Source organism: Tachypleus tridentatus, chromosome 4 (genome assembly GCF_004210375.1).
Source record: "Tachypleus tridentatus isolate NWPU-2018 chromosome 4, ASM421037v1, whole genome shotgun sequence".
NCBI classification, from domain to species: Eukaryota; Metazoa; Arthropoda; class Merostomata; order Xiphosura; family Limulidae; genus Tachypleus; species Tachypleus tridentatus.
In genome coordinates this window covers 63655892-63717012 of record NC_134828.1, presented here as the reverse complement: position 1 = coordinate 63717012, position 61121 = coordinate 63655892, and the positions used below count along the sequence as shown (strand labels likewise).

The 61121-nt window shown below is 32.5% G+C and overlaps 1 protein-coding gene and 1 long non-coding RNA gene across 2 annotated transcripts; one reads left to right on the top strand and one right to left on the bottom strand.

Moving 5' to 3' along the window:
- The first annotated feature begins 763 nt into the window (after positions 1 to 763).
- LOC143249278 (uncharacterized) lies at positions 764 to 23767 on the top strand. Its single transcript, XR_013027703.1, has 2 exons — positions 764 to 3804; positions 20142 to 23767. It is a non-coding gene; the product is annotated as an uncharacterized LOC143249278 (long non-coding RNA).
- On the bottom strand, positions 22671 to 27909 carry LOC143249277 (zinc finger protein 367-like). The gene is made up of 4 exons (XM_076498836.1): positions 27240 to 27909; positions 26439 to 26558; positions 25675 to 25816; positions 22671 to 24678 (listed from the first exon to the last, which is right to left on the bottom strand). The coding sequence occupies exons 1-4, from the start codon at positions 27649 to 27651 to the stop codon at positions 24444 to 24446; spliced, it is 909 nt and encodes a 302-aa protein (XP_076354951.1). The 5' UTR covers positions 27652 to 27909; the 3' UTR covers positions 22671 to 24443.
- Between the last annotated feature and the right edge of the window lie 33212 nt (positions 27910 to 61121).

The following is a 61121-nucleotide window of genomic DNA, read 5'->3' as shown; positions in this document are numbered from 1 at the left end:
AAAAGGAAACTATAAAAGTAATAATAAATCAATTTATGTAAAATTAAAGCCTTTGTTGGTTATGATGACACCTGTTTTATAAGATAATTTCAATCACTTTCTTTTTCATAAACAGTTTTTAAAACGTATAAAAACTATGTCAAGAGTGAGAGAAACATTGACAACAAACTTGGTAAGGTACTCATAATTGATAGAGCTGGTAGTGGTCTACAAAAGAGGTTCTATTACCATCATTACCCCCCCCCCCAAACAAAAAAAAAAAAAGAAAGAAAACAACAACAACAAAAAGCGCTTTGTGCACAGTGGATTCTTGGATGCTTGAAGAATTCACGGTCAAGTCCCAATATTCGATTATAGTGGTACAAAAGTTGGCGGTGGGTGTTGTTGACTAACTTTTTTCCCTTCTGTATATTAGTTTAAAATTTAGTGATGGTTTATTGTTACAGTAAAGTGGTTGGCTGTCTAATCCTATAATATAAATCATAACTTTGTCTTTCAACAGTTCTAATGGGCACAGAATATTGGGATGATTGGGGAAATCAAAATATTAGCTCGTTTGTATTATTCTTTTTAAAATTGTGAAAACCGATATGGTTTTTGTTCATGCTAGAACTAATTGTAAGTAGTGATTGCAATAATTTTTTGGCAGAAAATGTCATTGAAGATTCTGTAAATATCTTAATAAAAAGATGATCAACAAGTTTTTTTATTTACGAAAAACAATGTGATATGTGATTGTGCAATATCAGAAGATACCTGACGCATTCATATAGAAAATTCACAAAACTACTTGGTATGAACTTCTGACACAAGTTGTAGAGATTTACACATAACATTATATGTTAAGTAGAGGGCGCAGGTGTTAAGATAGGTAAGAGAAGTTTGTGGTTTGTTTTCAAGATGGTTGTTTTAAATTTTTATAAGAGGAAATGGTTGAGTAAGTGTGTTGTTTAGTTGGTAACATCCAAGGTAACTTGACAATTCTTCCACAAATTACAGTACCAGTTTTATTTTAAGATGCATTATACACACACATATATATAAAATATTTTAATATTTCGTTACTTATTTAAATCAACAGATTATTGGAACATTTGAAGGGAAATACCTTTTATTCAAAGTAGTACAAAATTCTGTATTCTGAAGAGGAGGACGTGTGTGCCGACGGCAGTTAAAGGGTTAAGGCTATAAATTCTTTATTAAGTTATAAGCCTTTGAAAATGTTATTAGAAAAGTATATGTGATGTTTTAGCTTGAAACATTGTTACATTCCAGATTAAAGACTAATTGTTATATTTTTGGTTGGGCATGAGCATTCTTATTGTATGGAAGTTAGAAAAGTAAAAAATCAGAGGAGATTACATGTGGATTACTTCAAGGATATTTCAAAGGTGTAGAGCAATTTTATCAGTTTTCCCATATTGATTTATGCCTGAATGAATTGTTTGTTTTGAATTTCGTGCAAAGCTACAAGATAGCTATGTGTTCTAACTGACCCTGATTTAGCAGTGTAAGACAGGAGGGAAGGCAGCTTGTCATCACTGCTCATTGCCAACTCTTGACCTTCTCTTTTACCAATGAATAATGGAGTTGACCATCATATTATAGTGCTTCCACGGCTGAAATGGTAAACATGTTTGGTACAGTGGGATTCGAACCTGCAAACCTCGGATTATGATTCGAATGCCTTAACTACCTGACCTGCATGAGTAGTTTCCTGTTTTCTTCAGTATTTAATTGTAAAACTGTGTTGTTAGAATATAAAAATAATGGAAATAACAAGCATACATAGGCTGTACGGAACTATATAGGTGTGAACTATCAAACAATAAACGTCTTGTTCTGTGGCTTTTACTCATCAAACTACCTACACTTGGGTAAAATAATCAGTATCATGCAATACCAGGGAAGAGTATATTTTGGTTTAAGTATAATTTAGTTAGGGTAACAATTAAAAAGCTATAATAAATAGAGTATCACAGAAACTTGTTATTTGGTAACAATATTTTTATTTTTTAAGAAAAAATCTTGTACACCATGCTTACTTGCTTTTAATCTTTCCATGATGATTGAAAGAAAATTAGTAATGGGTTTTCAACTGCAAATTGCAAGTCTCTAACTTCCTAATTTTATACACAAGATAAATATTTTTAAAGAGTACATGGCAGTTAAGATTATATTTTAGATGAAAAAGGTATGATTAATATAATGGTATTTTTATAGATAAAGACTGAGATTACATATTTTCAAAACAAATCATTATCAGTATTATCACAATTCTTAAATAGAAAAGGGAACTTAGATTATTTTTGAAAAGGTGCATATGTCTGTACTATTGTGAGGAAAGTAAAACAAATTAAGGCTATAAATATTTAAACTGTTTAATAAAAAATAACATTTTGGATTGAAATGGAAAGGTATAACTTCTGTTATTTGAGATTTGTTCATTTTTAAGGAAATAGCTCATTTTCAAAACAACAAATGCACAACTTTGAGAGTATGATTAATTAATTAAAAACTTCATGCACACAAAACAGATTATATGCAAATTTTAAAATGTAAAATAATTATTGTAAACCCTAAACGTGCGACTTTTACTTTACACTTAATTGTATGGCCTAACTTCCTAAATTTTTAAATATACGAGTATTGAATGATACAGACAAACCTAGCTGTGCTTCAAAGCATTTACTGTATATAAATTATTAACTACAATCACAGTTAAGTATGTGCCTCTGTTAGTGAACAACAAAATGAGTCGAAAATATTGAAGCCAATTTTACATTAAAAATGTAAAACCTCAAACTGTTGCTGGTTTTTCCAGTATCAAGAACTGGACTGGCTGTCTAACCTGTAACACTCTGCATTCTCTTAACAAGAAGAAAACATTATCATGAAAAAAATAAAGTTATTTCTCTTGCTTCATACGTGATTGTATACATTTTGTTAAATAGTTGTTATTAATGTCCAATTTTATGAAAAAAAAAAAATTCCAAGTCGATGAGGAATTCATTAATATGAAAGAAATATTAGATGTGATTATTCAGGTTATTACATTCTACCTTAAAAAAACAATTTTTTTTAAAAATATGAGTAACGTTTTTACTTATAGTTTAATCACTAAAAACTTCAATGAAGTTTCTCTAGCTAAACTCATTCTCACAGATATGTATGCCCCCTGCTGGTACAGCAGTAAGTCTATGGATTTACGATGCTAAAATCAGGGGGCTCAATTCCCCTCACTGGACTCAGCAGATAGTTCAATGTGGCTTTGCTGTAAGAAAACAAACAAACAAAACAGAATTATCATTGCACATTATTTAGAGAGAGAGCAGAAATGGGACTTCCTGCTCCCCCATTACATTTCACTTGTACATTTACAAAACATTTTTTTTACCTATTTGATTATTAAAATGATCAAAGTTAAAAATTTTGCTTATCTTAATTTTTTTGTTATTGAAAATTTTTTATGGACCACTTAAATGCAGTTTTAAACATTACAAGCTTCCTCAGAACACATGGACTGATAACCTGAGGTGCATTATGAAACTTTAATCATCAGTTGGTCAAAATATGGGTTTTATTGTCTTATGAGAAAGGTTTTACTACTGCAATTAGAAAATAATTTCATTGGAAGTTTCTATGGTAATGATAAGGTAGAACAAGATTAGTCTTTATGTTATATAAAAGAAATAATACTGTACTAGATACTTAGAATTTCATATTCTTTTCTTCTTCCTTGTCTTACAATAGTAAAGCCTAATCCACGATATATCTATAAGGAATTCACCATCAACAGTAAAAGTAAGTGTTATTAAAACAAGTCTAGAGAATTGTTTGTTATAATTTGTTTTTATGCTTATCTTTTCTGTTCTACATTTTTAACAGACATGTCCTGATAAAATGAAATGTTTTAATTAAGTCCACATGATTAAATTCTAATTTCATTTTCTCTTCATAAAGCTTATCTCCCACAAAGATCACTTTAGGCAATTAAAACATAAATTTGGTAATATACAGTTCTTTTCTCTTTATTAGAATCTTTATTGATATTAAGTTATTTACTTGGAAAGCTCTGTGTTGATTGGCTGAAACCTTAAAGACTGATGAATTAATGGAATTATTTACTTGCTTAACTTAATGGTGTTTTCAATATATTATTAAGTTCTAACTGTAGATAACCAAGTAACAAATTTGATATAACTTGTGTACCAGGAGTCCGTTTTCTTAATAAAAGTTTTTATTGTTTATTCATATTGTTTCTGTGGCATTTCTGAACAATCAGTTATACCAGACTTCTTTGACTCGAACAAAGTGGTTAAGATATCACCAGTTTTCCAAAACATTTACAAGAATGAGAAACAGGAAAAAAATTCACAAGTTAATTAGTGCAAAAAATTTAGTTTCATTACAAAAATTACAGCTTCAGGCATAATTTAATTTTGTCTGGTGTTATAGAAATAACTATAGAAAAAATCTCAGTATATATTTAATGTTTCAAATGTTTTCATTGTGAGAGCTCTAATCTTCATGTAGGTATTAGGAGATTAGGTAGCATTAATGCTATCATTTTTTTATTTCAAAATGTTCAGCAGATAAACTGTTTAAAATAATAAAATGTCTCTTCTAATCACTAAAATTATGAATTCTGGTAAGTTACCTTACTTTCACTCACATACATAGCTATTCTTGTTCAATGCTGCCCTTTATTTGTCAAAAAATGTTTGCATTCCACAAGCCTTTTACTCCTATGTGCACTCTTTAATTCATATGGGTTAACTCATTTTCACATGTAAATTATCATGTGAGAAACTTCACCAATAGAAGGGCCACACATCCACGTAACTCCATCTGTGCTATTCTATCTACTTCTTGTTTGGCAATGCTTGTGTTCAGACTTTTAGTTTGTGTTCTCTTCAGCTGTTTAAAAAAAAATTTTTGTGTTTATATATATATATATATGTATGTGTGTATTTATATATCAATTTATTCTTATAATGTTTACTGTTTATTATCTAATAGTACTAATTTGTAACTTATTTCAAAGTGGAATTATTTTATACTTCTATCCAATTATGGAATACAGTCATTAATACAACTTTTTATCAACACAGTTGTGTTTGGTTATTCATTTCAAATTATGAATTCCAAAGTTCAGGTTACCTCTTCATAGGTTATACCTTCTACCAGCACATTTACACAGGTTTAAGTGGAATTATTGGCAAATGTTTGCTGAGAGATTGATTGCTATTTATATCAACCTTTTCTGATGTTGCCCATTTTCCTCCTAAACAAATCGAACCTGTTTGGGATGACAAACTATTTGACAGCCTTTGTTTATCAACCTGAATTTACTGTGTCTTTCCAGGTTCGTACTATTGGATAAACTAGTTCTCATACTGGTAATTTGTTCCAGGTGTCTTCCCATGAGATTAGACACTTTTACTTTGGCATCTCATCTTCATCATCCTTTGGAGGAAAGTCTTTGAGTGGGCATGTGAACCACTCATACTTTCATGGTATCAATGGAATTAATGAGAAACTTTACAATGAGATTATGATTTCAGCTGTTAATGAAATCATAATTATGGGGGATTTTAATTTCAGGCATATAGATTGAAAAAATGCTGGGGTCAAACCATATGAGAGAAATGTTTTTGGAAACTTCAGAATAGCTTTCTTCACACATTAATCAAGGATCATACTAGAAACAATAATTTATTGTTAACTTGAAATATAAAAATAATCAAGAGGGCAAACATTTTAGAATACCTAGGTGCAAGTTATCATTACTCTATTAGCTTTGATATTTCGCTGCAGTTGGAGATAAGGAATAATGATACTTTGGTTACAAATTTCAAAAAGCAAATTTTGTGTGGATATGCCATGAATTATCTGTTGTGAATTGGGCATCTCAGTTATTTAAAGACTGATCAGGTGTGGTAAATTTTTAAATATTTATGGTAAACATATTCTTTATAGAAAGAAAAAGGTAGATGCAAACAAAAAATCAGTTTGTCTCACAGAGAGTTTACAAGGTAAATTTAAAGGAAAGCATTACAACTTTAGGAAATTTAAATTCAGTGGTATGACAGGAAATTTAAAAGATTATAGAATATCAAGAAAGTTTGTGGAACAGAAAATTAGGATATCAAAAAGGATGTATGAGAAAATGTTGGATGAAAATGTAAAAATTACAATAAGGATTTCTTCAAATATTTTAAGGTAAACAAAATGTTGGGGTAGGACTATTGAGGGATGGTAAAGGAAGGCTAGTGTCTGATGATTATAAGATGGCCAGATTTTTAATTTTTTTGTTTGGTTTTTAACAAAGTAGATTTACACAGTAATCCACAACTTTAACAGTTGTTAAATTGAAATATGATCAAACAAGGTGACTGCATTAATTCTGAAATGGTTAAGAAGAAATTGGGAAATTTAAACAATGATAAGGCTTCTGGGCCAAATAAGTTTTGAAGGGGGTTAAAGATTGGATATGTGAGCCAATTACTACTATTTTTGTCAGTCCTGAATAGTTAGCAGATACCAGAGGATAGGAAGTTAGCTCATGTAACTTCTGTTTTCAAGGGAGGTGATAAAAAATTATCCCAGTAATCATAGATTCATTAGTCTAGCATCAGATGTGGGAAATGTTTTGAAAAGTCTGATAAAAATGCTTTGCAAAATCATTCAGGAAAGTTTAGAATTTTATTAGATAGGGAAAATCTTGCCTTTCAAACCTTTTGACCTTCTTTGAAAAGGTTGCTGTTCATGTAGATGAGGGTAAGGGTGTAGATTTGGTATATCTGGACTTTCAGAAAGCATTTCACAAGGTGCCAAATAAAAGGCTTGTAGAAAAATTATTTCTGTAGGTGTGGGGGACAAGTTGGCATATTGTGTAGAAGAGTGGCTTGTTGGAAGAAGGCAGAGGGCTGTTACAAATGGAGTTCAATCAAACTGGATTAATATTACAAGTGGGGTACCTAAGGGCTCAGTCTTAGGAATGTTGTTCATTTTATTTACATCAATAACATAGATGATGGAATAGTCAATTAATTTGCAGATGATATTAAGGTTTTGGGTGCTGCTAGATGTGAATAGGATGCTGGTGATTTACAAAAGGATTTAGATCATTTAGTGAGTTGAGCAAATATATGGCAAATGGGTTTAATTATATTAAATGCAAAATAATATATGTATCATTGTAATTTGAATTATAAGTATAATGTGGATGGGAATAACTTTCGTTGTTATAAAGGAAAGGGAGCTTGGTGTAATAGTCAATCAGCCTCTAAAGCCATCAAAACAGTGTTGCTAATGGTAAGGCAAATAGGATTTTAGGTTTTATCTATATAAATATTGAATACAAGTTTAAAGAGGTTATAATTTTCATTGTACAGATGACTGGTTAGGCCACATTTGAAATATTGTCTTTGGTCTTTGGCTCCTTACCTTAAGAAAGACGTTCAACTGTTGGAAAGGGTTATTAAAATGGTGCCTGGAATAGAGGTATTGTCACATGAGGAGAGACTGAAAACTCTCAAACTGTTTTTTTCATGAAAAAAGAAGACTTGGGGATCTGTTTGAGGTGTTTAAGATTGTAAATGGAATTCATAGTGTTGATGCATTATCATTTTTCATATTTAACTGAAAATAGTAGGACTAGGGGATATAACAATAAATTTTGGCAGGGTAGGAGTCAGTTTCATTTTTCTATCAGGGTGGTTGGACTTTGGAATATGTTGCCTTCAGGTGTTGTAGATGCATTAACTTTAAGTGAGTTGAAAAAAATACTTAAGTATATGAATTATAAAGGCTGGTTTTGGATTTTGTAATTTATTTTTAATTATTTTAATTTAGTGCAGAGGATGGAACAGCTGAAATGGACCAATAGGTGCCATGTTGTTCCAAAATGTTATCTCTCACTATCTACATCATGCTTCTGTTTCTTTCTTGTTTGTTTGTCATTTTCCACATGTTTTCACTTTTTATATTTTGGTGCACCTGGCTTTCCTTCTTTTGTGGCCAGCATGGCAAAATGGTGAGAGTGTTTGAGTCATAATCTGAGGGTTACATGTTTGAACCCTCATCACACCAAACATGTTCACCTTTCTAAGCATAGGAGTGTTATAATGTGCAATAAATCCTGTTCTTCATTGTGAAAGAGTAGCCCAAGAGTTGACAGTGGGTGGTTACAATTAGCTGCCTTTTCACTGCTAAGTTAGGGACAGCTAATGCAGATAGCCCTCCTGTAGCTTTGAGAAACAAAAATAAATTGTTCTTTTGTTATTTTCATTATCTTGTTTCATGTTTGATCAAGATCCCATTTTGTGACAAGTGTTGCCTGTCACATTATATTTCAATCTCTTACAACTGTATTAATAAGGTGTTCCAGAAGATCTCTCATATATTATTCTTCACAATAAATATGTAGTGGGTTACAAATAGTTAACAGTCTACAGAAAAGAATTACACATTCTAAAGTTACTGTTACATTTAATATGACATTGTGCAAATAAGCACAAGTATTTTTTATTCATAACTTAATTATCAGTAACTTGATATGTGTTGTTGCTTTTTTATGTGGTGTGCATTTTAACAGATGAAACATAATTCAAAGTTCAAAGTATTTCCCTCAAAAACAACATTTCAGGAAATCTTTTATTTATATATGTTTTTTACTTTTAGTGAAAATGTTCTAATTGATATTGTAGATTTGTAGATTTATTGTAGATTTTCTTCAAAATATAAAATATGTACTTCAACATTTTTTTAAAAAGTCAGCAGAGGTTGCCATCTAATGGTGGACAATAATACATGTTACAGTGAAAAAACTGAAAATTTTCTACAACTAGAATTAAGTTTATACTCTAAAGCTGCTTATATTTTTAGAATGGTTTTGCTTTTCATAAAATATTTCTTGTGGACAAACAAGGAACTGCAATTTTGAGCATTAAGTGCTTCTTCAAAGTACCTAGACTGACTATTAGATGTCTAATGTGAAATTGTAATAATCATTTGCTCAAATTATGAAGTTAAAGTGATGGATGGTTGCTCTTTATTTACTTCAAAACTCACAAATTCATATGCTCACTTTTATCAATAGTTACTATAAATTAAATTTAACAGATTTTTTTGCAAACAAAATTAGCCCCAATTGAAGTTAAAAAAATTATTTCTTCCACACAAAAATAACCAAAAAGAAACAACAAAACACAAGAGTGATTTGATTGATCCATTACACACTTCAGCAGATATTTATTCTAGGTTCATAATTAATGTACTAATCTTACAGGAAAGCAATATATTAAAGCAAACACTTTGCATCACATACAAAACTATTTCATCCTGTTTTGGATTTATCATCCATCTATGACTTTGTCATTGGAAATATACCAGGCATTAGAAGTTTGTAGGAAACAGAGAGTAAGAAAACTGATTGAGCAGGTTGAGTCCTCACTGAAGTTCAAGGAAAGCAAAGCAAGCAGGAAATCTAGTCGTGAAAGGTTACATCTTGAATGTATGTCTTATGGGAATTGAAGGAAGTACAGAAGAAAGATCCTTCATTGCAGAAACTTTAGGATAGTAAATTGAAGAAAGGGACTTGCAGCATTACCTTACAGTCCTCTATTCTGTTTCATATCTATGAAGACAGTTATACTGGGAAAGGTAGAAAAATCATAGCACCAACAAAATACCTGGTTCAAGTGATGAAGCTGGCTCATGAATCGATTGTGGGACAGCCCCTGGGAGCAAAGAAAATGGAGACAGAATTACCAACAACTTCCACTGACCAGGGATCATTAGAAATGTTACTGAGTTCTCCAGGTCATGTGACATCTACAATAGGATAATACCTAGAGGGAAGGTGTCACTGAATGAGGTACCTCGTAAAAGAGCCATTCAGCAAAGTAGCTGTGGACTTGATCACACCACTAGCACCTGTTTTTGACAAAGGCAAGCAGTATGTACTGACAGTAATTGACTAGGAGACTTGCTGTCTAGAAACCTTAGCACTGCATAAAGTATAGATGGAGAGAATAGCAGAAGTCCTCACTAAAATGTTCTGCAGAGTGGGATTTCAATAAGAAGTTTTGAATGATAGAGGGATCCAATTTACATCAGAAATGTTGCAAGAGGTGTGCAGACTCATCAGCACTAGAAAGCTCTCTATCACTTTGTACAACCCCAGATGTAATGGGCTTTGGTAATGAATATGTGCTAGAAGAAATCAAGTAACTGGGACAGGTATCTGCAAGCAGTATTATTTGCTTACTGAGAATTCTTACAAACAAGTACAGATTTGTAACACTTTGAATTGCTGTATAGAAAAGCAGTATGAAGTCCATTGCAGATATTTAAAGAGTTCTCTGAACAAGAGAAGAGTTAGAGGTGAGGAATCATACCAGTATGTGTTGGATCTCAGAAACTGACTGGAGAAGGCCTGTCAATTCACTTGAGAGAGCTTGTTTCTATTTTAAGGCAGTCAAAGCGCTTTTACACTTTTATAACAAGATGGCTAAGAATCAACGTTTCAAGATTAGAGAGAAGGTCTTGGTTCTGCTAATTACACACAACAACAAACTCGTTCTGCAGTAGAAAGGACATAGTCAAAAGAATGGACTATAAGGTGTAAGTGCATGGAAAGCCCAAGATTTACAAAGTAATCTGTTGAAGAGGTACTTTGAGAGGGAAGAAGACCTAACAGGTACAGCTATTGAGACATGGATGGGCATGGCTGATGTGGATGCCATAGATGCAGAACCAGAATACAGTGACTTTGTAATAGAAAAGGAAGATATATTAGATCTAAGACAATTGGATGCAGATAAGACACATATAACGATGTCAACAAAAGTGAGTAACTAACAGGTAAGCAGAAGAAAGAGCTACTGTGTTAGTACATAGATGTCTTCACAGATATACCAGGTGAGACGGACATGGTGCAATACCAGATCGAGGCAATGATCATGGATACAGTTATAGTTAAGGCGTACCAGATGTTCTGTGTGATGAAAGATCAACAAGAGAACTGCAAATGGGGTGCAGGCTATACGAGGAGACTATGTATGAACTGAAAACAGTCTTTGTATGCAGTGTAAAAATATTATAAATGTTTTTCTTGAAGAGAAGCTTAATTTTAGATATATACAAATGTTTCGTTTAATTTAGCATGAGAATTATGATTTAAGTAGTTATAATGTTCGAGTATTAAATTTCGTATTTTAAAAAGCGATAATTTATTGTAGGTTTGTTTACACAATTGTTTATGAATCATTTGTTGTGAATTGACGTCACGTCACTCAAACCTTTGGAAATTTTCTCGTTGCTTTAAGTGTGTATTATTACATAATAACGTCTTATTGTGTGTAGAAAGACTTAGACCTCAACTGTGTTTAACCATAAAGAGTGATAGTGGCGATGTCTAAAGTGTTATAAACGCAGATTGTATTGGGACAATAGAGTAAAGAAGAGTAGTTCGTCTTGCCAGTTGGGTTTTAAAGCATCTGAATCAGGCTGTGTGAACTTTGATGGGGGAAAAAAAAGACAGTTATTTAAAGCTTGGTATGCAGCTATAATAACCAGTAGTGTAACGAAGTTTTGTACATGCGTTTTACTTGTTTTAAATATATTATTTTAAAAAAGTAGATTGTATGCAGTTCAGCTGTACAAATTTATCGACAACATGGCACCTACCGCATAGAAGTTGGTCCCTATAAAACTTGACACACTAGTTAGGCCAGCGTATCCTAAAAGAAAAAAAAATGCACCAGAAAAAAATAAACTTCTGATATTTAAGTCTTCAAATCGGTTTTATTTTAATTGGTATAGTGCGTATATGACCAGGTTGGTTAAGGCGTTGGACTCGTAATCTGAGGGTTACAGGTTCGAATCCTCGTCGTACCAAATATGCTCACCTTTTCAGCCGTGGGGGCATTATAATGTTACGGTCAATCCCACTATTCGTTAGTAAAAGAGTAGTCGAAGAGTTGGCGGTGGGTAGTGATAACTAGCTGCCTTCCCTCTAGTCTTACACTGCTAAATTAGGGACGGCTAGCGCAGATAGCCCTTTTGTAGCTTTACGCGTAATTCAAAAAAAAAAACAAACAAACAGTTACTGCTAAAATATTGGGTGTGGATTTACTTAGCTTTCTATTATTTGTTTCATTTGTTGAATTTATTTGCAAAGTTAACGTTACCTACTACCAACTCTTGTGCTGCTTTAATCGAATAATGGGAGTAACTGTCACATTATGATCTAATCGCAGCTGAATTGGCGAGCATGTTCAGTGAAAGGATTTCAACCAGTGACCCACACATTGCTAGTTGAACAGCCTAACCCTAATCACCAGGTCAACCAATGCCTAATTTATATGAAGTCCTGTGTTTTTTTTTCTAGGTCCAATAATATTTGAGTTTTTTTGTATAACTGTTCCTAATCGTATGTTTCATTAGTAAATAATCATACCACAGAATATGACCCCTAAAAATGTGGTTACTGAGATGTGTACGAGAAAATAATAAAAAACTGTAACAGTAAAGTAAATGATTTGATAATCAAAACAAACATAATACATTATTAAAGAGTAATAAAATTTTAGCAAATTTTAACATATAATTTGCGATACTCAGAAGAATTATAAAATAACCGAGAAGTGTGACTTGTTGGAGCTGTAGAGAAATAAAAATGGGACAATCTTAAAATTCTTCATAAATGTAGTAAATAAATCTTTCAAAATGACAAATTATCGTTTGTAGAATATTTTTGAAATACAAATTATTGAAATTTAGTTAGAATCATTATTTTTACTCACATCTTGAAATTTAATATGCAGGTGTGACAGGTGATCATTGGTCCGGAAAGGGTTAAATATTTCTAATTTATGTGTGTTTACAGAGGGCTACTTATTAAATATATGTGCATCTACACATTATTACATTATTATTATTATGCGTACTTACTATGTACTTAATGTGTACCTATGGCGGATTCAGTGGATCGTTTGATGTGGCTTTGCTATAAGAAAACACACACTTACTTAATATTTAAACAATTTCATACGATATAATCTGACCCTAGCCTACTGAATTAGCTACAAAATAAAGGATGCAATATAGTAGTTGCAGTTAAAAGAATGCTGTGTGTACTACAGGTACAAATACTACTTAAGATAAGCTCTAGTGATTATGCAATGAAAAACAACAATATTTGTTCATAGTATTATATATCTTTTATTCCATTTTCACAATAACAAAGACTAGGATCGCACTTAAACATGAAATTAAAACAAAACGCTAACTACTAATACACAAGCCATTTCCTTTGTAAGTTGGGCCAGTGTTGCAAAACCAGTAAATAACTTGCAGTCTGTGACACCTAGTTCTAATTTTATCCTTTTGAAAAACAGGCTGTTAAATATAATTTTCATAAAGAAAAGGCTCTGATTCTGACGCTTGTCATTTGAATAAGTAAGCAAAACATGTAATGTGTGCTGAAAGTGCTCAATAAATAGTTGAAGACTTTCTGTGAAAGCAATATACATTGTTTATAATACAAATCACGTGTACTAAGCGTGCACAACAGAAGAAAATACAGATTATAGAAAGCTAGACCATACTGCTGAAAAGTTAAAATACAAATTTTGAGACGGGTGCCTGGCTTTTAAGAGTGACATAAAAAGTACATGAAAAAATTGTTCGGGAACACGCTTTACCTTTTGTTATACCTATGATATAGTCCAAGACTTCACTTCTAAACTAAATTGTTCACTTGGGTAATTTTTCCATCTAGTCATACCTCGTGATCTACTTATCTGAATGCTCATGTATTGTAAAATAAAGCTCTGTCGAACATATCTTTAATAAGTAAACTTTGTCTATTTTTCAGTAAAAACCATTCTGTACGGAAAAAACGATGCCAATTGATTGGCATTGGATAAAGAGACTCATAATTGTAAAGTTGTTTTATCTATTTAGTATATTTTTGTTAACTTTAGTCTGAAAGGGCTAATAGTTTTATTTTAGCATGTGTATCGTATCACATTTAATTACAATATCAAAAGATATTGTTTTGAAGCAGTTTATCAATGAATTCATTGCTAAGTAAATTGTATGATTTCAGAGATTACTGACTATTTCTCTTTACTTTAGACCCATTTTTAACTTGTTCATCCGATCTAATAATTTTTTGACCTAACTTTATGAGGTCATCTTGGAAGTTAAAGTTTACCGAAAGTTCCATATGACTTTCATCAAAATAATTCCACTTCTGACATTAGTGTTGTTATTGTTCTATCTTGTAACTTCTCTCATAACGTTTGTATAGGCTACTTCGCTTTCATACGAATTATAGGCCTAAGTTTACAAATAAAGTTTCAACAAAAATTCTTCGCTATTTATATTAATTGTATGCCTAACTTGTAAATAAACTTATTTGTAGAATTTCATCGCTAATTTCACTAGTAATTGAATAGATCGTTCTATGCAGTAACTAACAATTATCTAATTATTTCTGTTATAACTATTTCAATACTTCAAGGAATTAACTTTTCCTTTTAATTGGATGCTGTTCAGTGATATTTCATTTGATATCATCCTTTTCTGAATCCTTACATACTGACACTATTCCTGCTCATATTGCTCCTTTCGACGGTGAATTTTCTTAGAAAAACCTTTTTTTTGTTATTCTTTTGGAGGTTGATCAGTTTGGCCTTATTCTTTTTTGGTATTACACATTTGGGAATATGGCTTTTGGAGGATAATACATTTGGCATTGTTGTAACACACATTAAAATATGTACGGTTTCTTTCCTCTTTTTTTGTTCATTTACATTATTTGCAGAAATGTTTAATTGCCAAACATAAGTAAAAATGAAGTATTACTATTCGTAGAATTGAATCCAATGACCAAACTCATCACCACAGAAAACAAGAACAGTTCTTTCCTAAAAGACTGCTATGGAAACGCACTTAATGTTATAGTTATTATCAGTCTTCTTATAACGTAATATCACGTATACTACTAATTTATTGGATGTTGTTTTAAGTTGTATATGTGATAATTTGTGGATCAAGAATATAAAACGAAACACTTCTGTTCACAATTTGTAAAGATGTTTAATAAGGGTCTTTGAGTATGCCTAGTGCACTGTAGCTCCAATGGTCTAGGCATTCCAGCAAGGCATTGGCTAAAAACCCGCAAAAGAGAGACTTTGATCAACATCATAACTGCTGTGAGTTAACCTAAGCTGAATTTATTTTTGGCGTTAAAGAGTGTTGCAAAGGAATAGTTGAAGTATTTCAGACAGATATCTGCTCAAAGCACCTAGACGTAGGAGCATACGGTATAAAACCCGATTGTGAGCTTATACAGTCATTCTAGCCTTGGGTTCCATTAAACATTTGGATGAGGCAAAACTAAAATAATGGAACGAAGCTACGATCAGGTTGTGACAAAAATTAAGTCTGATGGAAAATAAAATGATCCATGTGCCAGATTCAAGGTTCAGAAGTGTTTTGCAAAGATTCTACTTATGGGGATGACCTACTTAGTATACTTAGTAAAGCTTAAACAGCAGTGGATTCAGAAATCACAAAGAAATGCTCATTGTTAAGTTCATTGAGGGGCTTTTTGACAAGATAATGAGGCATATTATAGGTATAAGGAACGTCCTTTTCCTAAAAGAGGCAGTTTTTATCTCTACCAGGTAAGAAGTTGTAAATTGGAACTGTACCAGGAGAGGAAGAATTCTGCAGTAACAGCTGTTGTAGATACATCTTAGAGTAACCATCTTACTCTGAGTCAAGCTCCAACCACGCAGATGGTTAACCATACTATTTTTCACTGAATGGACTGAGCTATTCCAGTTTTCCCATAGGTTACACGTAGTAGCTCATCCCTGTGATGCTTGTGATATGTTTGATCACTGGTGAGTGAATTACCCATACTTTGCTAAGTAGGAAAGTTATTGGTTGTGACCAATGACTTAATGGGTCTAGCAAAAATAATAAAAAAGTAGTAACTGTTGATGAAACAGTTCCAGAAAGGTATTGAAATCTAAGACAAGCCTGGCCACCATCTTTTGAAAGCATAGAAACAGTTTGCACTGAATTATTTGGCAGCCAGCTCAACTCTCTCAGGGCTGAATGGTGGTATGTTCTTGTTATGGTACAAGGGTGAAAGATTAAGCTCACGGTTAGCATATTGATATCCAGAACACCTAGATCTTGTGTCAAGCCTTCAATGTGGCACCACACTTCAGGTAATGGAAACCGTCTTCATTCTGGTAATGACTAAAGAGGTATGTATCTCTGATTTGTCTGAAGAATGTTGCAAATAGGATGAGGTTTGTCATTTCAGGTTTCAAATATAACATTGAAATTCTCAGGATAAACATCTTACAGAATTATAATTGAGATTTGTACGTACAACTATTGAATTGATGTTCTACAGGAGGGTTATCAAATTAACCAACTCAAGCACAGGAACAGTGGAATATGTGAATGTATGTAGTGATGTTCTATGGTTTACTACAGGCAAAATATAGTGCATCGATACTAGATAACATGGTTTTAGAAATAACACATGAAACAAACTGTTTTCTGAACAGAAGTAAAATAGCATTAGCTTGGGAAGTTATCTGTTCCATGTTGTGTTGTAATAATGAGCAATTTGGTGAAATGGCTATAGGTGCAATAAGTGAAGTGAAAATAATTGAGGCTAGCAGTAAAACTAGGATTGCCTTTGTTGCACCATGACCAAAAGCATGTATGTAAACCATGACCAAAAGCATGTATGTAACAGCCTTAATCCACCTGTTACTTTTTAGTTGAGTATGCCAATAAATTTATGGGATCAGATAGCTAATTAGGTCAAACAGCAGTGAGCTACCACAATATAAATAGAGGTAATACAAGACTGATTAAGCACTCATTTTTAACGCTTCACTAGATTCCTATCTACCACACTCAAATGAACATGCTAACAATAAAATAGAATTAGACAACTATGTTAAACAAGTTACTGAAGCCATAGAGAAAGCCATCAAAATCACAATTCGAAAAACCAAAAAATTCACTTAATCAATGGACTTTAGCACCAGATATTCACGCACTAATAATCAAACGCAGGCAGTTAAGACGAACGCACATTGCAACACGCGACCTGGCCATCAAAACATAGATCAACAGAACAAATGCAAAAATTAAACAACAAATTAAAATAGCAGAAAAAAATACACCCTTGTGCAAATTAATTGAAACAAGACGGAAAATTACGATTTTTTCAATTTTTTGCATTTTATTTCTGAGAATCCAAAAATTACTCACAAATTAATACATGATATGACTGCTTTTATTTTTCAGAAGATCATTAATCCGCTTTGGCATCGAGTCCACGAGTTGACTGCAATCTTTACTAATTTTTGAATCGCGGTACCACACCTCAATTATGGCTTCAATTAGCTTATCTTTCGTAGTACAGTCTTTTCCCCGAAGTCTTTCTTTACAAATCATCCAAAGATTTTCAATAGGACTTACGTCCGGAGAGTTTCCAGGCCAGTCCAGCACCTTTATTTGCGTTGTAGTCATAAAATTCTTCACAAGTTTCGATGTGTGGTACGGAGCCAGATCTTGCTGAAAAATGCCAGATCCATCTGGAAATCTCTTTTTCAATTCTGGAACGACTCTTCTCTGCAAAACTACGATGTACTGTGGTCCTTGCATCATACCTTCTACGACATGTAAACCTACGACGCCATAATAGCTGAAAAAGCCCCAAAACATCTTCTTCAAGGGATGTTTTACGAACTTATTGATGTGAGATTCTCGAAGTTTCTCACCTGGAGATATGCGAACGTGCAGACTTCTTTGACCCTGTACGAAGAAATGAGTCTCGGCACTGAATAACACCCTCCTCCATTGTTCTTGCGTCCAGTTCTTGTATTTCAGACCCCATTGATACCGTTTTTCTTCATTGAGTTGGTCTCCTTGCCCTTCTAACACAATTTTGAATGACGTAATGTTCCTCAAAATTTCGTCACATATCCCAAAAATAGATCAACCGTACCGCAAAACACAGCTAATGACACCGTCTGTGTGAAGAAAATAACTATTAAAGGAAATCAGCGGGTCCAGCGAGCCTACACCGGCTGCCATGCTGAAAATATTGTAAAATGACCATTTGCTTCAATTAATTTGCACAAGGGTGCAAGTTTTCATAACTTTTGTAAACACTTAGAAAAATCCAAAAACAATCCAAATGAACTTTGGAAAAAAATTTAAGAGTATTTCTTCCAACAAAAACATGAATTACTTACTACAACACATCACACACAACAACATAATCACAAGAACGGACTCGGAGAAAGCCGACTACAACGAGTCCTCCTTCAGTGACCTAAACTCTGCCGACTTTAACACACAACACTAACAACTACGTACATACAAATCAATCTTCTTTCACACCACAATTCCCTGGTAAGACACTAGAAAACTATTCAAGTTCAATCAATAGAAAAATCACCACCATAGAATCAATCTTCTATGTATAAAAATAAAAGCAGTCATATCATGTATTAATTTGTGAGTAATTTTTGGATTCTCAGAAATAAAATGCAAAAAATTGAAAAAATCGTAATTTTCCGTCTTGTTTCAATTAATTTGCACAAGGGTGTATTTTTTTCTGCTATTTTAATTAACATTAAAAACTTGAAAAACACTTCCCCCCGGACATGATCAAATACCAAATATTATTCTCAAAAAAGGTTCCAGTTTCCTATTACAACTTCTCACAAATATCATGAATATCCCATTAGCAACTGGTTATTACCCGACACATGGAAAAAAGCCATTATCACCATGATACCAAAGAAACAAACAAACAAACAGGACAAATCCTGATAACTTCCGGCCCATCAGTCTGTTAAGTTGTCTTGGCAAACTGATGGAGAAAATCATTTCAAATCGACTCCTTCATTTCTGTGAAATAAATAACATCCTACCCGAATCTCAAAATGCTTCCAGGAAAAACAGACAAACAACAGATCACCTCACACGACTCACTGAATCAATTTACAAAGCATTTAATGACAATCAGGTAACCATAGGTGTATGTTTAGATGTTAAAAAAGCATTTTACAGTGTTTGGCATAACGCTATTAAGTATATATTAACTCATGTGAAAATAAATCACACTGTTATTAAATGGATATCAAACTTCTTAACAGATAGAACAGCTCAAGTAAAAGTCAACGAAACTTTATCAAAATCTTTCAATATAACTGCCGGAGTGTCACAAGGATCCGTCCTCTCGCCACTCCTGTACATTATTTTTGTCAGCGATGTACCTTTTCCCAGTTTAACGTACGCTTACAATTCACAATGCGCAGACGACATTGCTATCTGGAGTATCTCTAGAAACCCACTAATGGCCATGTCTCGCGTTCAAGAAACAATAAATAATGTCACGAGCTGGAGCAACAAGTGGAGAGTAGTTTTAAATCCAACAAAAACGCAAGCAATCACTTTTTGTAGGAAATTTAAAAGACACAGAAAAACTGGAAAAAGTAAACATCACACTTGGCAATACGCCTATCATCATTGAGCAAGCACATCACATTCCTTGGCATTACTTTAGACTCAAGATTAACATGGAAAAAACATGTTAACAACGTACATATATCCATCAAAAAACGCATTTCACATTTAACGACCATCTGTAGTAAACATTCAAACTTTTCACCTGAGACTATCATCCAAATATACGAGGCTTACTTCCGTCCGTTAATAGAATATGGATGTCAAGTCACATATAATATGTCTAACAACACATTATAGAAAATCCAAGTACAACAAAATAAAATACTCAGAGCAGCAAACAGACTACCATCATACACACCAGTAAACTATATATACCAAATCAGTAACCTACTAACTCTTAGAAACAGGTCCACAGAAATATCATACAAATATTATTTAAAAGCAGAACACAGAAATCAACTTACTGCATCATTATGTAAATTAGCCAGTGCACCTACAAAATACATTTAACCATATAACATATTTCAACAATCACAAATTACACAACAAAGTGCACAATCACAGATAAGGTAAATTTATTTTTATATATTTTTCTTTTTCAGATTCGGGCACAGGACAGGCGCCGAAAGTGGGTTTTCTCGGGGCCCTCCCCCCCACCCCAGATCTCTTGCCCACTTCTTTGGTGTCGCCTTTGTTTCGCTCTTTCTCACCCGTTAATTTTATAATGCCCCATCGCACTTTATCATTTTAAACAAGTAAAAATTAAATACAGGCAAAGTTTTAAGTACAGTTAAATAATCTCTCACGTGAGGGGACGAAAAGGAACCACAACGTTCCTGATCACCCCATTTGGGGAGGGAATTCTTGAAACTTCTCTTTATATATACTGCCAAGTTCGTTTGCGTTTGCTGATGAAGCAATTTTTATGCTGGTTTTCCTGAAGCACTGGAATCTATGCTGATTTTAGATGAGCAAATTCGGTAACTTACATTCATGCCTTTCCCTTGACATGAATTTAAGAATGTCTCGACGTTTTAGGTTTTTGTTTGTTTAAAATTTTGTATCTGTAATCCTGAAATTCGCAAGCTTTTAGGACAAAAATGGCTTGTGTGAGTTTCGTATAATGTCTGTTTTTCTGAGTAATCCATTTGCCATCTTTAAGAAGTGTGATAGATTTACTGTTGTACATTTATTTTAGTGGCCATGTTTGTTTCAGTGTAGTTTTCTTTTTTGTCTCTGACCTATGTTGTTGGGTGTGTATAGCACAAGTTCCACATGTTCTCAAAATTTGTAGAAGATTCTTAAGTGTAAGAATCAACAATGTTCTAGGTGTGTATGTAATGGTGGTGATTAACAGTATTGTTACCAAGCAGACCTTGGTGAACATTATGGGGTCTCGCGTGATTCATATAAAAGCAACATGCCAAGAAAGAAAATTATTAGATAACTGCAGTCAATGTGTTATAGGCCTCGGAAGCTATAATTGTGATTGACGCCTGTTAAACGGAAATTACACAGTTTGACCAGGAACGTTAATAGATTGCGAACAAAAAGAACCGTTCAGTTTCGGATATTAAGTATTTCCTTCGGTAAATGTCAGCTTATAAACGGCATTAAGCCAACCAAGCTAGCTAGTTTAAGTGAGGTGTAACAATATCAACTCAGAATTAATTTGCTTGTAGATTTGGACCACCGATAAAATATTCAGTTCTAGACCAAATAGAAGACTCAATATATTTTTAAAACTCTTGCGTATAAACCATCATTTGTGATAACTGTTATTATAAATTGTATTATTTTTTTTGTATATTGAAACAGATGTGTTAAGAAAATTGTGTAAATTTAATATATATCAACATTCAATTGACTTCTAAATTGAAATTGAAACTTCAAGCAATTTGAAAATCTTAATGCCTAGCATTATAAATTAGACTTGTTCGAGATAGCTTACAACACGTAACAGAGACTAGCATAGTTTATACTGAAGAGAGTGCAATGGGAAAGATGCTTGGCTTACAGTTTTTGGTGTTTAACCATTTGTTCGAATCCGAAATTGAAAACCTTATAATGGTATTCCAGTGGATGAATAAAATGGGCTTGAAATTGAAACCAGGAAAATGCATGCACAAAGGAATGCAATTTCTTAGTCATATTGTGTGCAGATCTTACTAAGTTAACAGTAATGAGAAACTGGACTCAACCTGTGATCAGTTGAGAAGTCTGCAGTTTTCTGTTTTACATCACATAAACAGTTTGTAGCCAATAATGGTAGGACTAACTAATTGTCAAAGCTAGAACAGTTGATACTTAGTACATCAACAGTTTGAACAACTAAAGATTATAGCCAGGAGTTTGATAATTCAGTTTTAGTGTTGTGGCCCTAGCTTTCTAACCCTTCAGGTGGTTTGGTAAGGTATAATGTATGCACTACATTGTATTATTATTATTGAATCATTTTAACTTAGGATAGTGAATTATTAACTGAAAAGAAATAGTAATTTTGCATTCCAAGCTATCAAGTAGTATTTGCAGTACAGTGTCTAGTATAACATTGGTTTACATAAATAAGATAACCAGTAGTTTGAAACGACAGCAAGTGTCATAATCTTTGCTTTCTATATCCTTGAGTAAAAGTTTCCGACTTGAAACAGGAAATATTTTTTAGTACTTGTGAGAGAATGTTTCAATTCTGTCATTGAAATATTCACCATTTTATAGATATATACACATGGACATTTTAACTGGTTTAAACATAATATATAAAGAATGTGATAATTTGATGGTTATTATTGACATCACTATAGTTTGTTTATTATAAATACATGGTATTCTCATGTAGAAGTTTGCTTGGTGTTCTTAATGACTGCATGTAGTAGGTCAAACTTTTAAAAAACAACAAAAATTTGGACGATGTTGTCATTAAAAAAGTGTCTAATAAACTTACAGCAAATTCCTTTGGTAGAATGACAATTGTAGTTATTAATATCTTATTATATCAATGAAATTTCTCTTCAATACAAAGGCAGTAACAAATCTAATAAATAAATAAATCCAGTGGTTTAACTCTTGAAATCAACTCACTCCTTATTATAAAGAGTCACATCATTTAAAAGACAAAACAGATCAGTAAATATTTTATAAATTACTTTTATTTAACTCTTAAGCTTGATTTCACAGAGAGTACTTTTCACCAACATTTGGCTGGCATTTAAAATTATATGAAAAACACCCTGATATCATACCATCAAACCACATAAGTTTTGTAACATATCTTAATAAAAGCAATATATATATAAAGCAATAAAACATTTGCACAATATTTTATGTGGGTAATGATTGATATTACATCACAATAAGACAATTTTAATTATGTCAAACATACTAAGCCAATACAATTTTTAAGCAAGAGTATCTAATAGTTCTACTACTATATTTTAGTTGTCATGTATGCTGCTATTAAAGCATGCTTGTACAACAGATTGTAGTTTATTTGCTATCATACACTACTTTCTAAAAACCTGTACTGGGCCAGTAAAGAATGATATAATTAAAATAATCAGACTTATTATATGATTTATAATATCACACAAAAGTATTAATACTTTGCTAGAAAAAGCACTATAAATCATATGTAAAACATTAAAAGGTTTAGTTGAGGTTAAATTATAAGCATTATTTTGAACTTTCTAATCCTGAAGCAGTATATTTGTTTACAAATAAGTATTTTACTTTTCTTGAAATATTATTGTGAAGATATATACCAGTACAGTTACCCATTCATTTGATTTTTTGACATGACTTGTTTCAGCGAACTTCTCCATTTTTTATAAATTTTATTTCTGTTCGTTCTACTTCAAGTTTTCGGAAATAACTCTCCAAAAAAGATACATTTCCCAAAGTATTGTAATTATGCAGCATTAAAGAAATGAAATACTTTTAATATTTAATATCATTGAAATTAAGTAGACTATTTTAAAATGTTTTCAAAAAGTTTTAACTGCATGAATTTTTATGGTCTTGTAATTCAATTTCAAGCAATATATAAAACCTTTCTATGACTTCCATTTTTTTTTTAAACAAGTCAAACTTTACCAACTGGTTAAAAACAAAACAAGATGTCTGTTTCTCAATAAATGTGTTAAAACAGATAGGAATAGTAAAATTAAAATTTTAGCTTTTCTCACTGTAAATTAACCAGCAAAGTATTAAAATGAACAGTTAAAATTTATTAGATTTTCAATTTGATTTTCATTTATGGTACAAATTTATAAAATAATAAAAGCTATATATTAAGTAACATTATAAAGTAACAATAACAAAAAGGAGATCTGTAGTTAAAAACCAATTTTTCTTTAGTATTGTAAATGACAATAGTTAATCAGGGTTTTGTACACTTTGCATGATATCAATTCTTTTCAGGGAACTGAAAAAATGTTAATTTTGTGAAATTAACAGTAAAATGTAATTAATAACAATATACAAAGTTACTACTTGCAAGTTTTACATTTATATAACTTACACAATATTCTGTAAAATGTTATTTCTGTGGTTGAAAAAAATAGTTTATTAAAACAAAAGTATATATTAATGCTACAAATGTTGCAAGTTGATTATTTTAAATTTTGTAGATAATAAAATCTGTAGTTGTACAAATTTAAGAAAAATCCATATCTTAAGTTATGTTAACACAAACAGCATTCGGTTAAAAAATTAGACTGAACATGTCTATTGAAATTAAACATTTGTAAAACTACAATTACAAAGCATAACTGCTGTAGTCCTGATTTTGGGCCTTCTTGTAAGAATATACAATTATATATAAAACTATCTACAAACTGATATACATCATACAAATCTGCAACCATATACACAAATGTAATTTAAGATTTTGGGAATTTTTAAAATCATTTTGATGACTCAATATTTGCCAAACAACTCTTTTGCTGAGTCACCGGTGCACGAGCAAGTTCTAATAAGGCTAAAGCACCCAATAACTTGGCTTTGTGTTCATTTGAAAGAATTTCCATTTCTGGTACAATTGTTTGGACAGAGGAATCATCATTCATTGAAGCTTCTTCTAGTTCTTCTTGAAACTTTCTCTGTCGAAGATGGAGGTTTCCATTCACAAACCTCTTATTTCTGTAAAAATTAAAGTATCTTTGACAGTTAGCATGAAAAAATATACCCTTTTCTTCCCTTACTTGCCAGAAGTACTTGTAATAAAAAATTTAAGAATAAGATTTATTTTCCAACTGAAGTGAATACAATTTACATTATATATGACATACATGGAAAGAATTTCACAATAAAAATATTAATGTTTCATTTTTGATTTTCATTAGTTAGTTATACAGAAAATTAACTTGGGGAGCAATAACACCATGTAACACAAATTTTGTTCTTGTATAGTACGTGGTATTTCTTAATTGCTTATGTTGTGAAAGTACAGAAAATGGCCATTATTCCCTTCAATTTAGAAGTTAACCTATTTTCTTTGTAAAATTGAGCAAATCTGCATATTTTCATTTACATAAGGTCTCACTAAGACAACATATGAATCAAGATTTACATGTATTTATACTAAAGTTCTACAAAAATGTTTTGAAGTGAGTAGTTTTTCAAGATTTGCAACTGTAATGTAAATCAGTTTCATGTATCAGCCCACAAATAGTCTCTCATGTTTTCGTTGTACGCTCTCAGGTCACAAAAGCAGTTTGAAGAGAAAAATAGGTCTTTTCCATTTACTTTAGGCATAAGCAATTGGGAAATAACACTTTCTGTCCTGGAACAAGAAAAGGTAAAAATTTTGTTACATAGTGTAATCAAGCATAAATGAGGCAAGTTTCCATATAGAAGGGACTTGCCAAACATTTACAAGCAACAACAAATTTTGTGTCCAAAACAAGTGACTTCTCCCAAATTTAGACTAAAGTACCTCCTAATAGTGGTTATTAATTTATGATTGTATGAAAAGTCTAGTATATAGTGGTAATGTGAATTATCTTAATGGTTCAGTTTACTGACAAGAAAGAGCACAACATTATGTGGTATGGAACTGCAAGTATAAAACTAGTACCTCTAACAAGTTGAATACCCTGTTGGTAGATTTATTTATGTTGAATTAATTAAACCTACCTAAAATCTTGCTTGCAACTGTTTTCATCATTAAAGGACAATGGTGTTCTCAGTTGTTGGGGGGTAGATTGTTCTCTCTGAAGTACTGCCCATGGGTGATGCGAACAATGGCGATTGGCATGAGTAAACCGGCTTGTACAACCTAGAAAAGGAAAACTTGAGCATTTAAAAATAATTACCTCCTAAACAAGTCCAGTTTTATGTATGCAACATAATTACATTTATGAGAATGAAACAGAAATCCTCACTGTTTATAAAAGCATGAGTTACTGTCTTACTAGTTATTGTATCATTTTCATTATTGAGATCTATATTGTTCAAGAGAAACAATAAAGCTACCTAAAACTTCCCTTAACATTTTTTCTCAGAATATTACAAAATTCTTATGTGCTATTAAGAAATTAAATGAACATAAATAATATACAGGTGTTTTCTCTACATAGGAAACAAAATTTAACATGTTACACTGCAAATTTAAACAGCTTGGATTAAAGAAAAACAGCCATTAGTTTTTTTATTGAATTGAAACATTTTTGAAAGAAACTTATTTTGGTAAAAGTTTCCTTCTGACCATGACAAGATTTATATTAGCAATTAAACAGTCCATGTCTTTTCTCTAAACTATAAACAAGTTTCAATGACATACTAAGATGTTCACATGTGTAGTTACTGTCCTTTTTATGTTTTAATAAAATGTAATTATTATTAGTAATTGGATTTAACTGAAAATCTATAATTGTTATATCTTGGTTCTTTGCTCTTACCAACTACAGTACAGCAAAATGGTTTTTCACCAGTGTGCAGTCGTTGATGTGTTTTCAGTTGACCACTCTGTGCAAATGCTTTCCCACAGTTGAGAAATTTACATACGTAGGGTCGCTCACCTAAAATATTACAAATTTACATTATTAAAGTTACTGATTAACTCTATAGAGTTAATTTGCACATTATATGTATGATCTGCATAATCTTATTTAATGGAATGTTGATATACACGTGAGTCATGGTACTAAAAACATTAAACAAATAATTAATAATGCAATAACATCATAGATAAACTTTTAATTTCAGTTGAAATAACACTCTACTACCCTTTGCAAGGAAAGATACTCATTTTGGGTCTGCTGAGCAACAGAAAACATTTTAAAGCAATAAGCCTTCAATATTTTCCATGGCAGTAGAAACATGTAAGCAGCAGACCATTTATGATAGTAGTAGGCATTTAAAACAAACTTTAACTAAAGATAAATTATCCTCTAACCCATGATGCTGTACATATCTAGGGTCTTGTTAACAAAGATAATAGGAAAAATAACCAAAAATATATCTTAGAGAAGTAAATCAATGATACTAGTAGTGACAATGCTAATTCTTATGATTTTAAGGAGAAAACTACCATGGAACAAGCTGCAAAATGACTAGTAATGAACAATCCTGCCACATTTCAGTATAGTTGCTGTATCAGCATATCAGTTGTATTCAGAATGGTGATGAGCTTTTCCTGTTGTTTTAGATTACAAAGTTACTAACTTTTCTCGTGTTTTCTAAACAAATATGTTGCTAACCTGTGTGTGTCCGGATGTGAGCTTGAAGAGACTTCCCACGAGGAAATACCCTGTTACATACATTACATCTAATAGAACTTTTAGACGATGATCCTTCGAGTATTAGATTGGTTAATGAATCTAATTTTGGTCTTCCACGCCGACCACACTCTTTCTGTTTTTGGTTGTTGCTGTTTGTCGACAAAGCAACACTATCATCTGGGGATGAACTTAAAAGCTCAGCTTCGGAAGAACACGACGTACTACTACCAGGGCTAAGCTGAATCTTACTTGCACTTTCGCCCCAGTTCCATGGATACATTCGAAGATCTTTGAGAGGTGGACTGTTCATTTTATTCAAATCACTGCTTGCAAGTTCTTTGGAAATCTTTCGTGTGGGGCCAGAATTACTACTAGTATTACACATAGCCATACTAGAGTCTGAAGACGTTTAAACTTTTCTAATACAATCCAGCTGCTCTTTAATAAAAGCCAGAAAGGTGACTCCAATTCCCGCCTAAAGCTAAATTTGCCCGGCTAATGCGAAGTTCCCGCCGCCGCGAAGAACACTGGGAATGTTTGGAACTCCCTCTATTTAAATATATATAGATGCGAATATTAATATTTTAAAACCTATTTTCTTGGTTGTAAAAATCAAACAGCAAGATATACATAAACACTCTGATTTTGTTTGAATATGATAATAACAATTGTTTTTTCCAGAAATAATTTCGTTCGTAGAAGATAATGATTATAGACTGACATCAGACTCTGCTTATACTCGTACAGACCAACTGCGATAAGATAAGACTGACTTTTTTTTTTTGTATAAGAATATTTACTGAAAGAAAATGTAACTTTTGGTTATTCTGTAATGAAGATCACTAGTGTTACACAAATAATGTTTTTTACATGTAAAGACTAGGCCTGTGAATACTATATCGAAGGTGTTTTCATGTATAATTTTCATTTATAACAATATAATCAAGACCTATTTCAATCCTGTTGTTAAGTTTTCGCACAGTTTTAAATTGGGAACTTGACATTGCATTCGTAAAGAAAAAATCTTGAGATATAATACGTGGTGTTACCTGTTAAACACGAACAAATGCAAAAAAGACTAGACAAGTAGTCACCTAGAATTTTTACTAAGGCCAGAAGAACATATAGAAAACATTTACAACTTTCAAAGCAAAGCTTTTTTCTTGTGAGAAGGAAAAATAAAAATATACTTATAAAATGAACTGAAATTTTGTAAAGTGCATAATCAGTTTATACATTACAATTTTAACTTTTACTTTAACGAATTATGTTATAATAAATACACTTAGACATTCTTACTTTAATCTTCACTCGAATTTTGTATTTTTGTATTTCCTCCACAGTTTTTGACAAAACTGCACATTTTGTACATAGGGTTTTGACCTCCACACAATACGAATGACTAACATGTAAGAGAACTATTTAAAACAATACTATAAATTCAGACTCAGAAATTTCTAGTTTGAGCATTTTGAAGTCAAAGAGCTTTTGGGAGCTTTCAGAACTTGATTGAGTGATTTACATGATAATTGGAGTGCAAATGTAAGACTTGATTCACAATAAGTGTTTATATTTAGATTTTGAAATTTCTATAAGATGACCGCTATATCAAAGATTAGGCGTATTTTGGGGATTTTCAGGATTAGCTGCAGTGACTCAAATGAAAACAAGCATGATCTATTCAAAATAAGTATCTACGGACTAAATAAGTGTAGAGCTCTGTTCACTATGAAAATTATGTCCGTCGCCTTCTTCATGAAAACACACAAAGGAGTCGATATAAAAAACTGTAAAATCAAAACATTTAACTATGTTATTATTAACATCAGTAATAATGATAATAAAACAGATAAAAATAGTTCTTACCAGAAAACACAAGCACCACTGGCAGTGTACACATTATATGTTTGTTTTCTAGTAACTAATTAAAATAAAAATCCTTTTACTTCGCCACAATAAAGTAATTGATAAGCTGAGGAAACATTAAGTTTTTTATATAAAATATAAATGAATGCTGTTTATCAGTACTGTTAAATTCAGACAGTCTGGTTGTCGTGTAAAACCCCCTAACAGGAGATCAAAAGAATTTTCAGGGTTTTTATATTTGCCTGCACTGATTTATTTGAAAAAAATGTATGCTAGAAATGATGTATGCAGAATTACATACATTTATTTTCCGCAGATTTTTGCGTGTAACGTACTATTGGCTAATAATTAAAAAAAAACTTTCTTGAAAGTTAGTAGTAAAAAAATTAGTAATTTGTAACAGTATCAGCTATTCTGTTTGTTAGTCTGAAATTATTCAGAATAAATAGCTTATATATATTTTAGTTACTTTTGATTACTCAAACTTTCCATATAATAAACTTGCATTTGAAAATAGTAGAGATTATTTGATTAACGATGCAAAATAAAATTTAAAAATGCCACATTTTAAAAATTCATGCCTGTAATTCTTCTATGAAAAACTTTTAAGATAGCATTTGAAAAACACCTAGATGATGTAATTTACCTAATCCTTCCGAAGTTTCAGATAATCTCAATCAAAAGTAGTTTGCTTTATATTATTTTTAGTGTGCCAAGCCGAAGCTAATATTTTTATACATTTTCCACTTCTTTTCACGTTCAGTAATAAATTAATGGTCACTCAGTTGCAACAGGATGTTCACCCTAGCAGTGATTATCATAAACGTTCCTTGTTAGATGTTGAAATATACTTTTGATAGCAATGGCCAGAATAATCTTTCTGTGCTTATTCACGAAATTCGGCTATGGTAAGGCATACGTTAAAGAATTATTTTATACAATCACTTGAAACGGCTGAAATCAATAAATTATAGTGGTTTTCATGTTAATAATGACGTTCCATACGTCATGTTTCAGTTAATTATATGTTTGTGCTACGTTTTAGCAAATTTCTTCAAAAACAAAAATCTATTTACTTTTATCTTTCTTTCCCCTGAATAGGCATTTTCAGTTATCACCTAATATTGTTACACAAAACAGGTCCTCCGCTGGTACAGCAGTAAATCTTCGAATTTACAATCCTAAAATCAGGGGTTTAATTCCCTTCGGTGGACTCAGCAGATTGCCCATGTGGCTTTGCTATAAGAAAACATATATACGTACAAAATACATATAATACACAAAACGGCATTAGTTTTTAATAAGCTAGTCTTCACGGTCTCAGAAAAAAAAATTAACGAAGAAATTAAACTGACAGAGACAAGTTTCGCTACTTGATAGTTCTTCGTTTTTTTTGAAACTCGGTATATTTAATTCAAGCTAAGTGATTGTGTTTTGTGTTTTATTATTTTGTGTGATTTGTAAATTGTTAAAGTCTATGTAACGAACAAAGTTAAAAACCTACATTACAGCACTTCGATGCTTACTTAGTTTAGAAAAATGTGTTCAACAAAAACGGGTAGGAGTCCACCTTCTCATCAGTAATTCTAGAGTTAAGGCAGTTTTTCCTATAGTACATATTTAGTAATTCTTAAAAAAAACTTACTAGTAAAAGAAAAGTAGAATATATAAATCATACAATATCTACCATATCCACTGCCGACTTCATTAAGCTTAAGTTAATTCAAAGAATATCTACAAACCAGCTGAATTAGTATCTTTAATTTTTGTTTCGAAAGAATTTCAGATTGTAAACTTGTCATTGGAGCAAATGACCCATGTTAAAAGCTTGAGTAAAATCTCGACATTTAGCGCACTCTTCTGATTGCGTCCAAATGTCTTCTAAGGCAAGGTACCCTTAATATCACATACAAAGCTGAATTTTATGGCCCTTCATTTTGTATGATTTATGACTTAAATCCGTTTTTATTGCATGTAGGCCTGTGTAAGCAGTGTTTTTTGTGTATACTGTAAAACATTAAATAAATTGAAGAACGAAATGTGTTTTTTAAATTTAATTCTATTCCTTAGCATGAATATACATGTATATGTATAAAGGTACCATGGTTTTGTACATCACTCACAATAGATCATTAGCACAAATTCATGTACAGTGAATTTTAAAACTTATTATTTATATCATTGGCTGTGTGTTTACTTTATAAGAGTCTTTAATAGGTAATTTTAGAAAGAGTTACACTGGTGGTTCGCAAATATTTGATACTGATCATCTTTCAGGGATGTTTGGAATTTAGCGGTATACCGTACAGACATACAAAGATATTTGTGCGTATAGATACAAAATCCTATTGTATTTTCATTTTAACATATTTATTCATCAACCAATAAATACCCTTTATTCACATATCTTTAAATTTTAATTATTTTTGTTAAAACGTAGAAGAATAAAGAAGCTTCGAAAAATAGTGTTATTAGTCATAGTAGAATCTTGAAAATTATTTCTTAAAAAGGTTATGATATGCGCACTTTAACCTGCCCGCAGTGAAAATGTTAACTGCCGGCTTTACCGAGTGCCTGGAAAGAAGACAAGACGAAAGACACTTCCGTTAATCCGGAATATCGAGGTGCTCTTTATTGCAAGATTTATTTTATTTATACACAGCACAAAAATAAAGCGACTAAAATGTTTTGCACTTAATGGTGCGACGACTGTTAATTGAAGTTCTACCGTATTTATGAAAAATATCATTAGATTATAGATATTTGAAGCTTAACTAAAAGAATATAAATATGTTTTTCTCCTCTAACTCGAACTTATTTTTTAACTGCTTATTTAACATTACACTCTATATTTTATGAAAACACTACCATATCTGAGTTTACTGGTAGATATATGAAGATAAGCTGATCAGAGTACTTTTTTTTTTTGAATTTCACGTAAAGCTATTCGAGGGCTATCTGCGCTAGCCGTCCCTACTTTAGCAGTGTGAGACTAGAGGGAAGGCAGCTAGTCATCACCACCCACCGCCAACTCTTGTCTACTCTTTTAGCAACAAATAGTGGGATTGACCGCCACTTATTAACGCCCTTACGGTTGGGAGGGCGAACATGTTTGGTGCAACCGGGATTCGAACCATCGACTCGTAATGCCAGGCCCCAGAGTACTGCGACTTGATTCAAAACTAGTATTATCAAAAAATGTTAGCTTAACCAACATACGTATTTTTTTATATCTGTCTGATTGTGACAGTGTTTCACCTGATTTAAGACGTAAATTAAAATATTTTTTCTCTGCAAGAGTGTTTCTACTGTTACGTAACATACTTCAGGTGAGGCATGATTTCATGAATCTTGAATAAAGGAATTTGTTTGTTGCTTTCAACAGTCTCTCAACCATAATTCTAAGTTACGTCACACACGATCTGAAAAGAGTTATGTAATTCACTTTTCAAAGAGCTAAACTTAACAAATCCGTCTTGTTAATGAAACATCATTAGAAAATACACCATAGTTTCTTTCTGAAGGATGGTATTCACACTATTATACTCATGGAAAGGGATATCCAAGGAATTTTCTACAAACACCCTCTTGTTAGAGTTTTGTTACACGAATTAACACAAAAATTTTATGCGCTTTAAATAATGTTTAGGTAAATAGCTTGTATATAAATCTGTTTACATCTTTATCGAATTATGTTCAAATTCAGAAATTAAATAGAATATTTTAATCAACTGACTATTAAAATATTATTGTGGTTAAATATCTCGAGGTTTTTAAACGAGTGCCCATGGCAACAAACACAAATATTATTCGTGATGTACAGCAGCCTCTGTAACAATTTGGAGTAACTAAGGAAACTTTTACATGGTGCAATAACGGTCAGTGTTGATTAATTCATTTTAGCATTTCATAAGAAGGCCACATGTATTTTCATAATAAAACAGTTTTTTTTTTTCCTTTAAACTTGGTGCTTAACATTGTCTCGTGAAAATGTTTCAACTTTTGTTCTAAATAAGTAGAATATAGACACCAAAACGCAATACATGACGCAGTTTGTTATAGAAATGTTCCCATTGGTTTTAGAGACATCTAATTAATCATTTACTTACAGTTTAGGTCATTGGATACAATTTATTTTTCCTTCTTTCTGTTATATATACATACGCAAGTCGGTATAGGTTAAGATAAAAATATATATACGTAAACCAAACAAAAGAAAAGAAACATTGTTTTAAATTATGAAAATAATAAATATTTATCAGCTGTTTTTATTGTCTTAACAGAAATCAAATACCACAGTAAAAAGTCGGTTATTTTATGTTGACATTGGGAAAACATTTGTTCGACAAACATTTTCAGAGAGCTGTGTTCGCACAACATCAGACACCTAGCTATAGGTGAGACAAACAGGACCGCGGCTTATAAGAAACAAAGAGTAATAAAATATTATTTTACACTAATTACAAAATATTATTTTACACTAATTTCAAAATCTTTTTAGGCGAGTAAAGAGTAACGTTATTAAAACGATTATCAGTTTGGTTTAAGGTTATATAATATCATACACAACGGTATCGTTTAGTAAAGGCAAGCATTATACTGAATGTATTCTGTTTTGATTGTTATGTATTATATACCACGGTATTCATCTTTTTAAAAAGTGATCATACAAGAAAAGGTAGATCAAAATATTAAATAACTTATTTACGTTTGTTCATTTGAACAATGAGAAGCGGTAGCACTCGCAGCTTGAAACTATTTTTCAAAATTGAACAGGGAGATTGATTGCCACTCTTATAACGCACTTCCAACGGAATTTCGAAGCTTATTTGGTAAAAACAATTTCTCGAACATGAGATCCTCGTATTTCCAAACGGTACGCTGACTATTAGGCTACTCAGGTTATGTTAGAAAAGACTATATAGCACGTTAATCACAATACGTTATAGATCGGAGTTGGAATTTTCAATCTGAAAGGCATGTTATATATCTGTGAGATAGAGGCCTCTAGGATTCATGTATTGCCTAAGACAATTCTGAAAAAATGGTAGGCAGTTGGCCAGCAGCCTACCACCAGCTCTTTCAACTGAATCACAATTTTGACTGTCACATTTATAACAAGCCCATATTTGAAAGTGTGAAACTCAGTGACATCATGACTCGTGCATAGGAAGCACGGAACCACAGTTCAACCCTCTAACTATCAGGCGACGTTCGTCACGTCGAAGATCGCTATATATCGAGCACACTCTAGGTTTGGGTTTACAAGTATTTCAAATTTTCATTAATTAAATATGTTAACACTCAGATATCATGGTGTGACATTTGAACACTTATGACTGTTTCTATAGTACAGTTTATAAACAGATATCACATGCTATTTCTTTTATTATTTTTTCCATATAAGAGGTGTTTATCTCTAACGCTGCTTATTAAATCTAAATTTTAAAAGACACATTCTTTTCTATTGTCGTATATAAATTTTCTTTGTAGCTTGACACATCATTTTCTGTCGTATATAAACTTTCTTTGTAGCTCGATATATTTTTTGCTGTCGGCGTTATAATGTGACGGTCAATCCCACTATTCGTTGGTAAAAAATTAGCCCAAGAGTTGGCAGTGGGTGGTAATGACTAGCTGCCTACCCTCTAGTTTTACACTGCTAAATTAGGGACGGCTAGCGCAGATAGCCCTCATGTAACTTTGAGCGAAATTCAAAAACAAACAATCAAACATGAATCGTTTTAATTCTATGTTTTGAATTTAAGTTATAACGAATATAACTATAATTTCTATACAGTTATCTTAGCATGCATTATTTACACCCAAAATTTGTTTACAGAGCGATAAGAGAAAAATGTGTATATAAATATTTTAAAATCAACAACTTATTCTAAACAGCCTATGTGATAGTTTTCAAAATTAGCAAAATTAATTAAATGTTTTTTATTAAAAATACCACGCATTTTTATCGACACGTGTAAAGAAACAAGTTAGAGTGCACTTCATCGAAGAATAATATAAACCACAAAAAGTTTAACCACAAGGCTCATAGTTTAACAATATCTCTCGTCGCGACAGGCCTGGCATGGCCTAGCGCGTTAAGGCGTGCGCTTCGTAATCTGAGGGTCTTCGGTTCGCGCCCGAGTCGCGCGAAAACATGCTCGCCCTCCCAGCCGTGGGGGCGTTATAATGTGACGGTCAATCCCACTATTCGTTGGTAAAAGAGTAGCCCAAGAGTTGGCGGTGGGTGGTGATGACTAGCTGCCTTCCCTCTAGTCTTACACTGCTAAATTAGGGACGGCTAGCACAGATAGCCCTCGAGTTGCTTTGTGCGAAATTCCAAAATACAAAATACATTCTCTCGTCGCGAGCCTGAGACGTCATTTTAACATTTCTATCGTGTATTAGTTTAGTTTTGGTGAGGGTGTGGGTGCTTTAGTTAAACTTTATGAAGAAAAACGCAAGAATTTCGTAGTGGTTTAGATGCACGTTTCACGGGTAAAGGACTGTATAATATAAGGTAATTTAATTATTTTCAGTATTGTTTTTATGAGTATTTATATATATAGAAACAATAAAACAAAAAATAGGTTAAATAAAAATTTTGACGCTTTCTAAACGTGGTTCGTGCGAAATACATTAGTGCAATATATATTCTCTTTAATAGGTAATGCTGTCGAATTTGCTAGTTTTCATTTGATTACTTTTGAATAATAAAATAAAAAAACAACAACAACCCAAGTTATTACAATCAAATATAAATGTGTAGTGTTCCTCTAGATTGGATTTCGTTCTACTTAATGATTATTCAAGAGAAGGGACTCAGCAGCGTGTGTGCATAGAGGAAATTTTTCGTGTCTCCTCCAGAGTGTGTTGTTGGACTATATGTATTTACACTTAACCATAAGTTGATTAACTCACAAGGTTTAATCATGCTATGTAATATCTCAGTTTTGGTCAGTGTAAGGTTAATGAGATGAGTTTTGTTTTGAATGAAAATTTCTATTTGGATTATAATGTAGTTCATGGAGTATAATTATTCATGTTTAGAACAGTTTAAGATAAGTAGTGAAATATTCTCCAAGTATAGTCTCAGTATTTGCTGGGTCTTTATGGACTTTGCTTGCTAAAGTTCGCCATATAATTCTGGTATGCCTGAACATGTTTACACGTTTTCAAACCTGTGATCTCGGTAGTCATGTACAAAAGTAAATATTTCTTACCGCTAATTCATAGTTAAACCATTTTATGTTCTCGATGTAAGAGGTCCGACATGGCCAGGTGGTTAAAGCACTTGATTTGTAATGTGATAATCGCGGGTTCGAATCCCCGTAATACCAAACATGCTCGCCTTTTCAGCCATAAAAGTGTTATAATGTGACGGTCAATCCCACTATTTATTTGTAAAAGAGTAGCCCAAGAGTTGGCAGTGGGTGGTGATGACTACTTGCCTTCTCTCTAGTCTTACACTGCTAAATTAAGGACGGCTAGCGCAGATAGCCCTTGTGTAGCTTTGCGCGAAATTCAAAACAAACCAGAAACTGTACTGTTAAATTAAACCGTACTTTAATAAATTACAAACCTGTGTATATATATATATATATACCGATGTTTGAGTACGTTGTATTAAAAATGTTTCGAACGTGAAAATCACATGACAATCACAACTGATATAAGCCGCAGTGGAATGTATCAGAACTACACTCTGGTATTGTTTTGCGATTTGTAGGTAGTGTGAGGCCATTAAAAACCAATCTGTTTTGGAAAAGGTATCTAACAGTCTTTTTCCGATAAAAAATATTTATACATTCAGATTATAAAGATATGTTCAGATCGAGGATTTAAAACTTCCAGTATAGGGCTATCTTTTGTACTTAACGGAATTGGAAGACAAAGAAATGTAAATAAATTTGAAACACCTGGACCATCCTAATAGAGAAGAGCAGAAAATTGTACGTAAGGTGTTGTAAGTAAAGTGCGGTGTCTTGTAGCAGAATAATCAAGACCAGTAGCAGAAATCGTACACGTGCTCCAAATAACAGTAAATAACGTAATCAAGAAGGATTTACACCTGGAAAAGAAACGTACGTTTGTATACATAAATTGTTTCTGCGACATATCTGTTCAACTGTTGCACACGTAAAGTAGGTGGAGAATTAAACAGATATTTATATTATTCCATACGATCTGTTTGTTTGGAATTAAGCACAAAGCTACACAATGGGCTATTTGTGAATTGCCAACTACGGGTATCAAAACCCGGATTCTATCGTTGTAAGTCCGTAAACATTCCACCGTGCTACTGGGGGAGGAAAGTCTAAAGTATTAACAATTTAAAAAAAATTATGGTTAAACTATATTGACTTGTTCACACTGTATTGATGTCATATAAAACAGAAAAGACTATCTATATCTAATCACACGAACCAATTTTTTGAGAAAGATATTTCTACAGACTCGATGAAAGTAGGTAAAATATAATTCTCCGCTAACAGCTGAGTGGTAATAATTATTTGAAATTGATTTAATATGGTATAGCGAGAGAGAAGTCACAACAATCAGAATAAAAGCTTCGAATGTAACGTTCGCTGTGCACACGTGGGTCTGATAAAATTGGATTCGTCAAATGTCAGCTGCCGCATATCGATTCTGCAGGTGCTAAGTGACAGGCACATTCCATGAATACTATAGAATCGCTAGATAGCTTACGGTAAGCTATTTACCGTAATTAATTAATTTACTCGTACATGAGATAGTATGCCGTGTTCAAAAGGCAGTTTTTAAACGTTTAGAGTGAACATACTTTAGAATTTTATGGTATAACGGTTTCATTGGGAAAATTTGAAGCATCTCAGCTAATGTTCGAAGTTCTTGAGTCATTGTTTGTTTGTGGGTGCTAAGTAACAAACGCATTCCATTGACGTTTTAACGGTAACTTTATGGTATCAGACAGTGAATCAGACCACAAACTCATTCTGTTAAGTTGTTAATCAGAGTTCTTTGGCCTATGCTATTCAATTATTTTGTAGAAGTTTGCTTTGCTTTGTGCTTTAATAGGGTGATTTGATTTCATGATGTCTAGAAATATGTGATATATATATGTCAGATGATAGAAGAATAAGCTTGATATCTTTAAAATTTCGCGCAAAGCTACACGAGGGCTATCTGCGCTAGCCGTCCCTAATTTAGCAGTGTAAGACTAGAGGGAAGGTAGCTAGTCATCACCACCCACCGCCAACTCTTGGGCTACTCTTTTACCAACGAATAGTGGGATTGACCGTTGCATTATAACGCCCCCACGGCTGAAAGGGCGAGCATGTTTGGCGCGACGGGGATGCGAACTCGCGAACCTCGGATTACGAGTTGAACGCCTTAACCCACCTGGCCATGCCAGGCCATTAATCATCTATATACTTATTTATTTTATCGATCTGTGTATTTTATATATATACATTTTAGTGAAATTAAATAATTTATATCTACATGAAGTTAAATGAACAAACAAAATCATTAGGAAGGACTGCGTTAAAAACAGCAAATTCCAGCCTCTGATTAATTATATTATACCCATAAAATATTCAAGCCATTAACCAAAGCACATTAACATGAAATAAAAAAATATTTTCTTTTTAAATACGCTGCACATTAAAAAAAAGGGATCCTAGGATAGAAGCTATAATGTGGGATTATACAATATAGCCTAGGCTTTAGAGGTGACTGCGGAGTATGACCCAAATTGTGATGGGGATACACCGTCTATTAGTCTTAATCTCCAATTTGCTAGTCTCACATAAGAAAATTAGAAATTAGGAGATCGAGATGTGGATGCTCAAGCTCACAACGTCCCACATCTGTATCACCTTTCACTGCCTACAGACAGTTGTGGGAAGGTGACTGCTCTCCCAAGCAAGAATAAGAAAAAGATAAACATATAAAGATGAAATAAAAAAATAAATATAAACAAATAAATAAAAATGAAAATGAGGTACTACCATTTGGTAGTTACTAAGCTTAATAAATTATAGTGGAACTCTAATGTATTTAGATTTTACTAAATATGAAACTTCAAGCAGACTGAAGACACAACCTTCCTTCATAAAACCTTAGTTCGAAAGAACGTGGTAGCCTTTTCACAGATTAAAATGATGGAGAAAATCCACTCTGAGGACATTCTAAGCTGTTGATTGGTTAATCACATGTCACATAGTACGAGTTGATACACACAAATTTCTTTCTTTGCACAAATATGTTTTAATATGCAAACAATAATAAAAGTTATAATAACGATTATTAGATACAGTGATTTATATACAAAAGTTTCACAAATTTACAAACAATAATAAGTCTTCCATCTGGTCTGGAACTGAAAACTTTATCGACAGTTCACGATGAACGAATTAATTCTATGTTGATAAATAGGTACAATTCATTTGACGGGAAGCTAGCTTGCTCTATTCGTGGCTGGCTTCACTCGGTATAGAAGCTAACTTTTCACCGAGGAAGATATCTAATATCCTCGCAGAAATACTAATGCCCGAAGTTAATCCTTTGAAATTGAACGGTTTGTAATGTTCGCAATATATAAACGTTTCTGGTCAAATATCTGTAGTTTTCCGATTAATAAGCGTTTAACACAGTTATAGCTAATAGAATACTGACTGTAACAAACCAACGATATTCTGAAAACTGTCTCTTGACGAGTCGATTTATAAACTTTAGGTGAGGTTCTCGAAAGTTCAGTTGGCAATAACGTAAAACATATATTGTTGATTCTTACTCTCGAGAATTTTCTGGAAATTTAATGAACAGGCGGGACTTTTGCAATAAACATTTAACAATATAAGTTGTATTCATGAAAACGAGAAACCCCCTTGAAGTAAAAAAATGTATTCTCGAGACGACTGGTATGGGTTTTAACACTTTAATTAAAATAAAGTACAGAACAACATTTCGACCTTCTCAGGTCATCTACAGGTTAACAAAAATGTTACTTGAATTTCTAAATATATTTTGAACTGAAATAGATATAGATATTAAAATAAATATATAATAGTAAGTCCATTACGTATCCAATATTTTGTAAATTTGAAAACAAATTTTATAATATATCTCCCGGAACGTCTGTGACGAAACTTTATGAATTCTAAAGTAAATTATATAAGATTTATTTTTATGAAAATATAGTTGTAACCTAGAAAAATGAATAGAGGAGCTTTAGTGTATTATTAAGCACATAATGAGCTTTCCATACTGTGGCTACCATACGTATCGAGACCCTATTTTTAACTCTTTAAATACGCAAAAAGAAATATTTAAACTGCCTAAGTAAATGATGGCTCGTCACACCTGTCATCTTTTGGAAACCTTCGCAACTATGTTCAAACTTATTATTTATGTAACGGTACTTGATGTATTACATTATATATATATTAATAATGATTAATTTACAAAAAATCGGCAAAACTTTGTCAGTTTAAACTCTTCTATATAAAACCGCTTATTATAAGAATATATGTTCTGAACTGATATATTTACTTCATATTATTAGCGATTTAAGAAAATAGGAACCATATTTTAGTTGCATCTGGTTCTCCCAATAAAAAATATCGTTTTCTGAAGGAAGTTGCACAGTCCCTTTATGATTATTATTCTTGAAATACTAAGTATTTTAACCATTATACTATTATTACGCCCTCAACCAAGGTTGTGCTAATAATGATACCCTTGATAAGTATGTTTGCTTGTTTTTGAATTTTGTTCAAAGCTACACGAGAGCTACGTAATTTAGCAGTGTAAGACTAGAGGGAAGGCAGCTAGTCATCACCATCCACTGCCAACTCTTGGGCTACTCTTTTATCAACGAATAGTGGGATTGACCATCACGTTATAATGCCCCCATGGCTGAAAGGACGAGCATGTTTGATGTGACGGGGATTCGAAACCCGTGTCCCTCAAATAACTAGTTGGGCGCATTACCCACTTGGCCATTGTGTAACTTTGGGCTTATTAACAAACAAACAAAACGTTTATAATTTCATGTGATTTATACACGTGCATGATGTTTGTTTCTTTGCAACAAGTCAATACGCAATATTACCACGTGGTGTACTAAAAACGTAATACTGTAGAATTGGAGAAACGTTGATAAAACTTTAAATATATGAAAAATGTAACATGAAATTCCCAAACTGTACGATTAATAACATATATATATATATATATTTCATATACCATGGAAGAGATGTAAATTAACAATAAAAGCTACGATATTGTTACTTTTTTAAAAGGTTATATAACAGAAAATTTTCCTTGACAAATAACTGAAGCTCTGGTAATGCGTAAACTCGCGAAATGAGCTTATCCATTTTTTATTGTTTTATAGTGAGTTTAAAAATAGCTTGAACATTTTGAATCTTGGAAGTTTCTTTGTTTAGTTTTTAAATTTAGATTTTGCATTTACATTAATAGATGGCAGCACAAAAGCTTACACTATTCACATAATCACTGTCTTGGCTGGTTGCACATTTGAGATATAATTGATACTCGTTTTTTGGTAGGGAAAGAGCTTCCTACACATCTGGCTACTTGTAATGTGCCAATCGCAGGTGTCAAAACCAGATTTTAGCGTTAGTAACCTCCAGAATTGATATTTACAAGTTATTATTTATTTTACAAATAAACATCAATTGTATTTTAAGTAATATACTTTTATTCTTGTTGTATCGGCTTGAGTTGCGGTTACTTGTATCATTCTAAGTTAACTTCAGTGAACGTTCAAGTGTACTTCTACCTCTAATCATATTTCATGAAAGTAGTAATATACTTAGTTGTATAAAAATGTGGACTATCTAATAATCTGAACATTTATGAGGAGACACCTTATGTTCGTATATTTTGATTGCGTATGTGAATTTCACGTTATACTCCTATATTATTAATAAAAATACACACTCTTTTTGTAACTAACTGTATATCCTGCCAAAGTAACTCTACCCTCTTGTTTTGCATTACAACACCCAATGAAATTTTGTCTTACCAAACTCAACCCTGTTCGATATTTTGCTCAACACTTCTTTCCCCACCATACGTTACCAAGTCATAATATACACTATATTCCGTCCTATTCTAGTTCACTCCATCCTATTATATTCTGTGCCATATCCTTTCATCATTTATCTAACCACAACCAAATCCATTTCATTTCTTGTCTTGTCTGGCCTGTCTGATCCGTTTTCAGAATTGTTCACATTTAGAGACCAGACCTACTGTCCCACTGGAGATTTGTAAGTTAATTGATAAAGAACTGATACACAACTCAGATACCTTGAAATTGCATGAAGACATATGTACGTCTTTACCAAGGACGTTTTTCAACTAACTTTATTCTCTTATTCGTTCCTAATAATTAATAATTATACCTCTTTTAAGTAGAATGTGTCAAGTACCAAAGTTTACAAAATGTAAAAAAAATTATTATAATCGATCGTGCGATAGCGTGTTGATAACTACATTTTACGGCCTTATTTTACACGTGCACTTCTACAGTTACACTCACGTGCAGTTGATGCATCAAATTTAGAAAATTTTAAGAGTTTAAAACTATGTTTAGATATCGATCTTTATTATCGATTGGAAATTGAAGTATCGTAAAATGAAACGAGAGAGAGATCTAAACAGTAATAATTTATAGCGAGGAAAAACTTTAAGTAAAATAATGTATAAAAATGGGCAAAGATCTAATGTTTAACAAATCAACAACATATTTGCCTGATAAATAAAGTTTTGTATGTAAATATCGATGTATGATAAAAACATAAACATTATTTAAACAGTTATGTATATTTACATCAACGTGTTATATATATACATATGTATATCGAAAACAATAAATATGAAGACACACCAACGAAGTATGTAAAATAATAAAAACGACAAGAGTTTCGCATTATTTCTAATTTGTTCAAAGTGTTTTAATAAAAGACATCATTAGTAACCGGTTTCATGATGATGGTGGCACTTCTCAGAGATATTTGGGAAAGATGAAAACTAAAAATAATCAACATAAAATATATAAATAATAGAAGTAAATTGTTACGAGAAAGATATGAATAAAGTTATATGCAACAGTAAAATCATTTAGAAATCAAAACTTGAAACTATGCTCACATTTAGTTTTAAAGCCTGCTAATTTTGTATTTCTATGTAGATTTACATTTTCTTTAAATTTCGATTATCTTTCAACCTCATTGAATATTTATTAATAACTGAAACATTTGTCCTGAAAACGTTTTTCTTTTTCTTACTCGGGACAGCAGTAGGTCTGCAGAATTACAACGTTACAATCAGAGGTTCGATTCTTCTCGATGGATACAGCACATAGCTTCTTCAGGCTTTGCTAAATAAAAACACAGAGAGTATAGCCTGGCTACGTTAGGTGTTTGGGGCACATGACCTTCCCGCAATTTGCGGGTCACGAATTCGAATTCTCGTCTCACCAAATATGCTCGCCCTTTCAGTCGTAGGTGGGAGCGTTATAATGTGATGGCCAATCTCACTATTTGTTGGTAAAAGAGTAGCTCAACAGTTCGCGGTGGACAGTGATGACTAGTTGTCTTCCCTCTATTCTTTCAATGCTAAATTAGGGACGAATAACGCAGATGGTCCTCGTGTAGCTTTTCGCGAAATTCATAAGAAACCATAACAATTCCTCTCACAATCAAAACGTAAAAACAGAGATTATTGAATTACTAAATTTGTACTGATTACTTGATGAAGCTAAGTGTTGCACAGGATACTTATGTAATCTTCAAGTTTTAGTTTTTCCTGCACACGTTTCATGGCATGTTACACAAATAAGTATGTACACAGCTTAAAATTTTGATTGTTAGTAACAGTCGACTAGTTTTGGTAATACTGTTGCAAATTGTCTTAGGGCTTGTATCTATGTTATCGTAACAATAATAATAATAAATATTTTATCTTTCATTTGGTCAAGAACCTCGTTTTTTTATGTGTTTGACTCTTATTGTAGTGGGCCTGGCATGGCCAAGCGCGTAAGGCGTGCGACTCGTAATCTGAGGGTCGCGGGTTCGTGCCCGCGTCGCGCTAAACATGCTCGCCCTCCCAGCCGTGGGGGCGTATAATGTGACGGTCAATCCCACTATTCGTTGGTAAAAGAGTAGCCCAAGAGTTGGCGGTGGGTGGTGATGACTAGCTGCCTTCCCTCTAGTCTTACACTGCTAAATTAGGGACGGCTAGCACAGATAGCCCTCGAGTAGCTTTGTGCGAAATTCCAAAACAAACAAACAAACTTATTGTAGTTGCACAATGTACCTGAATATAAATTATGCACATAATTGCACTTATATTAGACATTAACATAAAATATTACCAGTAAAACCCCGACTACTTTTCGAATCAAATCACTATTAATTTGCTCGCATAGGTATATCACTGAATAGATTCGTGAGGTAAGTTTGATAGTAAGCTGTCAATATATACAATTTTATTCCGTTTAACAGATGAGTTTCAGGTGTTTTTTTTTCTAAGCTGTATCCTTAAGTGCTTTAGATTGTTGTTCATTATATTTTAAATCATCGTGTGCCTTGAGCAATGAGTTCCAAGAAGGTCTTCCTCAATGACTCAGCGATAAATAGCTGTGCTAACAGCATTAAAAACTGGGCTCCCATACCTGTGGTGAGCATAGCATAGCTTCCATTGTGTAGCTTTGACCTTAACAGAGCGACATATTTTCTGAGCTCCTTAAATATTATATCTTAAAATCTGAACTTTTTTATGGTATTAATACTACCTGAACCCTTAATCTTTTTCTATCTCCTTGAGTACAGCGACAAAGCATGTAATGTTTAAGTTACATTCAAGGAATATTGAACATTGTGTAATTAGAATGCTGTAAAGATCTTAAAAGTATCTGTGAGAGTTATGGGTTTGTAACAAAAATCAATGCTTACATATCTGTCTTAGGGTATTATCAGAAAACATCCAGAAATGGATTTTTTTCTTAAGATATTCCATTCACAGGATTCTTGTTATTGATTAGTTGACAGATGTCGTCAGTGATGGGTAAAAATACTCCAAATTGCAAAATAATCACTCACAAACTGCTTCTACGATGGTTTTAAATAACTACAAACTCTCTATTAAAACACAATAGTAATATATCAAATGTTTTATTTCCCACGTAACCCATTACTATTGTTTTATAAGTAAAGCACACAATTATCTAGAACTTAAAGTAAACCTTCTAAAACAAAAAGTAAGTTAAATATGAGCTTTAAAAGATTTTGTTATTTTTTTCTAGGAAGAATTTCACAGCTGCAAATCCAAAGTTTGTTTTATAGTGGGTTACGGTTATGGCATTAAAATATATCAATATATGATTTTCTTCTGTTTTCACAGGTCAACTTAATCCAAACTGTGTTTATTAGTGGGTTATGCATACGACGTTAAAGTTTTCTCTGTGGATTTTGAAGAAAAATTGTTGTCTCTAAATAACACAAGGAATTTGAGACGATTTTAAGTGTGTGTATGTTTTTCTTATAGCAAAGCCACGTCGGGCTATCTGCTGAGCCCATCGAATGGAATCGAACCCCTGATTTTAGCGTTGTAAATTCGTAGACGTACCACTGTACTAGCGGGGAGCATAATGTTAAGTATCACATCAAGAATATTACTAAGAATTTCGTCGCGGGTTCGAATTCCAGTGCTACTAAACATGCTCGCCATTGCAGCCTTGGGGGCATTATAATATGACGGTCAATCCCATTATTCGTTGATAAAAGAGTATCCTTGGAGTTGGCGGTGGGCGGTGATGACTAGCTTCTTCCTTTTACTTTTTCAATAGCGAAATAAGGATGGCTAGCGCAGATAGCCTTCGTGTAGCTTTGCGCGAAATTTAAACCAAAACAAAATAACTGTTTCAATAAACTTATTCACCCTCCACATCAGGCGTCCCAATATTCTAAGAGGTGAATAATGTAAACAAAGATACTCATGATTTCCTTTAGCCAGTATTTTTTGGAACGTTATGTGTGTAGTTATGGCGAAATAGAGAAACGCACAGTTTCGTTACTACTCCGAGTATACAATTGCCTATAACTTTTATTTGGATGTTTATCCATAGTTGGTTTATTATTTAATTTCTTTGTTTATTTCACGTTAATAATTTGTAGTTTTAGTCTTTTCAGATATTTCTGAAAATATCAAGAAACTGGTTGCTAGTAATATAATATTTCACTAAGACACTTCGAGTAACATTGGAATTCATTTGATAGCTTTTGTTTCTGGTATATACACATAAATATAGTGTTTCATATCAGAATGTATCCTGCAAATTTATATTTATGATGTTTACTCCATTTGGTAAAGCACGTGTGTGATTAATACTGCATTGCATTCATTGTTATTTATTTCGTTTTACTTGTTTTTTAACTGTAAAGGTCCTCCGGAAGAGGTTTTAAGACCTTATCTGTAATATACAGTATTGCAAAGGGTGATTGAATTTATTGGAAAATTGCCAAAGTTATGAATAAAGTCGGAGCTTTATATCTGTAAATACAGTAACTCTGTATCCAAGTTTTAATCATGGTCATGGGTTAAAGATGTGGATTTTTTTCTTTGGATCATAAAAGAAACTAATTCATTCTATGATTTGCGCTCAAAAGTTCATTGTGTGTGTGTGTTTTACAGCGAATCCACATTGGGCTATCTGCTGTGTCCACCGAGAGGAACCGAACCCACGATTTTAGCGTTGTAAACTCGAAAACTTACCGTTATATCACTGGGAGACAAAATGTTTAGGAACCAGTCTCAATCGTTTTATGTTTTTTTCTAATTACGAGAAAAAAATTTCTATCAAATTGTACAGAAATGAGTACAAAAGTTAATTCATCTTTTAGGACATGTAAGCTCAGGCGAATTCGTTGTCAACGAAACAGTTTTAATTTCATGTTAGACTCTGAAAATAAATGAAAACTATACGCTATTAAACATAATCCGATGTTATACTGAAATACACATTAAAGGGCTAAAAACAATGTATTACAACAATATACGAAAATAACCCTGATGATGAACTTTTATAAACTACGCATCTGAAATTTCAAAACTTTGAGCTCTTCAAAATAATCTTGGCTGAAAAATTAAAAAAATTAAAGCAGTTAAGCAGGAAAACAAAAAAAAACAGCAACCAACTTCGAAGATCATTACAACAATTACAATTCTCTAACTATAATTCTTAATAGGCTAAACGAATAATTCACACAATACAGGACTCCTTAATCTTTTGAACCTCTGGCTGTTTTACTCTTTTTTGCCAGACAACGAAATTACAATTTAACATATTACTGTTAGTGTCTGTTGGCAAAACACCTTATCAACATGTTTATATATTGAGACAATGATTTATATACTACAGCTATTGTAATAAAAGCCTAAACACTGTGCACCGTCAGTCATTTCAATGAGAGAAATTTTAAGTGAAAAAGCCAATAAGGGAAAAATGACACTGGCATCAGAACGTCTGGCTGACATTGTTTTATCTAAAAATCATTTCCATGCTTAGATTAATTAATAAAGGAAGCGGGCTGGTATTTCAAATAGAAATTCAAAGCAGCTGAATTGGATGACAGAGGAAAAATACATAAAATGTAAATATAATAATTAATAAAAATGGAGGACTACTACGTAACACTGTATTTACAGACAATTTATAATTCTATGAACAACATATTTATTCATAGCATCTAAGTGTCCAGCTGTTGGAAGGTTTTGGAGATGATGGGATGCTTCTATATGTAAAGACATTGGAAACATAAACTGTGGTTGTTGTTTCTATTCAATGATATTTTTATTTCCAACATAATAAGCTCTATTATAGGCTTAATAAATCCAAAGTATATTTTTGTCTTTGGGCTGTATGGAGCGACTGATTTTCTGCATTATTATTGGTCCACTAAATAATTGGTTTCAAGTTCGTATCTTTTACCTAAGCATATTTAACTTGAGTGCTAGCTTACATCAATCCTTCATTATCTTGGATTATATTTTGTTGTTCTAAAAGTTGGTCGTACTTATCCTTTGTTTTCACTATATTTACAATTTTATGAAGATATAGTGTTTGGGAAAAAGCATCAGAATTTACGTGGTTTCGTCCAGGGCGATACACGATGTTAAAAGTTGTACTTCTGAAGATTCTGACGCCATCTTGTTGTTTGGCCTTCTAAGTTACAAAAATACGCTAACTACTTCAATATTGCATGATCTCTCTGTACTGTAGACGTTTTTATACAAAGTATTGATGGAAACGTCTGAGAGTTCAAATAACGCTTAGTACGTTGTTTTGAATTATACAACACTTCCTTTCTGTTGCATTCATTGGCTCGGTATAAAAGGTAGACACATTTTTTGTTCCATTTTATCCTGGTAATAACACTTTTTCCACTACACAGTCAGCGACATTTGTATCTAATATAAATAAATCTTCAAGAGTCGGGTACTTTAATACAGGAGCAGTGGTTTCCAAACGCTGTAAGGCGCCACCACCTCACTGGTATTTTGACAGATTCTGACACTATCGCAATATTTAAAAACAATGTTTTTGGGTGTTTACGTTTATTGAAGCCTGAAAATGACCAAATACTATACCTGAAAGAAGGAAAAACTACTAAATTGTAAAGCTATTCCACTATGGTAGTAAAAGAGAGTTCATTGCTAGGTGGATTTACAGGTTGGGCAGTAATAAAGAATCTATATATGTGCACACCATTGCAGACTGTCATATTAGAAAAACAATTATTGAATTGGTGTCATAGTTACCAGGTTGGTGTTTGAATGTTTTTTTTTTTCGGTCTTGTTTCAATGCTTTATTTTTTCTACTTATTCTTCCATTCTTTATTATATGAACTTAAGCAGCTTTTTATTGCACTTTGCGATTGTGTCACCTTTAAATTTAGTCGAAGTTCTATGTTATTTTCACTGAAATCATTAAGTGCTATAACATGTTATATTCTTCAGGGTTATTTTATAAAAATAATGTGATGTTCAGAGCGTCTAATGATAAAAAATAATTATTTTTTCAATAATGTTTTTACAGGCTGTGTTCACTGATAGACCTAACTTTGTAAGCAACGATTCAACAGAAATTCCAAAGCTTAACAGACGTCTAACTTGCAAAATCGCTAATTCATCGATGATAACATATTGATTGACAAAGTTACTAACTCGATTTCTGACAGGCAGACTCATTAACTCTGAGTGTTTAACTAAAGCTCTCTGATTGATTAATTAATTTAACTTATTCAGTTTGACATTTTTATACTGTACTGGTACCTTCACAAAGACGTAAACGCAATTGAGACTTCTAGACTTCATAAAATCATAACCTTATGTTAAAAATCCCTATAGTGAATAAAATATTAACATTTAAAAATATAGCTTGCAATATGTTGAAATTTGTATGTGATTTGGTTTGTATATATACATGCACACACGTATAGACTGTAGATGACGTGGTTGTTGGTTTAATAATGATCCAATGATTAAGAGAGTCGCTACAGGATATAAATAACTTTCTTTAACCTAAACTTAATACTCTAACACATGTCTAAGTGTTCATCACAGTAAAAATATTTAAAACTGTTTCTCTTATCTTTGATCTCCTCATGTTCTATGCTAAATTCTTTCAAATTGCGTTTTAATTGGTCAGTTTTTGAACTAAACACAAAATAGTGCAGATTAACGATAGCTCTGTCGGTACTCGGCAAACACATAAGTCAATTCCACTCAAATTCAAATGATCGCTTCTAGGAAGTGCATTCTATGGACTGAATATTTTATGTAATAAATGCGACGAACTGGCGACCCAAATGTATGTATATATATATGTGTGTATGTGTATATATACATACATACTAGATGTTCTTGTTCATTCATTCAGAGGGTTTGTTTTACATACTCTGAGATAAAATGTTAGTACGTATGTAAATTGTAATAAACTGGATGCAAAAATCGGTGTTTCTGTTCATATCTACAATATACTCTCATTCATTAGGGTTTGAATAGACGAGAACAGAAAAACCAAAAATATCTTGAAACAAAACCATAACGAGCGAAATCATCATAATATCTTTTATGACAAAAAATGTGTATTTAAGCATCTTTTCATTTATAAATATGAACTGCAAACACTTGTCTAGATACTGTCGTGCTCATCTGAAATAGCATACTGTGAGATAATAGGTGTAATGCACGTGTTTTTATATGCATATATACTTTGTTATAAAGAAATGGTCGATCAAAGAATTACCCCAAACTTACTAACCTTACACCAAAATTGAAAAATATTATAGCTTATGCCAAAACGCTACGTGTTGAAGGAATATTTAGGCTGAAGCAACAGTCACTCAGTGGGTCAGTAATAAGTTTACGGACTTTCAACGTTAAAATCCGGGGTTTCATTCCCATCGTGGACATGTCGAGCGCAGATAGCTTATTGTGTAGTTATGGATGCCTGGCATAGCCTAGTGTTTAGGGCGTTTGACTCGCAATCAGTAAGTTGTGGGTTCGACTTTCGTTATCGAACATGTTGTTTCAGTCGTGGGAGTGTGGTTACCGTGCTTGCCTCGCAACCTGCGAGTTGTGGGTTCGAACACACTCCTCCTTTCAGTCGTGAGAGCGTTATAATGACTGTCAATATTCCAATTCGATTAGAGTAACCCATGAGATGGCAGCAGGTGGTGTTGAATAGCTGCCTTTTTTATAGTAAATCACTTTTAACGCAGATGACTCTCTAATATATTTGAGCAAAATTCATCAAACAAACAAACAAACTGAAATAGCTCTGTAAAAAGGAAAACTTTCCTAAGGAAAGCTGATGAATAATAACTAACTGATGAAGTTCATTGACGAAAATAACTTGTTTTGTAGAAATAAAATATATACATGTATAAATATCCAGAGTTCTTATGGCGGCTGAGCGGTAAACTTGGGGACATATAATGCTACATTTCAGGGTTCGATCCTTGCGACCTGGCTATGGAAGTAAAAGTTTATTCCACCTGTGTCTCTGATTCTAAAAACAAACAAACAACAACGAAAAAACGCTTTCTGTAAGTTGGGTTTGTTCATATATTATATCAGTGATGGTTAAATGGTATTTTTCTATTACATCACCCCAAAAGATAGCTGCCCTAAATTCTTTTTAGTCTAATAGCTCAAAACTTTGGACAGCATGCGCAACTCGCTCTCATGTAGTTTTGCGTGTATGTGCGAAACAGACAAACAAAAGACTTCTGTGATGGACATAGTGCAGAAAGCAAATTATGCATATTTGCACTCATACAAACAAGTTTTACAAAGGAATATTATACAATATATTCTCTAGACACTATGTGCTATTTCTTCGCAAAATATCTAAACTTCTCCACTCCGAAATCTGCACCTTGAAATAATAAAATAATATCGGATCCCTTAGTTGAGAGTTATTACTTAAATCCGAGTTAATATAAGACATAATATTAAATCGATTAGTTAAGGGTAAATAAATACTCCAGTTTGGGTAATTGATCTTGGACATGATGTTGCGTCTTTCAGTCAACAGTAAATACTCCTTCTCCCACTGATACAGCGGTAAGTCTACGGATTTAAAACACTAAAATCAGTAATTCAATTTCTCTCGGTGGACTCATCAAATAGCCCAATGTGTCTTTCTATTTGAAAACACACACACATACAGGAAATACTCCAGTCCAGAGAATATATATTTAATAGATAAGATAATGTTACATTACTTAAATTAATATTAAATAATCCAGTCCGCGCAAAGTGCCATAAATAGACAAAATAAGTACCCTGGTGAATGAACAATAAGTTTACAGACTAACAACGCTAAAATCCAAAGTTTTGTTGATGAACAGAGAGTAAGTAGCCCATCGTGTAGCAACAATAAAGAGACAATAATAGAGTGCATGTACTTAAGCGTATCGTATTAATTTCCAATACTGTGATGTAGTTAATAGAGTGCATGTACTTAAATTTATTAAACGAAGTTCCAACATGTGGATGTGATTTGGATGTGATTAAAAAGAGTGAAACTGTGGCCATCATTTAAAATTCTGAATATTGATTCGTTAAGAAAATTAGTGTATCTGTACGAATGAGATAATGTTCCAATCATTGAATGTGTTTGTTTTTACCAAATGCTCAGTTTCTGTCAGTTATCTATAAAATAAGTCAGTACTGGCTCATTATATTGTATTAATATGAATGCAATATACATCTCATTTTAGATTTAGATAAGAGCCATTAAATAATATTAAATACAACAATATTTCTGTCAGTAAAGGACAGAACATCCACACTTTTAACTTATTGCTATCTAAACCTTTAAAGATAATTTGGAATTTACTCTGGACTTTAATTGAATTTGATTCTGTGGAATATGTCTTCACAAGTAATTGTCTTGGCGGTGGAAATGATTTTTCCTTTGATTTTATGAATTATATAATGTATTATTCTGAAAGATTTTTGTCCAAACAGATACGACAGATTATCCTGATAGTGTGAAAGGAAGAAGTGTTAATCATTCACGTTTGTAGGTGCAGTGAATGCAAGGTGTAGATTTTACTTGGCACTCAGGACTGGTATGTACTTTTAAGGAAGCTAGTAGTGAAGATATGCAACTTGCAGGTTGGATGAGAAATTGAGGTATATCCTAAATAAAACAGAAGAGTTATCTAAGGCAAAAATGGCAACAGGATTTCAAGAGGGCCTGAGCTTTTACGTGTAAATGTTACAGTAGCTAAATTGTCTTTTGGGAAGTTAGAAACAGTACTGTTAGCGTAGAAATAATGGATTTAATTGTAATAACCAGGTGCTATAAAGTAACAGATTTCAGCTGAGACCTTGAGGAAATGAGGAACTGTGGAAGAGAAAGATAAGAAAATGGACAGAGAAGGATACAAATGAAAAACTTAAGAAGGTTATAGGAGATTTTCTAGTGTGTCTTATGGATAGGATAGTCTGTGGAGTGAAAGAGGAGAAAAGAACTGGGTTATCTTATCCAGGAGCAGATTATGTAGTAAAAGGTGTTATCACTAAATCAAAAAGTCTTGATACAAAGGTGAACCTTTTTTCTTCAGGGGTAAACTAGGAATCTAATTCAGTCATTGTTGCACAAATAGTAATTTTTAATGTAGGAAAAGATAGAACAGGAGAGTTAATTGATAAATACAAGGAATTTGTGAAAACGTTTAAAGAAAAACGTAATAATAATATAATTATGTCAGAAATTCTACCGAGATTGAATTACGGGGATAAAATTATAATTAGGTCATTAAGGCTGAAAGTTAGGCTAATGTTAACATTTTAAGAACGAGCAGATTGTGTTAGTTATAGGATCAGTTCAATGTGAACAGATTTTGAATGGATGGTTTACATTTCAAGAGTTGGCTTTCTCTCAAGGATTATTAATTCAATTGTGATAGCAGTTTTAAATTAGGAATGGATAGTAAGGAGGACCAAAATAAACTTAATGAAGAAAAAATAAAATGTGAAGAAAAGTTTGGTGTAGGAACAAATTACAGAAGTAGTTTCAACGGTTAAACTGTTATTATTGTAATACTGGTATAAGAAACAAGATGAAATACATTATAGTAATAGTCGGAATAACTGAAACTTGGTTAAATGGAAACAACTACGATTATAGAAATTTCTTTGAATTACAGGGTTATATGTTATATAATAGTGATAGAATACTGAAATGAGTAGAAGGAGTGGCTTTATATGTAAAACGTGAATTACTTCATATTCAAGTTGAAAATATCTGTTATAAGGGGGAGGACTTTTAATTAAAATTTGTTATAGACCTCCAGCTGAAACTTACGAAATTAATGAAAAGCTCTTCTGTAAGACAGAGAACTCAGCTGTCAGTGGATTCTAATTTCAAGCATATAGTTTGGGAAATATCAGAGTCAGAAAATAAGAGAGAGGTTCCAAGAAACCATCAATGATGGTTTGCTTCACCAATTCATTAGGTAACCTATGAGGAACAATGCCATTTGAGATTTACTGTTAATTTCTAATTTAGAAATGGTTGAGAGGGTGGAAATTAGGGAACATCTTGATGCAAGTAATTATTGTTCTATTAGGCATATGTTTGATAATTTGCTTCACATAAAGATAAGGTGTAATGATACTTTGGTCACAAATTTAAAACAAAGCCAATTTTGTATGGATGTCTCATGAATTATCTGTTGTGAATTAAGCATTTGAGTTATGTGGAGACATTGATCGGATGTGGAAAATTTTTGAAGATAGATTTTTAAATATTCGAACCAAAATATTCCTTGTAGAAAGAAAATGGTGTCTGCAAGTAAAAATCCAGATTAGCTCATAGAGAGTTTACGAGATAAAATTAAAGAATAGTATCATATATTTAAGAAAGTTAAATTGACTGGTATGGTAGGAGATTTAGAAAATTATAGAATACCAAGAGTGTTGGTGAAACAGGAAGTTAGGACATCAGATCTTATTTATGAAAAAGGTTGGCTGAAAACGCAAAACAATAACAGTAATCATTTCTTTAAATAGAATAAATGTATGTAAAATATTATTATTGGAGTAAAGTCTTTAAAAGGATGGTAAAGGAAGGCACATATCTGATGATTATGAGCTGACTGGGTCATTAAAAGCTACTTTTTCTTCAATTTTTATTAATGAAGATTTAGGCAACATTCCTTGTTTCGAAGAGTTACTAGACAGAGACAATTGCATTAATTTTGAGCTTATTTAAAAATGAAAATTGGAAGTTAAAAGAATAAGATTCCAGGGTTAGATAATATTTTAGAGAAGGTTAAGTATTGAATATGTGAGATAAATGTTACATTTTTTTGTAAGTCTTGAATAATTAACAGATGGTAGAGGATTGGAAGTTTACTAATGTTATCTCTCTACCCCTCTTTTCAAGGGAAGCGATGAACATTATCCCAATAATTATAGGCCCAATAGTTTTACATCAGTGGTGGCAAAAGGTTTCTGACAATCTGAGAGAAAAAGCTTTGCAAACTTATTTGACAAAAAAAAATAGAAATATTGTTTGATAGTCAACATTGCTTCACTAAGAGAAAAATCTTTTAGGGTAAGAGAGTCATCTTCAGCTAAGACAACATATTTTTCTGAAAGAATAGTTGGTTTTTGGAATAGGTTGTCTTCAAATCTGGTGGAAGCAGTAAAGTTATGGAACGTTCAATAGATATTTGAATGATAAAATGTGACTTTGAGATTATACAGAGTATATATATATATATACACATAGTTTAGTTTTGTAGATAGGACAGCCCATGTGTACCGACAAGTTCTTTGTTTTTAAATGCTATGTAAAATACGATCGTATAGACATTAATAAGCAGGACTGAACTGAGATTGATAAAGTGAACAAAAATTAAAGACCATTTGTCTTTCGTTTGAGTGTCTTAAATCAACTTCCCTCGCTGGGACAGTGGTACGTTTACAGATTTACAATGCTAAAATCAGGGGATACGATTCTCCTCGGGGGACACAGCATATAACCCGATGTGGCTTTGCTATAAGAAAAAAAACAACTTAAATAAACTCTACCAATACTGTATTTTAAGCCATTTATTCGTTTCAGCTTGTAAGTTGCATATGATCAGAAAGATACTATTACAGACCTATCTAAAACAGAAATTTCGTTTTGTAATTAGCAAAACAAAAGTTGTATTATAAGATTTAAGTTTTTTAAACTCTTTGGTTATTTAATGTGCTTTTCCCAATACTTTTCGAGATTAAGAATTTGAATGATAAGGAAAAATATCCTCAATTACATACAAACCTCAAAATTTTAGAAAACGAAATATATAATAAATAGTATGTTCAAAATTACAAAATCCTTCTACCACCCAATTATGTAAAGTGTTATCTTCAATGAACGTTTTTTTTTTGTTTTTTTACTTGAGATAATGCTGTGTACAGAAAGAGCATGAAACTCCATCTTTGATAATACATTCTATGATTCAGCTATTTTCTAAAAACTATTTGGAAGTCACATTAAGTATTCTATTGAAACTCTAGTTGCGCGTATATATTGATGGTAAGTATTGATTTATGTTATTAAAAACTATTTTTTCTGCCCTTTCTTTTTTCTTCGTCTTCTACACTGAATTACTGTGATTACTACTTCTTTAAAGAATAGTCTTAGGAAACTTAGAGGGTGTGGACAAAGGAAATATATTGGTGCACTTAAAAGAAGAGGCGATGTGGAGGTAGCAGAAAAACGTTAGAGAAACGGTGAGAGAAAAACAAACAGAAAGAGTAAACATACTTGATGCTGCATATTGATTTCTTGTGAGTTGAGAATCTCTTATTTTAGTGTTGTCAAACAACTTCTTACAAACGAAGAGAAAAACAACAGATTAATTACATATAAATATATATATATAATACTAGCTTAATTAAATTAGTACGGAAAAATTCTGGCAGCTTTCTCTTTCTGCATCCATATACGGTTCAAAAAGTTTAAGTGTTGGATGAATATAAACAGACTGGTGAAAAGACAGATACTTTACCTCTTTAGAAAGACAGTGATACTTACACAGAAGTACAGGTTAACAAGACGATGGGCGTAAAACTTAGTCAAATTCTGTATCTGGACTGTCTTACTTTACAGTGTGTAAGTAAATCACACGATGGTTTACTTTACGTTAATAATAAGCAAGTGATGCCTCTTGTTTATTAAACAGATAGTTAAGGATAGTTTTCGACACCCTTGCTTGTGGTAAAAATTTATATGACAGAGAATTCTCTTCGAAGAAAAAAGAAAGAGAAAAACTTAACAAATATAGGATGTAGAATTATCTGTTAAGAATGAAGGAATATTTACAAAATGCAGTATTTTCCCATATCTAGCGATTCAAGGTCCATATAGCCAACACTTAAGACCCAAGTTCGAGCACACCTAGTTCGATGTTATTGTATGTTTAAATGTTTAGATAGGAGAATCAGCAAGTCACGTGATAACCAAAGCCGATTTAACATCGCTGTGGAGTCACGTGTATCATAATTACATTTTGACTTTATTTGTCGTTACATGGGAAGTGTGACGTCACCGAAAATTGATCGCTTTTGTTAAAGGTACGTAACAATTCTATTAGATACAAAATATTCGTCCACTCAGATCATAAACAAACGTTAAGATCGGGGGTTTATAATTTCCGTATTGGAGATATCCACAGCCAGGCGGTTAGGGCGCTTGACTCGTAATTTTCGAATCTCCTTCCCACCAAACATGCTCGCCATTTCAGCCGTGGGGACGTTATAATGTGACTATCAATCCCACTATTCGTTGGTAAAAGAGTAGCCCAAGAGTTGGCGGTGGGTGAGGATGACTAGCTGCCTTTCTTCCAGTTTTACACTGCTAAATTAGGGACGGCTAGCGCAGATAGTCCTCGTGTAGCTTAGCGCGAAATTCAAAAACAAACAAACAATCACCCGTGGGAGCGTTATAATGTGTCGGTGAATTCCAAGAGTAGCCCAAGAGATAGCGGTGGGTAGTAATGACGAGTTGACTTTCCTCTGAGTTTTCACTACTAAATTAAGGAATGCTAACGCATGTAGCCCTCGTGTAACTTTATGCGAAATATCAATCCTTATATACGCTTACACCTATTTATAAACATACACACGTTTTCATCTGTCTGCACTCTACAAATTATTATAACATTGGCAGAATGTCATTTCTAAATAATCAAATTCTAGACTGTCTAATGAATTTCTTCACTGCTATGATTAAATTTATGTTTGGGTTCAGTTCAACATTTTTAGAAATTCTTACGGAAATGGTATACATAACAATGTTAGGCTTATTCGGAAGATTGCTTTTTATACCCCTCAGTGGCACAGCGGTATGTCTGTGGACTTATACCCCTAAAATTCTACCAGGTTTAGATACTCGTGGTGGTCAGATATCCTTTTGTGTACCTTTGTGTTTAAATACAAAGACTGCTTTTTTTATTCTAAGAAACCGTAATTTAACAAGACGGAGAGAAAAATAGTTAGATATTTATGTTGTGATTGAACTCGATGTTTTTTTTTATAATTCTATTATATTATCAGTGGATTCGTTTTTGTACTAAACATGTTATCGTTAGCTAACAAAGAAATACTCTATATAATTTTTCTAAGAAAATACCTTTTAACTAGGTTGCTGTCGTGGTAGTTGGTACTAATTTTAATGATTTGCTGCGCATTTATTTCAAGAGTAAACACGGTGAAAGTGGAAATTAGTTCCTGAATGTTAACAAGAGAGACCTGTCTGTCTGTAGAGACTCAAAATTTGCATGTAATTATAGATAAATAAACAGATCCTCTAAGCATTATTATATTTACACAAGCTGTGCTTTTCAAACAAGTGAATCTGATTTAAGTTGAGACATGGAGAGAAATATTTTTCTCACACGCGATACGTTCGTATATGAATAAAGCACAAACTGTAGTTTCACGTGAGGGCTGTAATGGTAATATACATTAACTGCGCTCTGAACGTCTTCTTAAAGCTGAAACTGTCGCGATTGAAACAGAACATATTAATTTACGAATATTCGTGAGAGATGTATTTCGGTGAAAAACCTGTATGTAGTATAGAGAGATCTATATAATTTCTTAAAGAAACATTACGAATTACGAATGCTTGGAATGTTTCTTAATTTACATTGAGTGGAATGTGTGATCATATATTGAGTGATATATATATATATAAATGAGGCTAATGTCTGTCTGTCTGCAAAACTACTTCCACAGTTTAAGTCAGGTTTGGAGGAAACTTCACAGGATTTTTCACCGTCATAATGGGAAGAGTCTAACAAAATTTCGTTATAAATGGGTTTCTCATAACAAATGGTTTATTTTGTGCATATGTTCAATGTTTTTTTAAAGAAATAAGTCAGTAACAGTTTTATATTGCATCAACATGAAAGATGTAATATATTATAGGTCCCAGTAAATATTAAAAAAAAATAGGACCTTTATTTTATAACTTTTTTTCCTAAATCGCTTCTTTGACGGAGAAATTATCCTTCTCATCTTTTTAATAATGTACATTAATTTACTTCAGAAAGTAAGAGCAAGAGAGAGATAGGTTTGTTCATCAATTTATGAGGCAAGATCCAGTGAGAAGAAGTTAGGAAGAAAACCTGAAATACAGAAGCTCACCGTTTAGCTCGTCAATTTCCTGATTGAACATTTGTGTTTCTGTTAGTAAAACATATTTCCTAAGATAGTATTCTCAGATTCTCTTTACTTAGTGTTACATACCTACATGTATTCACAGAGATGTGTGGAAGTCCGTGATTACGTAAGTATTTAGTTCAACTCTTCCAGACTATCCAACTGTCTATAGTAAAGACCATTACGAACATAATCAATATAAAAAGGAATCTTCAATAGTCATGATACTAGAAATTCTTTAAGGCAGGATTAGAGTAAATTATTCTTGATAATTCTCCCTTTCAATTAGTTAGATGTTTGTGCCCCAGCAATACATATCGTGGGGTGCGCGTGTATCCTATTCGATTTTATTACTCATCAGGATCTCTACTAGCCCACCCTCAAAATAAAATTATTTTAAGCAGGGCTAGAGTAAATTAGTCTATGAGAACTTGGGTGTGTTCAGATAGATCAGTCGAAAGGGTTTGACATCCTGTGTCCAAAAATGTAATTAGATCTTAAATCAGTCAAGACATAATGGAGTTATGACCTGAAAGTTTGTACTCGAAAAAAACACAATACAAAATACAGCCCACAAAAGTCTCAGAGCCGTTCTATGAGCCGCTATGCCGCGGCTAATAATTTATCAGTAGTGGCTTTTAGATATACAGGAAAGAGCTACATTACAAGCTTTTGTTTCCACAACTCTATCTGCTAGTGTATCCAATTAACTTCGTAAAGGCATATAAAATGAAAATAAATGTTTAGAGAACTCATCTTGAAGGTTGTTGAAAGTTTCTATAAGAACAAATAATACGGGCGTATATAACCTGTTTTGTGAAGGAATTATTGAATGAACTTTAGTAATAATTTACGCTTATTACGTCTTTGCTATTGCCATTTTCTAAAATCCAAACTGTTCATTGTAACATATAGAAGCATTATCAGTTTAAATTATCGTAATACAATGGGTTAAAGCAACAGCATCCATGCAGTAAAATCTTAAATAAACACAATGCTCATGAATTTATGAACATAAAACTATCTGTTCTTATGTGATGTTGATTTCATTTTAATCGTTCTTGCTGAATATCATTGGTCTAAATGACTCAGAAACATATATCAATGTGTTTAAAAAGTGGTTTATTATCTTTAAAGTAGTTTTCAAAACACTATATTTAGATGATTTAATTAATGAAAATGTATCTCAGAACGGCTGGTATGGGTATTTATTAACCTGAAGATGACCTAGGAAGGTCAAAACGTTGTTCTCTTCTTATCAATAAAAGTGTTAATACCCATACCAGCCGTTTTGAGATACATTTTTATTTCAAGTGGTTTTCTCGTCATCAAGAAGTAATTAATGAAAACTTTGATCCAAATATTTTTCATTTTATCCACAGTTACTTAAGGCAAAACATATAAAAAATAAGCGCTATCAAAATCGTTTCGAGGCAGAATAAGCGCTTACTGAACTTCATTACTTGGTTAAGGTATATTATATTTTGCTGATCTCAACGTAAATAGCATAATAACAGCAACTATATAGAATACATTAGACATGTTGCGGAGATTTTCTCATGGTTATTTTAATTTGAGGAGTTCCCGTTACAAGACCTTCAGGCATTATTTCCAACCAATTACGATATATCACATGGAAAAATCTATAAACTCTATTGTCGAAAACCACCGGCCATGAACTGAGAGTCACGTTGGAAAGTAAATATCCATAGAGTGTCACGGTGGATATAAACA

Coding starts and splice junctions, on each gene's coding strand:
- LOC143249277 (XM_076498836.1), bottom strand. CDS start 27,651: ATGGCTATGTGTAATACTAGTAGTAATTCTGGCCCCACACGAAAGATT. Junction 26,559..27,239: donor TCACATCCGGACACACACAG/GTTAGCAACATA, acceptor GTAATATTTTAG/GTGAGCGACCCTACGTATGT. Junction 25,817..26,438: donor ATTTTGCTGTACTGTAGTTG/GTAAGAGCAAAG, acceptor TTCCTTTTCTAG/GTTGTACAAGCCGGTTTACT.